The sequence below is a fragment of the Anabas testudineus genome, chromosome 17 (genome assembly GCF_900324465.2).
Source record: "Anabas testudineus chromosome 17, fAnaTes1.2, whole genome shotgun sequence".
NCBI classification, from domain to species: domain Eukaryota; kingdom Metazoa; phylum Chordata; class Actinopteri; order Anabantiformes; family Anabantidae; genus Anabas; species Anabas testudineus.
Window position 1 is genome coordinate 22,413,880 of NC_046626.1, and position 72,089 is coordinate 22,485,968.

Sequence of the window (72,089 nt, forward strand, 5' to 3'; positions counted from 1 at the left end):
TTTTTTGCTGAACCAGTTTTTGTCCTGTGTGTGTTTTGTCCTGTGGATGATCTCGGCACGTTCCGTTGTTTCAGTCTAATGTTCAAAACTCAAACTGAAAACTGCATGAAGTCGCTGCAGATACACGTCTGACGCTGAATGTCTTTATTTATTATGGACACTGAGTCCTGTCCATAGTTACCTGTTAGCAATGATGCTAATAAAACAACAGATGATGATGAGAGATCTAAAAAAACAAAAGAGAAAACTAGTTAAACATGTCACACTTTAACCCATAGTTCACAACATAATCATCATAGAACAGAAACCTCTTTAAGACTCATGATGACTGTTTAGTTACTGAAAGAATGAAGCAGATTTATTAGGAGGGAGTTTGAAGATGGACGGTTAGTCTGTGTTAAACTGTGGATCTGGAACTTTAATGGTTGAACTCCATCAGTTTTGTGCTGTCGTGTCTCATGGTGTGAAAACTGGAGTCGGCTCCTCCAGTAAACTAATGTTTGGATCCGGCACCAGACTAAAAGTCCAGAGTCGTAAGTTGAGACTTGTTCTTGTATTTTAACGACTCCAGATTCTGTCACAGACTCAGAAACACCAAAGCTCTTCAGTTCTAAGACAAAACAGTGGATCAGGATCAGGAACAGTGTGGGTCAGGATCAGGTGGAGTTAAGAACAGGAGCTGGATCAGTTTTTGTCCTGTGCTGTGTCGGGGTGTGAATGCTTGGGGAGCAGCTGATAAACTGGTGTTTAGATCCGGCAGCAGATTGAACGTCCAGAGTCGTGAGTTTAACAAATGATCTGTTGCATCAGTGCAGTAAAGTAAATGATCGGTAAATGAAATCACATATAGAAAATTAATGACTTGTTTCTAGTTGTTCAGATTTATTAGGTAAGAATTCTGGAAGAAAGTCTGGAAGGGGCTGAACTCGGATCAGTTTTTGTTCTGTGGTTTGTCACTGTGTGAATACTGGGGGAGCAGCTCGTAAACTGGTGTTTGGATCCGGCAGCAGACTGAACGTCCAGAGTCGTGAGTTTACATCAAAATAATGGAAATGATTAAACTGGGCTGCGATTTGTATGAAGAATGATAACAGGAGGAAAAACAGTGGTTCATTTAAAAGATGAACCATCAAAAAGATTAAAGCAGAAATGTTTCTGAGGGGAGTTCTTCACGATTTATTAGTTTAAGACTGATCCTAACCCTAACCATGGTTAAATCTTGAGATGCTCGTTTAGTGTTCAGTCGTCACTGAGGCTGCAGTTTTTGTCCTGTGCTGTGTCACGGTGTGAATACTGGGAGTTATGGTAAACTGGTGTTTAGATCCGGCAGCAGACTGAACGTCCAGAGCCGTAAGTTTAACGTTTAAACCTTTGTTGTTCAGCTGAAACTGAAAAACCGGCATTTTGATATTAATGTCCGACTGAACAGAACAAAACTCATGAGATGATCATTTCTCTGAGAAATGTTTCTGTCAGGTTTAAAACTGAGTTTCTGTAAAACGAAAATAAATGATCTGGTTTAAATGTGAACACTGGTTGAACTCTGATGTCGTTAGTTAAACTGGTGCAGCAGTAAAACCTGGTTTAATGGTTCAAAGTGTGAAAACGCAAATAGGATCCGAAATAAAAACTGCATCAGTATCAAACGTCTTTTTGATTTGGTAGAAATATGATTTATTTTAGTTTAAGTTGAATGAGGTTTTTAGTCAGGCGTCAGTCACAGTGTGAGAACTGGTGCAGAGAAACTGGTTTTTGGACAAGGAACTCGACTGGTTGTTGAACCAGGTAAGAAAATTACAGATGATCATTTGTTCGTTTGACTGTTTTTAAATCAGCGCTGTGACGTGACCTGACGCCTTCTAAAAGAACTGGGCCTTTAATCACAGTGGACAGTGAGAATAATGAGAACACTTTAAATGTCCAACAGAATCATCAGCGTGATTCAAGACGTTCGTAGAAATAGCTCTGGACCCGGGTTCTGAGTTAACTGGAGGTTTTCAGTGGGTTGAGTTCCTGAGAAGAACTCAGCTCATTGTGGCGTCAGGACACAGCTCAAACTCTGAAAACCAAAGTAAAACATTTTCACACTTCAGCAGACAGTTTCTTATTTAAATGTGATTCAAACATCATTGGTTTATTATCTATTTCTAATTATACATGGACATCATGAATTTTCTAAGAATGCTGCAGAACTTCTTCTTTAGTTGTGTAGACGCTGAGTTTGATGAAGAACAGTTCTTCTTCTGCATGTTTCACTAAATAACAGCAGATATCTGCGAGGACAATGAAAAAAACGCAAAGGAGCACAAATCGTAAGAGGAAGACGATAATTTACATTTTGAACTTCAGTTTTACTTTAATTCATTACGAGTTTTAGTTTCTCTGTAGTAATCATTTTATTAAGACTTTAATTAATCATCCACAGCGTTCAGGTTTTCTCCACATTAGTGTCTAATAAAATGAGAAGAAATAAGAAAATCAACTTTTAATGTGACATTAAAAGTTTCAGTGAAGTCTGCTTCAGTTTGTTGAAGAAACGTTTTCACATTTGTAGTTGTTGTTGGTTCTGGATCTTTGTGATCTGATAGTTTTTGCTAAAGTGTTTCCTGCTGTGTGAAAACTGGAGGAGGACAGAGGATGATCTTTGGTCTGGGAACTCAACTCACTGTTGGATCAAGTAAGAAAACACAGAATAATAAAAAACAAAAATCAGGAATATTCTCAGTTCACAGCAGAAACTTTGTGTTTTTACAGTCGAGACTGAATCAGCAGCTTAAAAACTCACGATGGACTTTAGTGATTAATCAGAACATGATTCTGGATCATCGTGAGTTTTGAGAATGTTTAAATGATTCTGCTAATAAGCAGTTTCAGTTTATCTTGGGGATGCTAGTCGTGTCTGTCAGGATGTGTTTTTGACAGCGTGTGTGTTGCTGTGTGAAAGGATCTGGACATGATAAGATCCTGTTTGGAGCTGGATCTAAACTGACTGTGGAGACCTGTAAGTGTGCTGCTCTCTTTTCTCTTTACTTTACTCTGGTTAAAACACCAAATCCTTTATCGGCTTCACTAATGTAGAAATGTGACTTGATACGATGGAGGAGCTGCTGCATTTATTCATTTATTACTGGAAACTTGTTTCATGTGACGTATTTAAATTTAAAAACACTAATTAAATTAGGGTTTCTATTGTCTCCATCTTCTTCTGAAGCTCTGAACCGAATCTAAAAACATTTGTCTTTCTGCTCCTTTAGTCAGAAATCGCATCGCAGATGATTTTTAGTTTTAGGCTTCAGACAGAAACTGAGCTGTTACAGTTTGAGGTTTTCGTGCTGCCACTCGACACTGTGTGAAAAGTGGAGGCTACGACAAAATCCTGTTTGGGTCTGGAACCAAAGTGACAGTTGAGTCCAGTGAGTTTCATCTGTTTTTCAATTTTTGCTGTACTAATAGAAATTTCTATATTTGAGAAGTTAAATCCAATGAATTTATAAAATACGATATCAAAAGCTGACAAGATGTTTAAAAACCAGATAATTCACATGAAACATCAAAATAAACCAGAACCACATCAGTAAAAAGATGCTTTAAAAGTTTTCGCATCAAATCATAAATAAAACCAAAACTGATGGTTTCAGTAATAAAAAGTCTTTTTTCTTAATATTTCATCTAGATGATGATGAAATCATTTTAAATTGAGCCTGTAAGATTTTTAAGACGCGTTAAGTTGATAATGTCGGAGTCAGATTTTGTGTGAGGACAGAAACACTGTGTGACTTCTTCATCTGGAGGATGGAAGATTGTATTTGGACGAGGAGCCAAACTGAATATTGAAAGCAGTAAGTGACAAACTTTGTTTTACAGAATAAATGGCAGAATCTTTCTTAAAGCTAAGTAACATTCATAATGTAAACTAAAGAAAGAAAGATCTGACTCAGGAGCTCAGAATTATCTGAAGGTTAAATGTCTGAACCATGTGTTGATGAGCCAGAAAACTCTAATAATATAATTATACAAAAAACAAACAGCAGCTTTGGTACCATGTGACTGGAAAGTAGTTATTCAATCAAATGTAAAAATTATGTTTTTGTGAATGGAGTCTGGTTCAGTTTGTCACTGCTGTGTTTGTGTTATGGTTCTTCACGCTGTGTGAATACTGGTGTGAACAAGTTGATCTTTGGAAGTGGAACCAAATTAACCATAGAACCCTGTAAGTACTGACATTATTAGAAATATTATTCATATTTAATGTTTTCAAAATCAATCTGCAACAAAATAAAAGCATGTGAAGTTGCAAATGATCTTTTTAGAAGTGAAGCGGTAGAAAAGTGTCTGAAGTTGAATGTGTTTCTGTCATGATGATTTTGTTTGGTCTGATTTTTAATAGTTTTTGTTTTCTATCTTCTTACTTTAGCTCCTTTTCAAAGCAGAGTTTAGTCTGAATGATAAGTGAGACAGTTAAAGTTTTTAGATGATGGCTCAGTTCTGCTTCAGTCGAGTCAGTCAGGTTTATGGACTGAGGCTTCAGACTGTGTGACATCTGGAACTGGTATTTACAAGATGATCTTTGGCAGTGGCACCAAACTTCATGTTAATGACAGTAAGTTAAAGTATTTTAACTGAAAAAAAAACTGATTTCAATGGCATATTGTAGATATTTCACTGCAGGACGTCAGTTAAATTCAGTCAAATTTATGTTTGACTGAAAAAATGATATTTTTCTACATGGAGTTTGGTTCAGTTTGTCAGTGCACTGTTTGTGTTATGGTTCTTCACACTATGTGATTACTGGAACTAAGTTGGTCTTTGGAAGTGGAACCAGATCAAGCACTGAACCCAGTAAGTGCTGATAAATTGTAACGTTGAATGGAAACGATTCCTTTAAATTATCATCAAATGTAATATTCAGGAAGCAAGACAACATAACAAGACAACTCCAGATTATTTATTTAATCTGCATGAAATCCAGTCACTCAGTTTATGAACTGGGGTTTCAGACTGTGTGACTTACACCTCTGGTAATAACAAGATGATCTTTGGAAGTGGCACCAAACTCCATGTTAATGACAGTAAGTTAAATTCTGTGGTACAAATCTGACTGTGAGAAACAAAGAGTGAGCAGACGAACAAAATGTTCAATGGTCATTCAGGAATTATATAAATGTGGCATTTTCTAAATGAAGTTTGGTTCAGGCTGTCACTGCTGCGTTTGTGTTACTGAGCTTCGTATTGTGTGAATACTGGTGGATACAAGTTGATCTTTGGAAGTGGAGTCCGATTAATCATTGAACCCAGTAAGTACTGACACCAACAATAATTATTTAAATGGGTCAAAAAAGCAAATGGCTTAGAAAAAGACTGGGCCTGGTTAAAACCTGTCATGATTAAACTCTATCTAAAAGTGAAATGTTGAGCTAAGTCTGAGTTTAAATCCACACTGAATCTTTGTTCTATCATTTTAAAAGTGGAGTTTGTTGTACTTCAGTCTCACAACAAGGAGAAAAGAACGTTAGTTTTGATTTAATCTGAACCCTGGTGCAGATTTGTTGTGGGGTCGGGTCAGTCAGGTTTGTGGCACAGAACTACTTGTTAATGACAGTAAGTGAGATTTGTTAAATTCTGTGGTGACCAGTAAAATACAAGAACTGATCAGGAGTGAATAGGAAAAAAAAGTTTTTTAAATGTTGGTTCAACTTAGAAAAGCTCAGTTTTAAAACTGTAAATATACAAAAAGTATGAAAGTCTTAGTGAGAACATCATCACTAAAATCTTTACTCTGAACACGATTTATATTTTGATTTGTGCAGAAATGACAACTTCTGAGTGTGACTGTAAATGTCCAGTTCTGTGGAAATCATAGTTTTCTCAGTTACGTTTGGTTAAAAATGTCACTGCTGAGTTTGTGTTATGCAGCTTCATGCTGTGTGAATACTGGAGTTAAGATCTTCTTTGGCAGTGGGACCAGATTAACCATAGAACCCAGTAAGTGCTGCTTCAGACCTATAACCACAATTTTACCAAAAAGTTGATAAAGATGTGAATGTTAAAATAATGATATGAGTGAGTTTAACACCTTTGAATCAACTGTTCTGTTTTCTGAATGAAGTTTGGTTCAGTTCTTCTGTGCTGACTTTACGTTACGAGGCTTCGTGTTGTGTGACTGATGGAGGATTTAATAAGTTGATCTTTGGAAGTGGAACCAGATTAAATGTAGAACCCAGTAAGTACTGATCAAGAACAATATATTATTTACGTGGAACAACCCTAAAAACAATTTAGTATAATAATATATACATAATAAATTTACCAATATTGTTTTACACATTTATAAATTCAACAGCTCAGTTGGAGCCTTTCTGTCCAAAAACAGAATATTCTCAGTAAATCAAATATATTTAATATGTAATATAAATTATCATTTTGTTTTGGATATAACATTATAATTAAATACATGTTTATTCACATAGGAGATTAGTATATTGCAAAGAAATAGAAATATAAAAAAAATGTTTTTATTTCACGTGTTAAACTCAGAGACGTTTAAACCAGGTTTATTTAACCAGACTGAAATAAACCAAAGTTTAAATTCACCCTTTAAGTCGCTGTAAATATCTGTGATCATCTCAAATGTTTATTACTTTAACTGCAGTTTTTAAAAAAACAAAACATATGTCCGTTAAATAAATCAGGCTTCGTCTGAATGATCTGATGTCAGTCAGGTTTATGTCCTGAGGCTTCACACTGTGGGACATACGGCTCTAATGACAAGCTGGTCTTTGGAAGCGGCACAAAACTTCATGTTAACGACAGTAAGTTTTCTGGTTTCAATGTTTCACTAATGATTTATTCAGGTTTTAAAAATGACATTTTCTAAATGGTGTTGGCTCACGTTGAGTTTTAAAAGTTATAGAAGACGATCTGGGGAAAATGAATCAGATCATTGAAGTAAAGCAGAGTTTGGTGCTGCAGTCTGACGGCTGAGTGAGGTTTTTGTCTGGTGCCTTCATGCTGTGTGAATGTTGGTGGACGTGAGAAACTCATCTTCAGTTCTGGATCTGTGTTAGTGGTTCAGTCCAGTAAGTCCTGTTTACTTATGTTTGAAAAAGACGTTGGTGACAGAATTCTTTAATGGCTGAACATATTTGATTAGGTGGGTTAAAATAATACATTTGTTTTTATTATTGTGGACCATGGTCGAATCAGTCAGGTTTATGTCCTGACGTTTCAGACAGTGTGACATCAGGGTTTGGGGGTAAGATGATCTTTGGAAGCAGCATAAAACTACACGTTAATGACAGTAAGTTAATTTTTTTCAATCAGTGGTAAAAATATCCAGGAGTGAACAGACGGACTGCTTTAAATGTTCGTTCAAAGTAGAAAAACTGAAAACTTTGAATATTACTTATGTACACACACATCAGAAGTATTCAAAGTATTTGGAATCACTCACCTGTTGAGTAACTTTACTCTGTAGTGAAAAATTGTAATTTTCAAAATGAGGTTTGGTTAATTTGCCAGCTGAGTTTGTGTCAGAGTGTGTCGCACTGTGTGAATGCTGCAAATAAGATCTTTTTTGGAAGTGGAACCAGATTAACCATTGAACCCAGTAAGTGCTGATTAGTAATTAATGAATAGTTAGATTAACAATATTACTTGCGTTTTTTTTTTTTTTTTTTATTAATTTGTAGTATTACGGGATTAGTACATTAGAACATTGCAGAAACATGAAATATTGGTTTTTAATCATCTTGTGTTAAGATTGTTGATTCAAATGTGTTTTATGCAATAAACTGACGTTTGGTCACAGGTCAGGAAAATATAAATTTTAGTTTAAGCAGGACGACAGTGAGTCTGTCAGGTTTGTGTCCTGAGGATTCAGACTGTGGGACGTATGCTTCTGGTGGTGACAAGGTGATTTTTGGAAGTGGCACCAAACTCCATGTTAATAACAGTAAGGAAGATAAATTATTTTCATTAGTTTAACAAATGTTCATACACAGTAAATCAAATTTAATTATTAATATATTATAATACACTATATAGAGTTATAAAATCTATTATTAAATATTTCATAGACGGGACTGTAATTATTCAGTCATATTTAAAAATGGTATTTTTCTCAGTTCAGTTTGGTCCAGTGTGTCTGTGCAGAGTTTGTGTTATGGTTTTTTATGCTGTGTGAATACTGGAGCTAGGACGATATTTGGAAGCGGAACCAGATTAATCGCTGAAGTCCGTAAGTTCTGATAAACACCAAAAACAATCTGCAGCAAAAAGACGTTAAGTGTCTAAATGTGCACGATGTAAAAGGTTGAGTTTCAATGCCTTTGTCTCATCAAATATTTAGAGATCAGTTTTTTCTGTTGTAGGAAACTGAATGCTTGTTTGTTTTTGACTGACCCATTGTTGGTTTTGGATTTGTGTCAGTGGTCCTGTCCGGTAAATACCCCCTTTAAGTAATGTTGACATATTTACTGTTGGTAACACAACTTGAAGAGTTCACAGCTGCTGACAGTAGATATTTTTGATTAATGAGCATATGAAACATAAAGAACATAAAGTTAGGTTTATGTACTGAGGCCTCGGGCTGTGTGACAGACGGTTCTGGTAATTACAAGATTATCTTTGGAAGTGGCACAAAACTTCATGTTGATGACAGTAAGTTGAATTCTTCTCATTTTATGGTGAAAATTTATAGGTTATAGGAATCGATATTTATTTAATTAATTAAAGATTTAATGTGATTTTAAATGTGGTATTTTCTAAATGATGATTGACTTAAGTTGTCACTGCTGGATTTATGTTACGGAGCTTCACACTGTGTGAATACCGGGTATAAGATCTTTTTTGGAAGCGGAATCAGATTAACTATTGAACCCAGTAAGTACCGACGGTAAAAACAATTTTTGTATTGAGAATTTTACAAAGCAGATTACATACAAACAAGCGTGTGCCTTGTTCAATCCAGTCTAAAAAATCTTTATAATTAGTTGAATGTGAATTGTGATTTGCCTTTGTTTGATCTGGACTGTAGTTCAGTTCTGCTGCAGTTGAGTCAGTCAGGTTTATGGACTGAGTCCTCAGACTGTGTGACAACTGGAGCTGGTTTTAACAAGTTGATCTTTGTAAGCGGCACCAAACTCCAAGTTAATAACAGTAAGTTAAATTCTCATTCTGTGGTCAGAATGTAACTGTTGGCAGAAACAGGTAAATGAGCTTTATTGTGACATCTGGCTCTGGTGTTAAAATGGTCTTTGGAAGCGGCACCAAACTCCATGTTAATGACAGTAAGTAAAATTATTTTAAATCTGTGGCTGTAGGAAACTTTGAGAGTAAAAAGTTAACTATAGTTTAAATGTTCAATAATCATTTAGTCAGACTTTAAATTCAACATTTTTCTGAATGAAGTTTGGTTGAGGCTGTCACTGCTGGGTTAGTGTTATGGTTCCTGATGCTGTGTGAATACTGGAGGTGGAAACAAGCTGATCTTTGGAAGTGGAACCAGATTAAACATAGAAACCAGTAAGTACTGATAAAGATTCTTTTTTAAAATAGAGTTTGTTGTGCTGCAGACTGAAGGAAGAGTGAGTCTGTTTCTGTTTGGCTCTTATATGTTGTGTGACTGTGGGTGGACGTGACCGGATCATCTTTGGTTCTGGGTCTGTTAGTGGTTCAGTCCAGTAAGTCTGTTACTTTATCAAGTATTTCCAACATGAAAGTTGATGGTGACTGAACTTTCTGATGACTTCACAGCTGCTGACAGTGATGGAAATGAATCATTTGATATGTTTAAGAAGTAAGTTAAATAGTTTTTTATTTGACCTGGAAGATCAGTTCAGTTCTGCTGCAGTTGGGTCAGTCAGGTTTATGGACTGACACCTCAGACTGTGTGACATACTCTGGTGGTAATAAGATTATCTTTGGAAGTGGCTCCAAACTTCTTGTTAATGACAGTAAGTTACAAAAAAATGATTATAATGATATATTTGTATTATGTGTGACTGCAGGACTAGAAGTTGATATTTTTCTTCATGGAGTTTGGTTCCGTTTGTCAGTGCTCTGTTTGTGTCATGGTTCTTCATGCTGTGTGATTACTGGAACTAAGTTGGTCTTTGGAAGTGGAACCAGATTAACCACTGAACCTGGTACGTACTTATACAGACCAATATTACTTAAACTGGTTCTGCATCAAATTGTAACGTTGGATGAAAACAATTTCTTCGATTTATTATCAAATGAACACAACTCCAACTTTTACTTGTTTAATCTGGGTGAAGTTGAGCCAGTCAGGTTTATGCACTGAGTCCTCAGACTGTGTGACAACTGGAGCTGGTGTTAACAAGTTGATCTTTGGAAGCGGCACCAAACTCCAAGTTAATAACAGTAAGTTAAATTCTCATTCTGTGGTCAGAATGTAACTGTTGGACAAAAACAGAGAACAAGCTTTATTCCATAATGTTCAGTCACATTTTAATCACAGTATTTTCTAAATGAAGTTTGGCTCAGGTGTGACATTTTAAAAAACTAATACACTTGTTACAAACAGGTTTAAACAACGTCACATTTGTAAAAGTTCAACCTTTCATCTGTACAGTACAGCAGTTGTACTGCAGAGTGGAATCAGTCAGGTTTATGAACTGAGGCTTTAGACTGTGACATATGACTTCAGGTTTAAGTTGATCTTTGGAAGCGGCACCAAACTGTGCGTTAATCATTGTAAGTTAAATTCTTTCATTCTGTGCATGCAGACTGTAGGAACCCTTGAGGATTAAACAAACTGGTTTAAATGTTCAGAGATATTTCAGTTTTAAACCAATTAATACAAACCAGAGATAATCATACACAAATAATACTAGAGAGATTAACTAACACTAAAAACACTCTGTATCTTTGTTCAGTTGCTTTATTCCGTGTTAATTTATATGTAGAAGAAACTAAAGGCAGCTTTGCTGTGTGGCTGGATTGTAATTATTCAGTCACTTTTTAAAATGAGGTTTTTCTTAATGGAGTTTGGCTCAGATTGTCAATCTGCAGAGTTTTTGTTATGTAGCTTCATGTTGTGTGACTAGTGTATATAAGATCTTCTTCGGAAGTGGAACCAGAATAACCGTAGAACCCAGTAAGTACTGATATAGATTATAGATCTGAGGTTCAGTGAGAATTCACCTAAATTTTGAATCACATTGAATCTGTTTTACGTGGCCTCAGTTTGTAAGAATGAGCTTCTCAGTAAAGCTGAGCTCTGTCTACGCTGTTTGCTAAAGTCCGGTTTATGGACTGAACCTTCACACTGTGTGACATTCACGTCTGATAGGAAGATCATTTTTGGAAGTGGCACAAAGCTGCATGTTAACAACAGTAAGTAAAGCGTTTTTTATTGTTTATTATTAGGAAATGTTGAGGAGTGAACAGGCGAACTGGTCCAAATGTTAAATTAAAGTTTTAAAACGTGTTGATCTAACTCCCATAAAAAAACAACAACATTCAAACACAAAGGACAATGATAATCCTGATAAATATATCAATTAGGAAACGATTGTTGAAGAGCATCATCACTAAAACACACTCTGAACTAAATAGAATATAAATACATTCTAATTCTGATTATCGTGTTAGAAGCAAATAGCTGCTTATTTATGTGATAAAATTACCTAATCAAATAAATCGTGTGCTGAATTCTTGTTATGGAGCTTCATGCTGTGTGACTACTGGTGCAAACCAATACAAAATCTTCTTTGGAAGTGGAACCAGATTAATCACTGAGCCCAGTGAGTACGGGTCCTTATTTCATATAGAATGAACACATTTAATGAAAGACATAAATTATATGTGTGTCAAATATATATATGTGTGTATATATATATATATATATATATATATAAATATAAAAGATCAGATCAAACTGGCTCCATTTGTTAAAGAAGTTTATTTGAAAATCTTTAAATGTCCAGTTTTGTAAATGAAGTTCAGTTTAGTTCTGGGTTTATGACATGAAGCTTAATGCTGTGTGACTACTGGAAATCAAAATAGGATCATCTTTGGAAGTGGAACCAGACTAATCATAGAATACAGTGAGTACTCATACATACTACTGTATGTGTGTAGATCCTAAATGATCTTGATATGAAGAATCTTTACAATCAAACTGAACCTGTGTTCAGAGTTTATGTAAAACTTCAGCTGAAAAATCCTCCAGTGAAAACAGAGGTCAAAAAATGTTTATTTACAGAAATAAAAGATGTGATCATAATATTAACACACACTTACTGTAAAATGTAAATCACAATAGGTGCATCAATATGTCATCAATAAGTCGACTGCACAATAAACCTTATGACTTCCATTTATTACATTTAACTTCAAACAACATTTGCATTTCTAACTAAACTGTAATAAATAAGCTAAAGTTTGGTTCAGCTCATCACCCTGGAGTTTGTGTGATGGTGTTTGATGCTGTGTGAATGTTGGAGGTCTAAATAAGCTGATCTTTGGAAGTGGGACCAGATTAAACATAGAATCCAGTAAGTAATGATCAGAAGTGAGTACTCATACATACTACTGTATGTGTGTAGATCCTAAATGATCTTGATATGAAGAATCTTTACAATCAAACTGAACCTGTGTTCAGAGTTTATGTAAAACTTCAGCTGAAAAATCCTCCAGTGAAAACAGAGGTCAAAAAATGTTTATTTACAGAAATAAAAGATGTGATCATAATATTAACACACACTTACTGTAAAATGTAAATCACAATAGGTGCATCAATATGTCATCAATAAGTCGACTGCACAATAAACCTTATGACTTCCATTTATTACATTTAACTTCAAACAACATTTGCATTTCTAACTAAACTGTAATAAATAAGCTAAAGTTTGGTTCAGCTCATCACCCTGGAGTTTGTGTGAGGGTGTTTGATGCTGTGTGAATGTTGGAGGTCTAAATAAGCTGATCTTTGGAAGTGGGACCAGATTAAACATAGAATCCAGTAAGTAATGATCAGAAAACTTACTCATACAATGCATGCTTAGAAACCAGACTTATAATAAAAAACAATAAAGCTAAAAAAATAAAGATATTTTAAAACTGAAATTTGAAGATAAAATGTCACGTAATCTAAATACGTAAACTGATCATCATAATTTTATTCAGTAGCTTTACCGTGCATGTCACTTTAACTTGTGTGTAAAGATGCTACATTTCTAAATGAAGTTTGGTTCAGTTGGTCTCTGCTGAGTTTGTGTTGTGATGCTTCATGTTGTGTGATGACTGGTGGATTTAATAAGATCATCTTTGGAAGTGGAACCAGATTAATCCTAGAACTTAGTAAGTACTGATGTAATTCCAAAATTCTATCTGGAGAAATTCACTAATTATTTACACAAGTTATCTTAAAATTAAACACATCACTTTACACAACTGTGGAATATTTCAGACATGTTAGTTCAGTTTGTGTTATGGTTCTTCATGTTGTGTGAATACTGGAGGTGTAACTAAGCTCGTCTTTGGAAGTGGAACCAGATTAAATATAGAATCCAGTAAGTACTGATACTAACTAGTATTATAAGTATCATTTTTGGTATTTATTATATGCAGCTTCAATAAGAGAACATTTATTTTCAATTCAATTTTTTTGTTGTTGTTTTTATGAGTTGCAATCTATTACATTGATTAAAAGAATAAGTTAGTTATAAGTAGAAAATAATTATATTAGAATATTCTGAATATCTCATTCTAATAATATAAAACAGCTGTGAAGAGGTAAAGTCATAAACTGATATAATATCTGTTTATATGGTTATTTATTAAAAATCAAAATGTTGTTTTTTACTAGATAGAAAGTGTCTATTTACTTTAGAAAGATAAAAATCTTAATCTTACGTTTTCTTACTGAAGTTAAATTCGGTCCGTCACTGCCGTGTTTGTGTTGTGGTGCGTCATGTTGTGTGAATGCTGGTACAGCAACAAAGATAATTTTTGGAGATGGAACCAGATTGACTGTAGAACCCAGTAAGTACTGATAAAAACCCTAAACATTATTTAAACAAACTAAACAAATACAACTAACTACATAACGTTTCTGGTATTAAATTAGAAGTAGTCAAATTTAGTTTAGAAGAAAAATAAATTTCTTTAGTTTTCTCAATGAAGTCTGGTTTGTTTCATCGTGTTTTTGTGACAAAGCTTCATCTTGTGTGAATGATGGTAGATATAAGCTCATCTTTGGAACTGGAACCAGATTAACGATTGAACTCAGTAAGTCCTGATACACATCCAGTGGTAGATAAACATTTAACAACAGCACAAAAACTCACTAATTGTTCATTAAAAAATTGGAGAAAAATCATGAAGATAAAAGTAAAAGTATGAAACTGAGTGATGATGCAGATCTGAGTAGGCCAGGTTTGTTCAGTAAGTCTTCAGACTGTGGGACATACGGCTCCGGTGTTGACAAAATGATCTTTGGAAGTGGCACAAGACTTCATGTTAATCACAGTAAGTCATTTTTTTATTGTGTGTTGGAAAATACAGATGATGTGTTGTTTATTTAAACTCCAACAGATCATAACAAAAAGAAACTCTCAAACGGTCTCACAACAATTATCAAATAATTAATATAGTATATTTATAAATGTATTTATTTTCTAGAAGCAGCAGTACATTTTTTAATGAAAGTTAAAATGATGTTTTCTTAAATGAAGTTTGGTTCAGTTGGTGTCAGTTGCTGAGTTTCTGTTATGTTGCTACGTGCTGTGTGAATACTGGAGGTGCAGCTAAAATGGTCTTTGGAAGTGGAACCAGATTAAATGTTGAACCAAGTAAGTGGATAAAAGTAGAAAAAAAAAATTCAGTGTCAGGATAATGCTGCAGTTTCTACATTAATGTTATATAAATAAATAATTTCATTATAGATTGTCTTCATAAGAAGCATAGTGAATATGTACTTTAAGAGAGTTGGAAATAGTCAATAAAATTAGAGCAGCAACACTGAAACACCTAACTGTCTCTAATAGACGGTTAATGATTAAAGATCACATTTTATTTTTAGTGGTGGTTCAAAAAGCAGAGTTTTCACATTAAATCTGGTTCAGCTGGTCTCTGCTGAGTTTGTGTTATGATGCTTGATGCTGTGTGAATACTGGGGCTCAGAAGATCCTCTTTGGAAGTGGAACCAGATTAACTGTTGAATCCAGTGAGTACAGAATTAGATTCTATTTGTTTTTACATGGATCATCTTTAAAAACCTTTTCACATGATATAAATTATAAAAACAAGAAACCAACTATTGTCAGGAAGCTGCATTAATCACAAGATCAGTGATAAAACGGTTTGGTTTCAGTTTATAGTGTCTGAAACAGAAATCAATCATTTAATGTAAAAAATAATGAATATTTTAATTAAACTATTTTAAATCAGGTCTGGATATTTGTATAACATGGGATTTTTAGTTTTCACTCTAAGTGTGGTTTAGTTGGTCTGTGCTGGGTTTGTGTTGTGATGTTTCGTGTTGTGTGAAAACTGGAGGTTTATCAAAGATGATTTTTGGAACTGGAACCAGATTAACTGTTGAACCCAGTAAGTACAGATATTTGTTGTTAGGAAGGTTTTAAATGGAGTTTCTTTAAAAAACAAACCAACAGTGTTTTACATATAAAACTATCATGATGCTGAAACTGTACATAAAAGCAGGACTCGATGAATAAAACGTGTATTTGAGTATAATAGTTATGACGGAGATGATCAAATGGAATCAACAGAGAAAAAAGTTTGGTTCAGTTTATTAGCTGGATGAGTTTGTGTTGTGGTGCTTCTTGCTGTGTGAATGCTGCAAACAAGATCATCTTTGGAAGTGGCACCAGAATAATTATTGAACCCAGTAAGTACTGATAAAAATCTCAGACCTGATGGTTTTGGAACAGATTTAAAAGAAAATAACTTGTATAGCTAAACTTAAGTGAGAAGTGTTGTATTAAGTTACATTTAGTTAGGCTCTAAACATTTACTAATTTGATCCTTCAGGATCACAAGATTTAGCCAAAAAAGGAACTCATAAAATTCAGAATCATCCTGTAAAATAAACTTTTAAAGACGATTTTTCATTTTCAAGACTTTCATGACGGTGATAAAATAAACTGCTGTAGACTAAATGCTTTAATGGGCCACATTTACTTTTTATTTCTAATTCACCAGTATATACGTTTATTATAATTATAGGAATAACTTTAATTTTAGTATTAATCATGTTTTTTAAATGAAGTGTGGTTCAGTTTAGACCAGCTGAGTTTCTGCTCTGGTGCATCATGTTGTGTGACTGGTACAAATCAAAATAAGCTCATCTTTGAAAGAGGAACCAGATTAAATATTGAACCCAGTGAGTACCTCTGTTCAATATTTTTATTAATATATTTTAAAAGCAAAGTTTTGTAGCAGTAAAGATGAAACTACAAACACGTTGACTCTTTATGCTCGTAAAATCAAAAATGCAATAAAAGTAGAAAAGGAAGTCATTTGGTATAAAACAAGTTTTCAGATAAAGTTTTCCAAAATGTCAGGAACTAAAAAAACTGTCTGTAAATAATACATAAAAAATTAAAGGCTTAAATAAATTAATAAATTGTAGACAGTTTATCATGTCAAAAATAATAAAATGCATCTGAATTTGGCTCATTGACTAATCCTAAATCAAATTAATAAAAATAAAAATCAGACTGAAATGAAATCTAAGTTGTAAAAATACTTTTTTTAAAATAAAGTTTGGATCAATTTGGCAATGATGAGTTTATGTTAGGATGCTGCACATTGTGTGACTGGTACAAGTCAATTTAAAGTCATCTTTGGAAGTGGAACCAGATTGAACGTTGAACCCAGTAAGTAATATAATTAAAACCATCAGAAAGCAACAGTGTAATCTCCACATTACACAAGGAAAACAAGCTGCTGATTTAAAGTTAACTAACAATGTGTCAGGTGAGATCGTACAGACCAGAAATGTCAATTTATAAATTCACATCATTGACAATAAAACACATCAGCAACTCTAATATATGGTTAATGTCAAAGTGTAAAGTTTAAAAGTCAGTTTTCTGAATGGGGTTTAGTTTAGTTCGCCACTGCTGGGTTTGTGTTATAGTGCTTCATACTGTGTGTATGCTGGAAATCAAAAGATCATCTTTGGAAGTGGAACCAGATTAACTGTTGAACCCAGTGAGTACTGATACAGGCCATAAATATTCAGGGGGCATTTTTTTATTTGCTAATCTATATTTAATCATATAAATTATAGAATTGCTGTATTGAAATTATAGAAATGTGGGAAAAATAACTATTGTATTGAGCCTAGTTGGTCAGTCAGTTGTATGTAAATTTTCATTAGGATATAAATACAAACACAAAATGCAGCATTATTTATGTGACTAGAATTCAAAGTTCACATTGTGTGGCTGGTTAAAATGCATACAGAATAATTTCTTGAAGTGGAACCAGATTAACTGTTGAACCCAGTAAATTCTGATATAGAAAAAAAAAAAACTACAAGTAGGAATACAATAAATATTCTCAAAATGATAGCCCTATTGAGTAAATAATAACCTGTAAGGACAATGGAAAATCATCTTTTTCTAAATGAAGTCGGGTTCAGTTTATCACTGCTGAGTTTGAGTCATGGAGTTTAATGTTGTGTGAATACTGGAGCTGCAGATAAGATCTTCTTTGGAAGTGGAACCAGATTAATCGTTGAGCCCAGTGAGTAATAATACATAGTATTTATTTGGTCACTTTGAAAAAGTCGTTTATCCTGAAGTCTTAACTAGTAGCTACAGACACAGTTATTTTAAAATCAAATTAGATTATTTTTCTTTTATTTAAGTGCAATTTAAGAATGTCCGTTTCCCAAATGAAGTTTGGTTCTGTCCATCACTGCTGAGTTTATGTTATGGTGCTTCATGTTGTGTGAATACTGGGAATAGAAAGATAGTTTTTGGCAGCGGAACCAGACTAAACACTGAACCGAGTAAGTACTGATATAGATTTAAATTCTAGATTTATTTATATGATATGGCTTGAAAACACAAAAATTATTTATATGGAACACATCTCAGATCAGAAGAGTAAGAAGTCCAGTTATCAGATAACATCTGTTGAAAGATGAAATTATTCCCCCAAACCATCAGGATTGTGATGTCAACACAAATCAACATAAATAAGAAAATTATTTTCCAGCTAAAACAAAGATTAAAGACGTTCTGATGGCAGCACTGACTTTATCACATCTATATCTAGATCTATCTACTGTATATTTTGTACTGTATAATCTTTCATTATAATGTAGGGCCTGACTTTAACTGCTTAGGAGTCTCAATTGAAGTAAATAGTCTTTTATATTAAGTTGGTTAATTTAGAACTGGCTGAGTTTGTGTAATGAAGCTTCCTGCAGTGTGAATACAAACCAAAATAAACAAGAGTTTGGCAGAGGAACCAGATTGACTGTTGAACCCAGTAAGTACTGATATAGATTATATTTAGTGTGAAATCTATGACATTTAACAATTTTTTATGGATGATGCAGTTTGAAGAGTTTTCTTCTAGATTCAAACTTGTTTTGTGAAGATGATGAACGTTAACATTAGACACTGAAAACAAACACAATCAGAAAAGTGTTTGAATAACACAAATAATTCAGTTGATTTATTAATTCATTTACTTTAGTTATACTTTATATCGGACAAAGTAAAAGAAATGACTAAAACCTACTGTTTAGAGTATCTTTAAACCAACCATCATTAGTCGTTGATCATTAGTGCTGAAACAGCTTTTTGTTTTTTTACTGAAAACAGCAGTTTTCTCTGAAAAATTCACACATGTAAAAGTGCCAAGTATGTGAGAGGACCTAATGTTTGCATATTTAGTTTTCTAAATGAAGTTTGGTTCAGTTCATCACCACTGAGTTTGTGTTGTGATGCTTCGTGTTGTGTGAATACTGGAGGTGGAAGTAAGACGATCTTTGGTCGTGGAACCAGATTAACTCTTGAACTAAGTGAGTACAAAAAGATTTTATAGCAATAATATACTGAGTATCTTTAAAAGAAAGGTTTGCCTGTGTCATTACAATATAGATGATTATTTGTTTTCGTGTTGTGTTAGTTAATTGGCTTGACTGATGAGCTTTTCAGAAAGTCACTAAAAATGAAGTATGATCAAATCGACACATCTAAAAGTATCTAAATGCTGATTGCAATGGAAAGTAAGCATTCATGGAAATGCCTCATTAGTAGCAATTACTAAAATCAAATCAAAGAATATTTACCTTTAAATTTAATTTGAGTTTTGCTTAGTTCAGTTCGTCACCTCATAGTTTGTGTTATGGTGATTCATGTTGTGTGAATACTGTGAATCCAAATAAGATCTTCTTTGGAAGTGGAACCAGATTAAGCATCGAACCCAGTGAGTACTGATATAATTCATATTTGTAACATCGGCACCAGGTACAAAACGTAGCTATACTATAACTTTTACAGTCCCGTTATAAAGATGCTGTGCTTTATCTGGATGCTGTTTTTTGTTTAAGTTAAGTCTGTTTTGTGAGACTAAAATATTTAAAATAAATATAATGTTAAATTATATATACATTGGTTAGCATAGTGGATAAGATTGTCACCATCCATACAGGAGGCTGGGGTTTGAATCCCAGCTGCCTTTGTCTTGTAACTTACTTGTAAGTTGCTTTGGATAAAAGCGTCGGACAAATGACTAAATGTAAAAAGAATTTTACACCAAAACACATCGTAAATGTACAGTTCAAAGTTTATTATTTTGTTTAATTTATAGTGAAATTGGAAAAACAGTTTTTTAAATTGAGCCTAGTTGGTCAGTCAGTTGTTCTCTGTTGAGTTTTTGATATGATGCTTCATGATGTGTGAATTCTGGAGGTGGAACTAAGATCATATTTGGGAGTGGAACCAGATTAATAATTGAAGCTAGTAAGTACTAACATAAATCATAAATGTTGCTGTTTTTTTTTTTTTTATAAAGCATCTTAAAAACAAACTCAGTTTGAGCATGTGAAAAATTTTAGATTTAATATTGTACTATTATAACATTTAATCTAGTTTATGATATAGATTCATGACATATATTTATTTTATCGAACAAAGTGACCAGGGCTTTTAACTGGACACTAACAATTCAAAGATCTCAAACGTTAAAACTATAATTTTACTAAAAGCGAAAAAAGCTGAATTTCTAAATTAAATTTGGTTCAGTTTGTCCCATTCAGTTTGTGTTCTGCAGTTTCATGCTGTGTGACTAATGTGAATCAAAAAATCATCTTTGGAAGTGGAACCAGATTAAACATTGAACCCAGTAAGTTCTATTAACTAACGTTTTAAAGAAACTTCTTTAAAATTAGCCTTGTTTTGATGAATCATATCTGTCAATAGGTTATTCATCTGATAAACAAGCTTCATATTTTGTCAACTGGAATTCAGACTAAACTATTAAGTTTGATGGTGATTCTGAGAATATGTCTGATCTTAAAGTTGAGTCGCTATGACTACGATTAGAATAATTCACTTTTTTTCGAACATGGAGTTTGTGTTATGATGCTTCATGTTGTGTGACTAGTGGAAGTTCATACAGGATCTTCTTTGGACGTGGCACCAGATTAACCATTGAGCCCAGTGAGTAGAAGATAATATTTAAATATCGTGTCTTTAAAAGCTTTAAAAGGTTTAACAAAAAACTAATCTAAAACTAGTTCTTTTACCAGTTTGTTCACTATGTCTGCTGACACTAAATATTCCCATTTACATTTGATACATAAAGTAAATCATAAATCACTACATTTAAATAAAAAATAATGTTGTTATAACCAGACAGATGTGTCTAATGCTAAAACTATATTACATTAAGTTGATCAATGTAGTTGTTTTTTTTATGGTGCATGGGGTTGTGCAACTACTGTCGCTGGATATAAAATCTTCTTTGGAAAAGGAACCAGATAAAATGTGGAAACCAGTGCTGATACACGTTTAAATGCTTTATTTCAAACTAGGAAGCAGAATAGAGTAAAAGAAAATTCAGTCAAACACAGTTTCTCACTAAAACAATTAATCTGGATGCTGCAGTTTTGATGCCATTTAAACATTTAAAGAAACAAACTGCTGATCTTAAATTCTTACAATAAATATCCATTACATTCCAAAAATGTTTAAAAAAGAAGTTTAAAATAAATATTTTACTAGTACTATTTTTCTAAATGACGGTTGGTCCACTTCATCAGTTTGTGTTATGGTGCTTCATGTTGTGTAAATACTGGAAATCAATTTAAGATCTTCTTCGGCAGTGGAACCAGATTAAAGGTTGAAACCAGTAAGTACTGATGTAGATCATAAACACTTACGATGCAGTTCTGAAGTAAAAGTCACTCTAGTTCACTTAGTTACATTTAGAAAAACAAAAATGGAAGTGATGGGATTAAAACCTCATAAGAATATACAGATACATTAAAGCACATGGTATAAAAACTGTTTTTACATCTGACATTATCAGAAATGTTTTGTATTTGGTAGTTTGACACATTTATTTTATCTACACTGTGAAGATGAGACCCTGCAGGATTATATGGAAAACATCTACCAGTGGATCCAGTATACACTTTATAAGTGATACTGGGACACTGTTTAGTTTTACTGTGGGGTCTGAGAGTTTTCTGAAGGCCAACAAACACTGTGTGACTGTGGGCAATAAGCTGCTGTTTGGTCGAGGAACCAATCTGAACATCAAGTCCTGTGAGTTCAGTTTCTAAACTAAAAGCTGAAAATCTAACATAAATTAGTAAAGAGAAGTAACTCGACTGCAGTTACTTAACTCTAAATCTAACTATTATCAAAGTCTGATTAACAGCTGGCCACACTCTGTGTGATCTTTGACCATGTCACCTGTTGGGTTATTTAGTTTATAGATTTTATTTGGATTCATTTTAATTAACGCCTGCGAGTCAATGTTGCTGTTTGCTGCAGAGCTGAGTCAGTGAGGTTTGTGTAATGAAGCTTCCCACTGTGTGAATAGTAACAAGATTATCTTTGGAGGAGGCACTAACCTACACATTAACACCAGTAAGTTAAATTCTTTTTATTCCGTGGTAAAAACACGACTGTGTAAACTGTAGAACATGTTTTAAAATGATGTGTCTGATGCTACAACTATATCAGTGCAGCTTTTGTTTGAGTTAAAAGAGAAAATAAGAAAACATTTCAACCAAAACATGTAATACAGTTCTATCAGTTAAATTTGTAATTTAGATTTAATGTGTGAAATGGTTGTGAACCCACTGAGTGTTTTTGTCCTAACGGTTTGAGCTGTGGGACAAAAACTGGCAGAATTACGTTTGGAGCAGGAACCAAACTGACTGTTGACACATGTGAGTCTGCTTTGCTTTTGTCTTTAAAACTACAGTTTCAGTAAATGTTCAGCATGTCTTAAACATTAAGTTTGTATAGTGACTACATTCATCTTTAAACGAAAATGTTTATTTTCTAAATTAAAGAAAGCTTTCTACGGGATCACACGTCAACTTTATCAAACAAAATGATCATGTTAACAGCAGCTTTTTTGATAGTTAAGATTTTAGATTTAAATCCAATGCACTGGATTTTATCTGATCTATCTAATAACACACCGATCAGCTGAGTTTATGTGCTGGTGTCTCATGTTGTGTGAATAGTGGAACCTACAAACTGATCTTTGGATCAGGGATAAGACTGAACATTGAAGCCAGTAAGTTTACCAAATCACTTTTAAAATTCAGATTCCAATCTGTTTTCTTAAATCAGAGAGCCTTTAAAGGTTCTCTGATTGTGGATAGGAACATGTCAGTCCAGAATAATAAAACATTAACAATTAATAACTAAAATGTCCTCATGTTGTGATACATGTACATCAATGCGATAAACGTTTGATCTGATACTGTGGACCATAACATTTTATTATCTCGGCTGCAGCATCTGGTAGGCATTCATGGTACCGCTTCAGAATGGTTTAGGTCCCATTTTGCGGACAGAACCATGAGTGTGAACCTTGCTGGTTCTGAATCATCTTCAGCTCCCCTGTTATATGGAGTTGCTCAAGGGTCAATTTTAGGGCCTCTCCTTTTTTCCCTTTACTTACTTCCTCTGGGTTCCATCCTAAGGAAGCATGGTATTTCTTTTCATTGTTATGCTGTTGACAGTCAAATCTACATGCCACTAAAAAATCCCTTCTGTCTTGTATTGATGACATTAAGGAGTGGATGGCCCTAAGTTTTTTAAAGTTTAACGATACAAAAACCGAGGTGATGTAGATCGGTCCAAATGGCCTCGGTAAACCCTCCCTGGTTGACCTTGGCCCTTTGGCATAGTTTGAGACGCAGACTGTGTCAAACTTAGGTTTTAAGATGGACTGTGATTTTAAATTGGATCGTCAAATTAGTGCAGTCGTAAGGTCTGTTTTTTTCCACCTAGGCAGCTGGCTAAAGTAAAGCCTTTCGTAACACGGCAGCACTTTGAAACAGTAATCCCTGCCTTTATTACATCTCGGCTGGATTACTGTAATGCACTGTATTTTGGTGTAAATCAATCTTCACTTGCACGTCTCCAACTGGTCCAAAACGCAGCTGCTCGTCTCATGGTTGGGGCACGAAAAAGGGAGCACATAACTCCCATCCTGGCATCTCTCCGCTGGTTGCCTGTGCATTTTAGAGTTCATTTTAAAATGCTTTTATTTGTTTTTAAATCTTTACACGGTCTTGCCCCCACTTATCTAGCTGAGCTACTTATCCCCTATGCTCCTTCCCGGTCTCTCAGGTCAGCTGACCAGCTCCTCCTGACAGTACCGAAGTCAAGGAGGAAGCCTAGAGGGGACAGAGTTTTTGCCGTTGCAGCACCCAAATTATGGAGTGCCCTACCACTGCACAGTGGTAGGGCATAGGCAGGCACCTTCATTGTCCACTTTTAAAACTTACTTGAAGACTTATTTTTACTCTCTGACTTTTAATTCAGCATGATGACTCTGTGTTTGTTTCCTTTGTTTTATTCTTTTGTTTTTATTGTCATCTTATTTATTATTTATTGTTTTAAGTATTGTCTTAATCGCTTGTTTTTCTTTTGACTAACTGTGTACAGCACTTTGGTCAGCCAAAGCTATTTTTAAAGTACTTTATAAATAAAGTTGAGTTGAGTATTTAATGTATTCAACTATTTATTAAAGAATTGAATATTAAATGACATCTTTCCATTTAGTTGTATAAGCAGTTATTGTAGTAATCAGAGTCACTGTGTGACTGCATCTGGAAACTACAAAGTCATTTTTGGATCAGGAACCAAACTAACTGTCGAGATCAGTGAGTACTACAGATATAGTTTTAAAAAGCATAATGTTTTAAATAATAGTGAAGGAAAAGGAGACTTTCCCAAGAATATGTTTTATAAGAAATCTTTTAACGGGTTGTTCACATTTTCTGTAACAAGTGCACAAGTTGGTGGTTTCTGGGATGAAATGAATTTTTAAAGAACAGGTGTTGGATTATTACAAATTTTAAAAACTCTATGATCAGTAATGAGCTAGTTTGAAACATCCTGGTTATTGTTGAGGAAAGTAACACTGTGAGACTGGAACTGGAAACAGAAAACTACTGTTTGGTGAAGGAGTTCGATTGACTGTTGAATCTAGTGAGTATGATTTTAACTTTTAAAGAGTAAAAAAATGTAAATAGTGCAAAGACAGACAAAATTTGTCATGTTCACTTACTGAACCACTACTTAGTACATTTATGTTACATGTGCGATTGAAAAAACAAACAATAATTGTGGGACTGGCTGTTGATCCTCTTTTGCTTCAGAAAAACATCAGAAATTATATTTGATTGAACTTTGACCTCATCAGCTGTAATCAGTAAAATTTAGTTCTGCAGTTTATTTGATTATTACGTTATCTGGAAATGAAAGTAACTGTGTGCCAGTAATTATTTTACATATTCCTGCAAAGCACTTCCATCTGTCTTCATTTTTAAAGCTGATAGTTATTGTTCAGATCAGATTCACTGTGTGACTACGTCTGGAAACTGGAAAATTATTTTTGGTAAAGGAACCAAACTAACTGTAGAAAGCAGTGAGTATCCAGAATATAAATATTATATATGAGCTGATGAATTGAATATTTTTAGGTATGTTGTGCTTTTGTTGGTCAGAAGAAGTATTAGTAGTATTTATATTGGAAACATCTTGAATTTATTGTAATAATGTTAGATATATTTAGTCAGCAGAATAATGTTTATTATATGCATCACCTCAGATGATGGTTATTGTTTCATCAGTAGTGATTAATCATTATAATGAAGCAGCAGCCGCTCGCTGACTCTCTGTGTGTTAATGTTACTGTGTTTGTCACAGTGTGACAAATTCTGCAGCAGATAAACTCGTCTTTGGTTCAGGCACAAAACTAATGGTCGGTTCAAGTAAGTTACTTTCTTTTCTAAGACTAATTTGGAATGTTTCATGGTTTTGCGTATCATATCCATATTTAACATATGTACCCTAGACAAAAACGTAAAACTTTATTTCAGCAAAAACAAAAATTAAAAGCTTAACTTAACTATAAATCTAACCTTCCCCACAATATGAAGTGTAAGAAATTGGCACATTTGACACAACTGATATTAAGTCCAATATTTATTCACTGATTAAATGTAACTGCCTCACTCACTGAAGCAGATTTAGTTTTTGACAGTCTATGTGTTCATGGTCGAGCTCAGATCCACTGTGAAATCTTTGAAACTCTAACCTGAGATTTGGAGAAGGAGCCAAACTAATCATTGAAACTAGTGAATCTCATAATAATTCATATTTTCAAAAGACAGAATGAACTAAGATGTCTAATAATGGTTGTGTTAAAAGATAATCTGTTATCAACTTAAAAGATAAGGCACCACCCAAAAAGCTGCTCTAATAATCTAATATCTGTAATGCAGATTTTGTTGAGATCAGATTCACTGTGTGACTGTGGGAGCAGGAAGCTATAAACTAACTTTTGGAGAAGGAACCAAGTTTCTGGTAGAAACCAGTGAGTATCAGGACGTATTATATATATTTAAAGGTTCAAATCTGTATTTTCAGGGTGGTGATTGATAAGATGTGAAGCAGTTTAACCTAAGGACATTGTTTGGCAGATGTTGGGATGTATTTAGTGTTTATTTGAGCAACAACAGCTGCAAACCGTAGCAAACCGTGTAGTTATTGTTGAGGCCACATGCACTGTGTGACTACTGGAGCAGGAAACTTTAAAATCATTTTTGGAAAAGGAACCAAACTAATTGTAGACAGCAGTGAGTATCAAATATGTTTTTGCCGAGGTATTTTTCATATTGACGTATGTGATGAATCTAGTGTTTGTTTATTTTGTCATCATTGGCTGTTTTTAGCTCTAGTTATCAGGCAAATGTTCTCGAACTCGAAGAATTAACTACTATTGGCTGTTCAGAGGGGATTTTTGAGATAAATTTTGTTCTCATCACTTGTGTCTAACAGCTAATTACATCTAAAACACAAACATAATCTCACTGTTTGCAGACGGTTAAATGTATGATGGTCAGTTCTTGTTATAAGAGGAAACTATGTGTGACTGGTAGTGGCGCAGCAGCCTGGAAAATAATATTTGGGGAAGGAGTTAAACTAAACATTGAAGCCAGTGAGTATTAATTTAATTAACTGTTGCTTGGTTTGTTTTCTTCGATGTACTGTATGTTGTATGCACAATGTTGAGGGACAAAACTATGCAAGTGAAAGATTTAGCTCTGTAAATATGTAAAACGCCTAATGGTAGCATGGAAAGCATTACTTTTGCACATAAGTGCAAAATGTTCATACTTCTGTTTGTTATTAAAAAAGAGGATAAGACATGTTTCACTCACAGTAAACATAAATCAAAAGTACTTCATATCACTCGGGTAAAACAAAATATCAGCACATTTACCAATGTAATCCACCAAGACTCTAGCTTTATGCTTTATATTCACAATGATTATTTAAAATGAGAAGATCCCAAACCTTTCAATTTGTGCTAAATTTTACAAATTTAATATTAGTTAAATTAGATTATTTATTTATCTACAAGTTCTTTATAACCCCAAAACTCTTAGAAAGACATTGAAATATAAACATAAAAGAGTTAATTTACTCGCGTTGGCTCCCGCTGTGTGTCTCTGGGTTTATGTGGGTACATTTCTCAGAGTGTGACTGGCTCTGGACTTAGTAAAACCATGTTTGGATCTGGGACTAAACTAACAGTTGACTCCAGTAAGTTACCTTCATACAAAAATTCTTTGGTCTGTGATTTAATACTCAAGGTGCTCAATATGTCCATTTTAAAGTAACTTATCAAATTGTAAAAACTTAAATTAAACTATAAATTCACACTTTCAGTTACTTTAAAGACTTGAACATATGTGACAATTTGAAATGAGACAAATTTAAATACTCTAAAAATAATTTAGATTCATGCATCAGTGCCGATCACAATGTAAAATAGCGACATGTTACTGTAGTTAACAGAACATTGCATTTTCAGCAGCGCTAAAATCTAAACCCGCATAAAATAGTCCATGTAGTTTTTGCTGAGACCAGGTCCACTGTGTGACAAGTGGAGGAGGAAACTTGAAACTCATATTTGGAGAAGGAATCAGACTAACTGCGGAAAGCAGTGAGTATCACTTCAGCTGTTCAAATGTTTGTATTTGCTTATTGTTGATGCCTATATAACAACCCAAAGTACAAACATTTATAGCTCTAGATATCAGTGCAATGTCAAATTCAATTTATACATAAAATCACACATTTCCCTTAAATCTACAGTAATTAAATATCTTGACAGAGACAGAGTTGAGTTGACTTGTGCATTATATATATATACATAATACATATTCTGGAGCTTCTAAACTCATCTTTGGACTTGGGACTAAACTGACAGTGGATTTTAGTAAGTACATTTTAATTTGTCCTCATGGTCACTCTGACCGACATTAAAAGCTAGAGGATAAAGAAGATGACCTTTTCTGTGATGTGGCTTTCACCCTCCCCTCCTTAAGTCATTGCTGTACAATGCTTTTTGTAGTTTTTGGATCAAGTTTAGTCTTTAGTAATTATTGGCAGTGAAGTGCTCATTAAATAGTCCATGTAGTTGTTGTTCAGAGGCGTTCCACTGTGTGACTAATTCAGCAGACAGAAGACTAATGTTTGGAAGAGGGACCAAGGTTACAGTAGAAAGCAGTGAGTATTATTATTTTAATGAAGTATACCACAGATGCCATTTGTTCCTCAGCATTACGTTGGATAAATGACTTGTTGAAAAAACATGCACTAAAAATCATTTAGAAAATCTGAGGTTATTTAATGGTTAACCTAACAAACCATCAATAGTCTGTAAAAGTGTAATGATGAATTATTTAATGTCATAAGTTGTACAGTCACAGTTTTAGTTTAGAAAAGTAACACTGTGTGACTGGAACAGGAAGCTGGAAAATAGTTTTTGGAGAGGGAACCAAACTGACTGTGGAGAACAGTAAGTTCAGTCATTTCTGTTATAAATGAACTTCAGTTTATCAGATGAATCCACAGTGGACACAGAAATAACCTAAACCCTGATAAATATCACTGTCCACTGATAATTAGTTAACAAGTGAAAACACAGAATTTTCTAATTATTATTTATCTTTTTTCATTATGGAGCAACTCAAAGTTCAGAAAAACAAATATTCAGTCCAAATTAACAAATCCTTGAACATCACCTATGTGTATATTTATAATTTCATTTGTGATGCCACCTTCTGACTCGGTGTTACAGTATTTCAGGTAGCAAAGTAAAATTTTAAGTTGTGAAAGTTTTTAAGAATTGGACTGACCCCCTTTTTTATTAATAAGTAACGTTACATATCCATATATGTTGTATCATAGTATATTAATACCATTCTCAAATGAAATAGCATCCATGCATTATTCTTCTACCACCTGAGCTTCTGCTGCCCAATACTTTTTTTTTACCAGTTTTGATTAACTCTTCTCACCTCAGAGTTAATCTCTGGGTTTATGTTGCTGGATTTCTGACAGTGTGAATGGCTATGGGAATAAAATTATCTTTGGTTCTGGGACAAAACTGATAGTTGTATCAAGTAAGTTTCTTTTTGTACTATTACGAAATCGATTTTCTTTGTCATATACACTTTAAATTCAATTAATTTTAAGCCACATAAAAATAACTGGGAATATTTTGTTTGGCTTGATGTTTTAGATATAAATCGAGAGGCCTTACAAGAAAACGATTGTGACTGATCACTGATGTCTGGTTTATGCAATTCAGATTTTTAGTGTGTGTCTGGCTACGGAAACTCAAAGCTCATTTTTGGTTCTGGTTCACTACTAAGAGTTGGATCAAGTAAGTTATTTTATGCATTTGTGAGAATGTTGCAGCTCTCTAAATTCCACAATTGTACTAGTATTCATATGTTACATAAACGTATTGTAGACAAAAACACAGCTTTTAAAACTCTGCACTCCAACATTTTTCCATATAAGTAAAACTACTTAAATAAATAAAATAAATACAATAATTATTTTATGTAGTTACTATCATGCATAATGTCAAAATCTTTCCAAGTTGATAACATTTTTAATAATTTGTTAAATATTAATAAAGTTCCAGGTAATTGATTCTCTGCTCGGGATTATGTCGTTGCTTTCCTATTGTGTGACTAATTTTTGGTTCAGGCACCAAACTTGTAGTTGGAACAGAGATACTTCCTTAGTCTAACTTACTGACTTTGACATTTGTTGCATACAGTAGTTGTACAGTTGATAAAAAGGGGAAAAATAGAAAGAGATGAACCATTGATGAAGTCGGACATGAATTAGTAATTTATTTCAGAGATTACTGACTAAATATAAATACAGTTGCCTTTTAAGGAAATTATAGATATTGTTGATCTCAGGGTTTATGCTGTTGCTTTTGTGACTGTGTGAATAGCTTTGGAAACTCAAAGTTCATCTTAGGTTCTGGCACAGAACTGAAGGTTGAATCAAGTAAGTTTTATTCATTGTTAAGAAATTAAATGATATTTAAATTTCAGATCATTTAGTCATTTAATAGCTGACGTTTTAACCAGCATCTCCTTTACAAATAGTAAACACTAGATGAACAAACATTTTGTAGGATTTACTTTTAGAAATATGACTTTTCTTTATAGTTTTTAATTTCTAGTTTTACTAGTAGTGTTAAGAGGAAACGCTCCATTGACTGTAGGGTTTAGGCAGCTGTTTTCCTCATTGTGTGAATGACTATAACAAACTCATCTTCGGTTCTGGTACAAAGCTGATTGTTGAAACAAGTAAGCTCCTTTCATTTGCTTAGTCTGATCTACCTCAGTATTTCATAGCAGCATAACCATAAATACTAACTAGATTAACTTTTACTCCATTGAAAAATGTAGCTTTAAAATTCAATGGCTTTGTTTGTGAAATACTATATTTTCTGTACAGACCTTTCTGGTAGAATATAAAATATATTGGTGTTATTTATGATGATTCTTGAGTTAAAACTAGTTACCTTTTAGGTTTTTAGGGTTTGTGTAGTTGGGTTTCTTATTGTGTGACTGACTATTCGAATACCAAACTCATCTTTGGCTCTGGCACAAAACTAAGAGTTGAATCACGTAAGTTTCTCAATTTGTTTGATAGTAACGGTGTTATTATAACTAAATTCAGCATTTTAACACTTCATATAAACAGTTTGTGACACTAGCTGTTTGGTACTAAAATCAAATCTTAGACAAAAGCAACTTCTAAAATTCCCCTTTTTGCTCTTGTAATTGTGTGATTGCTGCATTTTGAACTCTTTTTGTGATAACTGTGTCCATGATCCTGTTCAAACTATTATTTGAGTTATGAGTCATAAACCTAAAGATATGAAATATTAAATTCTAATGATAATGTTTGTCCAAATAATCTAACGGTAATCAACAAAACAATGTTTTATACAGTTGAAAATAAACAAAAATGTTTACATACAATCCAGGAATTGTAAAAACAATCACATTTAATTTGACACAGGTCTAACTTTGGAAACAAAACTGTTCATTTGGCACTCTGGTGTGTAGTTATTGTGCAGATCAGCTGCACTGTGTGACTGCTTCAGGATCAAACTGGAGACTTTTTTTTGGAAAAGGAACCAAACTATCTGTAGAAAGCAGTAAGTAGAATTCAAATTCCACATTACGTGACAAGGAAGCATTTGGTGTTTCTGAAAATCTTTGTTTTAAAATTTCAGTCGCTTTAAGAACCATATTGACCACCAAGCTGACTAATGCAGTAAATGTTTATTACTACAGTAAATTTAGTTGTTTAATACATTTAATGTTTTCCAATAATTCAAAGACACAAATCCAAAAATTAAACAGTTTGCAGAGGATGTTATTAAATTCATTGTAGTAGGAAAGTTCCCACACAATTTCATAAACTGGACAAAAGTGAAATGTATAATACAGTATCTGCACTTAAACTGAACATAAATGTTTCATTAGGAACGCCAAAGTTACTGAACTTCATAAAATCACTCAGCTGCATCAGTTTAATGGATGTTAATGTTTTATGTACTTGAATTTTGGAGTGTGTGACTGACTCTGGGCTTTACAAAATCTTCTTTGGTGGTGGCATAAAACTCGTAGTTGTCCCACGTAAGTCCATTTCTGTATTTCACCAAAAGGCACTGTTGAATGATCTTTGGAGTATTTTGAACTGTTATATTTTAAATTTACAATAACTCTAAGATTAACAAACTCTCTTTCTGCTTTACAATAGATTTACTATCTTTTAAATATATGTCTACACTCATTGGTGACGTTCTTAACAAATAACAGAACCCCAAACTTGTTGGGTAACTAGTTCTTTTGTCGAGTCTGTTTTCAGTGTGTGAATTCTGGAGTGACGCTCCTCTTCAGCACTGGAACGACTTTACATGTAGAAACTAGTAAGAATTTTTTTTTTATGATTCATAAGTGTTAATTGTAGATCAATATTGAAATTCAAAGATACTAACTTGCTAATGATTCATCAAAGATGGTAGAACAAGCTGATCAATGCAACATTTTAAAATCTCATGTTACATGATAAAATAATAGTAGTTGTTACAGAGATGTTAAATCTTAGCTTAGTAATCAAAGTATGGTCAGCAACTGTTTCAGTTGCATCCGATTCAAATGTTGTTCAAACGTGATTTACTTTATTATCAATAGAAGCAATAGATGGTCAACTCAGTTGAGTTCCATCTCAGATTCTTATATTTCCTCAACAAAAACACAGCTCTAGTATCTTCCTTGTCATAACAAAAAAAAAGAAAAAGACTTTTGTTTCTGGTGATCCCAGATGGTCATGGTTCCTTTAGTAGCTGTGATCAGTGTCAGTTTCTGTAGTTGTTGCTAACACTGTGTGACTAGCTCTGGAGGTTATAAAATCCTCTTTGGTTCTGGTACCATGTTGACTGTTCAATCCAGTAAGTGTGTTTTATTCCTCATCTTCTTAACATTGGTGGTTTGTCTTGTGTTTAATTCCACAGTTACTGTATCTATAACACACACTATCATACATTATAACACCACAGAGTGAAGTTGGGGTTATTGTTGTGGTTGTTGAGGAATGAAGGTTGTAGAAGTAGTTTTTTAGCTTTGAAACAATAATAGAATTGATTGATTTCTGAAATATTAGTAAGGAAAACTATTTTTTTCCATCTCTGTCCATAATAACCTTTTATTGGGTTGTTGTTAAATAGACATAAACTGGTGTAAATGCGAGATAACTTTAAGGCACATTGTTTGTAGCCAAAATGACAAAAAAACACCACTATCATCTTTACATTTGTCAATATTATAATCCATAGACTTTATACCAGGTGCAAACAGAACCATTTCTCTTAAACATCTTTTTAATTTTATGTTTTGCACATTAGTCTACGTCAGTTTTTGCTCATCCTGTTGTCAGTGTGTGAATCTCGGAGGATCAAAACTTGTCTTTGGCAGTGGAACCACTCTGTTGGTACAAACCAGTAAGAAATTTAACATTTGTCATTTATTTAACATTTTGTGAATATTGTAATTATTGCTAATAATAAACTTCATAGCAAATGTTTCACAGGAGAACAATGTACCTATGAAACATTTGCATTAGAGAATACGCTTAAAAGTGTTAAAATTGAAGATGGCTGTTGGTAGTTAAACTCTGAGGACATTTTATTTTGTCTTTTGCAGCCTAATAGGGAGTAGAAAACATTTTTCCTACAAACATTTCACCACCAAACTCTGAAGCTCTGTAGCTGAAGTTGTTGGTTTTTAACGTGACACTGTGTGACTGACTCTGGACTCAGAAAACTTCACTTTGGAAGAGGAACCAAGTTAGTTATTGAAGCCAGTGAGTTAAATTTAAATTATTATCTTTATTTGTTAGAAAAAAGAATCAACTTCAAACTTTCCCTGAAACTCAATTTCAAACCACATATGTAAAATCCCCTTAATATATCTTTACATGTTTATAGATTTGTAATATGATTCATTTTATTCAGTACAATCTATGCTCAAAAATCACAAAATAAGAAATACAAATAAATAATTGGTAAAATACAAATACAGATTTTCCACCATGTGGACTCGTACACTGAATACTAGACTGTAATGTGACAGAACATCTATAACAATCATATAAACCGTGAAATCTATTGGTGGTAATAAGGTTCAGTTATTGATGAGCCTTCCTGAACTGTGTGACTACTGCTGGTTACCAAAAACTCCAGTTTGGATCAGGAGTTAAACTCATCATCAATGACAGTGAGTAAAAACAGTTTATTTCAACTGGATCACAAAGTTCATATTGATGGTCTTATCATGTATTTTTGATCATTCTGATAAAATAATATATTGGGAAGAGATTTTCATTAACTGTGGTTATCTTTGGGAAAATATGATAACTAATGCATCTAAAGTATAAACCAACAAACAAACTGAAATGTGTTATATTATCCCATCAATCAGCTCAGTGAGTTTATGTTATGAAGCGTCTCAGTGTGTGAATGACGGCACTGGAAAGCTGATCTTTGGACGAGGAACCGAGCTGAAAATCCAAAACAGTAAGACGATTACCAGCTGTGTAATTAACCAACTTCATAACTAATCACTTGCTGTTAATTTTCAAAAGCTGAATTCAACGTTTACAGACATTGTTTAATAATTTTACAGCTGTGAATGTCAACAGGTCACTGTAATATTGCCACTATAGTTGAATTAGGCCCTTCTGGTGGTAAAAGGCTTCCATTTTGTTTATTAATAATTCATTGAACCATGTTCTCTAATATATTAATAATCTCTAATAATAGCTGTGTTTTTGCTAAGCCTGTGTGACTGGAACTGGTTTTCAGAAACTCCAGTTTGGATCAGGAATAAAACTCCTCATTCATGACAGTGAGTTAAAAACAGCTGAACCATGTAAATAAAACCACAGAAAATTCAGAGTTAGCTGTAAATCTGCTCTCTAGATATGAAAAACTAGTTAATTGTTGTTTTCTATTATCACAGTTATTGTAACACCTGAAAATTTCACAGTAAACTCAAGTAAACTTGAAATTGATTCTCAAATTCTCAGGTTTAAATAATTGATTTCACATTTTGATTTAAGTCTAAATGGGGGATTAAGGATTAAAACTAAGACATTTGGTTCCTCAGTGTTTTTGCACTGGAGTTTGAGACTGTGTGAATTTAGCTGGAAACAAACTGATCTTGGGATCTGGAACAAAGCTGGAAGTTGAAACCAGTAAGTCACTTTTTCTGTTTAGAACTGAACTAAAGAGTTTAGATTTTAATGGGGGCACATTGTAATATTGTGTGAACATGTACATTTGCTCTTAGGCTGAGGCAAGTGACACTTTTGTTGCGCTGTTTGGGCTTCAGATCACAGTCAGATGTTCTTCAGGTCCTGTGCAGTCTAATGTGTCAGTAGAGTCAATTTGTCAAATCGGCTTAAATTGGTGTAAACCGAAAAACTTTGTTTTAATGTATTAATAACCTAATGAAAATATTAGGCGTTAACAACGTACAGAGTAAAAACCATTATTTAGAACCTCAGAGGTTTTTGAACTAAACACATGAACAGTGTGAATGATGCTTCACGTAAACTCTTCTTTGGGAAAGGAACCAAACTCTTCGTACAATCCAGTAAGAATGAACCAAAATATTATTTCCAACATTTAGAAAATCACAAAAAAGATCATCTATGTTTCAACTCCGTCTTCAAACCATCAAACTTAAAATGAACAACAGAACAGTTAATTGAGTAAAAATAGTAAAAATGTCCTGACACAGAGTTTGTGTCGTGATGCTTCTCAGTGGGTGAATGACGGGACCTGGAAGCTGATCTTTGGACGAGGAACTGAACTGAAAATACAAACCAGTAAGATTTCACATTAATTAAAGCAGAAACTAAAACAGGATAATCAACAATTTACAAAAGCCAACACAAAACGTCATACATGAACTAAATGTTTGTGTGTGTACCTGTGATGAAAATGGTTTCAGTGATTAGTAACTAACACGTTCACTTTATGTAAATGATTAAGTAAAACTAGTTGTGTTGCATTTAAAAATGGTACGTTCATTCATTAGTAATGATACAAACTACAGTTTAAAGAAGGACATAATAATGAGTTAATGTAATGTAATAAGTAAATGAACACTGGAAGTAACAACAGCATCTCAGTCTTTGGTCATATTTGTTGTTTTTAAGAACCGTTATTCTGCCTTTTGGTTTTAGTCAGATAATAAAAATCGAAGATCACAGTGCCGACTGCAGAATCAGACAACACAGGCATCAAAATAAAGAATACAGCAGTAGTAGTACTTTGTGTAGATCAGGTCGCAGTTCTTGGTACAGTTCTTGCTGATGTGTGACTCAGTCTGGACAGAAGATCTTGTTTGGTTCAGGGATTCGTGTCTCAGTAGAAACAGGTGAGTCCTGTTTCACAGCATTAAACATTTCAAATTGGTAAATTTTCAAGTGAAATGTCAACATAAGAGGATTTAATTCAGTAAAAGTAACTGTAAAAAAACACCTCTAGTACTTTACTTATCCAGTACTACTGAATAATAATTAGATAAGTTATTAAATGTATTTTGCTGCACACGCATACATGAACACATTAACTGTTAACTCGATATAAGTTCCTGTTAAATAATTTTACAGTTAGTGTGCAGGTTATTGCTGAGGCTTCATGCAGAGTGTGACTAGTAACAACGTGAAAATAACTTTTGGTTCAGGAATTCAGCTGAGAATCCAAACACGTGAGTAAAATAGAAAGTCATTTAACATAAAGTCATTAATACCTCTGGACATACAGGATCTGTAATGTTCTCCTCAAACGCATATTAGTGCAGTTCAGCATCATCTGAGAAATGAAATGTAATACAAAATCTTTTAGACAACATTTATCTGTCACAACCAAGCCCTCATCAGTTCATGTTGGAATCATTTATAAATTTAGATCTGAGCTTTACTTTCTAATAGTCTGTCTCTCCATACAAAACAGTAATATTACAATACAGTACAATATTTCAACCATAGTTGTATAGTACATACGCAGGTAAAAAGGATGTGTCTAATGGTGTTTGGATCAGAGTGAAGGTGTTGGTTTCTGTTTTGTGGTCAGTTAATGTGTGAATGTTGGATACAAGTTAATATTTGCAAGTGGCATCAAACTACATGTGCAGACCAGTGAGTTGTTCAGCATCTTTATATTACACATAAACAACAGCTATCATCAGCTAATTATAAGGTTTTTTATCTGCTTGTTGGCAAATTAAGGTTTGATAATGATGTTAACGTTGAACGTCTTGATGTTGTGTGAATGACGAGTGGAACAAGGTCTATTTTGGAACTGGATCCAATGTTTTGGTTTTGTCAGGTAATTTTAAAGTTACTTTAATGTTAACAAACCTACAACTGAAGAAAGGAAACAACGTGAAACTGTCTTAACGGTTGATGACAGTATGGTATTGTCATGTGAAATGTCTGAAAACCAAATGTGAATGATGGGAATTCACATAATGTGCAGAATGACTGATCAGTAGCTGTTAAACTAGAAGAAATGTATGGAGATAATATCAGTGGGATTTTACAAACATATACATACATATAACATATAACTTAATATAGCTGTAAAAAGAATTTCTAGAACAAACAAAAAATTAAACATTTTACAGATTCATTTAGATGATTAAATGTATCTAAACTTATTTAGAACTATCATTTTAATAAAACCTCCATTAAAGTGTAGTTTGACACAGTTTGATCACCCTGACGTTAAAGATTTGTCGTGATGCTGTTGCTGACTGTGTGAATGCTGCTGGATTTAAAATCACTTTCGGTGCTGGGATTAATTTAGTCTTGAAAATGACATGATGAAATGTGAGTGAGTATTTTATTATGTTTATAAAATTACCAACGAGAATTTATGGACTAGTGGATAATATGGGACACAGAACACACTAAATGTAGTGTTATTAATTAACAATTAATTAACATGTACACTGTAGAGTTGTTGGACATATTAATAAGTATAATCAGAGTGAGATATGTATTCAATAGAATGATGTGCAGTCGGTGGTTTTTTAATGCTGCTAAGTTACTGTGTGAACATTAACAACAAAAAACTCCTGTTTGGATCAGGAGTCAAAGTGACTGTATCATCGCGTGAGTGCAGTTGATCTAAACCTTTATGATCAGACATTAGCGTTAATATTTTCCACCTAGTATGAGTTTCACACTGTCATTTTAATGACTGAACTGGTAAATGTTTAGATGACTCAATCACACTTACAGATTTCATTTTTAGTAGTCAAACTTAGCACAACAGTTAGCATATGAAGCTACAGCTAAAATACAAACTGCTACACAACAATAGAATTCATACATGAAAGTAGTGAAGCACAGTAAATACTAAAGGTAATCAATAATAAAAAGTCTCTTTGCTTTTTTGTGCTAAAAGGAAAGAGACGAGTGCTAAAAGGTATGTATATATGTATATATATATACATATATATAAATTAATATATAAAATCAGTTAGCGATATTTTTAAAGTAGTGAACACAGATGCTGAAAGATCTGTGTTGAAATGACAACTGATTAGTTTAATGAAGAATATTTTGTGCTGAGGATCCGCACTAGTTTTTGTAACTGGATTAATTCCTGTGTGAACAACGTCAAAATCACATTTGGATCTGGAATCAGAGTAATTGTTCAGTCAAGTAAGTTTATTATTGATGTAAACTGACAATCATGATCATAGAAATAGATTAATTGATAAACAAATATGTAAAATACAAAAATGTAAAAACGAATTCTACTAAAGAAACGAAACAGATGATGATACATTTCCAACAATATGTCAAGTAGCAAATTTTAGATTAGTGTTATTAAAATTAAATATTTTTTGAAATAACTAAAGAAACATTTTGATCAGAGTTCTGAATATGATCATATGACAATAAATACCTTCAATAAAATTAACATTAGATGTTAGGTAAACTGTAAGACTGTCCGCTGAAACCGTTTAGGTTTGTTCCATTTATAGTTTATGTTTTTAAATTAAAATTACATTTCAAAAAAGTTTTTAACAGTAAAGAATTTACCAGATACAAAAGAGAAAGAACCAAACAATAATTGTGATAATAATAAACACAGCTTGGTGTCAACGAGTTTAAATTTGATGCTGAAACTAAACTGACTGTTGAAACACATGAGTGATCAAATAGAATATAATTAAAATAAAACACTGTTTCACTCACAGAACTATTGTTTCAATGACCAAATATAGTTTGAACCAGGACCAGAGTGTACTGAGAAAATGTATATTAATAAAATATAACGTGACTTGTTAAAGTCATACTCAAAAGGACGTTTGCACATGTTTTAGAGTTTATTGCATTATTGGGCAGCATAAAACAAACGGTATAACCATAAAGAATTATACTGTGTACAACATTAACTATTTAACTACTATGACACATCCACCACAGTAACAAGATCTGTATTATTTTCTATTCCTGATCACATTTCCTCATTTCCTGGTATGGATTTCCGGATGTTCTAAATATAATTGTAAAATAAAAATTAAAAAGAAAACGTTGGACAACTACCACTGACGTTGCTGTGTCAAGATGTGTTCATGAATCGTTGTTTATCAATCGGTGGATGTTTCAGAATGAGCCTCAGTCACAGTGTGACTGTGAGTGATTGTGGAACTCAGATTTTGTATTGATGAAGTTTGAGTTGCTCTTTTTGTGTTTCCACATTTGATGACTGTCACAATATTACTAACATAACCATTTAATTCAGTTTCTTTTCCCAGAAATGTGTCCTGCACACACACTAATGGAGGACATTTGTTCTTCATCTGTGTTTTTCAGGGGAAGAATTCAAGCCGTCTTACTTCAAACTGACAGATGAAAAATCGAAAACGACAGCGTGTCTGGCCACTGGTTTCAGCAGACTGAACGCGACCGCAAACCATCCATCCTTTGAGTCATTGCACAAGAAAAACTACTCAGCTGTTCGGATCTCGGGCGACTCCCTGTACAACCAGGTGGCTTTGTTACCACCTGGGAATGAAACTTGTACTGAGGGTAGGTGATTTCACTTTCACCTCAGAGTAAAATGATTCTGACAGTTTGTAATAAAGAAATGATGAAATAATTAAAGTCCTAATATGACAGGAACACTGTACGTGAATGAATCCATCAGAACTAAATAATTTTCCCGGAGAAAATTTTAATACCAACATAACCTGAAACCAAAAAAGTTGAAAAGGAAACTGTGAAATCCTTAATTTGTAAAGTTAATGATTGTGTGGAGAGAAATTAATCTAATAAGTCCCTGTTGTATTTGCTATCTTCCAGATACAGGTGAACCTGGAACCTGTGCAGAGACTTTGGAACCAGGTTGGTACTGAATCTACCTGAACCAACTAAAACCAACAGATTAAACGCTTAAAAAGTTTGGTGTCTTTGGAGTAATGTCTGTGATGTGGTTGTTCACAGATGAGAAGGTGAACTTCATCACTATGACCGTACTGGGCCTCAGGCTGCTCTTCCTCAAGACCGTGGTCTTCAATGTCCTGATGACTCTGCGGCTGTGGATGAGTCGATGTGAGTACACAGACTCTGTTAATTCAGTCATCGGCTTATTTGTGAGAGATTTTTCTCTCTACTTTAAACAGACACTGGACCATATGTTAGTGAAAGTATTTGTTTCCTGATCGTCCTCTGTTTGCATGTTGTCTTGATAAATTCAGTACAAAGTCCGTCTCACGTCTGTAGCGCTAATGTCCCCCCAATTATTTAGCAAAAACTGAAGAAGCCTTTCAGATCTCAGGGAAGTCCAGTTCCCACTGAGCAGCACTTTTAGAATAACCAGGACCAGGACGAATATAAACAGACAGTCGTTAGTCAAAGTCTAGTTGTTGTCGACCTTTTCTGGGTTTTTATAGACGGCATGAGACAAAAAAGAAGTTTAGTGAACGAGAATCTTCTTTATTTGAGTAAACGCCTTCCATCAGCTCAGAGGGCAGAGTCCCTGCCTTCTCGTGGTAGATCAGCTTGAAGCGTTGGATTGAACAGCAGCTCAACACATCAGAGTTTTCCTATTTTGAGTGTGTGGTCGTCTTTTATAATGACCTGATAAATAAAGAGGTGTCTGCTGAACAGATTTACTGAACCTTCCAACCTGTTCCTTACTCATCTGAGACTACAGTAGGTTTGAGTAATGAAATAAACCATCTTCGTATAGACTGCAGAATGACCCTGGATCAGTCTTTTGAAAAACATATTTTCTTGGAATGGTTTGATTAGAAAATAGATTTTAGAAATCACATTAGTATGAGCTTTATAAGCAGAAACATCAAAACATTTAAATATAAATACTCTATACGAACGTTTCCTGCCAGTCTGTGATGCGCATTTAGTTCAGTATGAAGACAATTTTTAGCCATCGTGGTCATGATTTGAGTTTGCTCAAATAGGATTGTTGGCTTTTCTATATTATTTTTTGTATAATTATTCCCTATAAGGTCTTAAACTTTAAACACTGTAAAGTGCCTTGAGATGATTTCTGTTTTGAATTGGTGCCATACAAATAAAACAGAATTGAATTGAATGATTTATGAAATGAGTACAGAGGAAGGACACGGAGACAAACATCGTCCATGAGACGTAAAACAAGTTCATTTTATTGTGATGCTCTAAACCACTGATGTGGAGCAGAAAACCCAGGTGAATCTCAACGTTCTTATCTAAAATGTGTGTTTGATATTATATTGATATAATCATCTACATTAAAGATATAGTTCAACTGCAGCTGTCAGTCTTTGGCTCAGATGGTTCGGTTACACTGGACATTTCCCTTTGACCCTTTTAATAAAACAGGATGTTCTATCGCGTCACATATAAAGTTATACATGATGACATTTAACTATGATTATGAAGTAAGAATGTAGAAAAAGAAATAATGTGTAGAAAGAGTTTCTGAAGTATGTACAGTGAGGGAAAAAATTATTTGAACCCCAGCTGATTTTGTAAGTTTGCCCACTAACAAAGAAATGATCAGTCTATAATTTCAATGGTAGGTGTATTTGAACAGTGAGACACAACAATGACAAAAAAAATCCAGAAAAATGCGTTTCAAAAAGAGTTATAAATTAATTTGCATTTCCATGAAGGAAATAAGTATTTGATCCCCTATCTGTCAGCAAGATCTCGAGCTCCCAGGTGGATCTTATACAGGTAACGAGCTGACATTGGCAGCCCTCTCAGCTCGTTACCTGTATAAAAGAGACCTGTCCACAGAAGCAATCAATCAATCCAGATTCCAAACTCTTCACCATGGCCAAGACCAAAGAGCTTTCCAAGGATGTCAGGGACAAGATTGTGGACCTACACAAGGCTGGAATGGGCTACAAGACCATCGCCAAGCAGCTGGGTGAGAAGGTGACAACAGTTGGTGCAATTATTCGCAAATGGAAGAAACATAAATTAACTGCCAATCTCCCTTGGTCTGGAGCTCCATGCAAGATCTCACCTCGTGGAGTTTCAATGATAATGAGAATGGTGAGGAATCAGCCAAGAACCACTCGGGAGGAACTTGTCAATGATCTCAAGGCAGCTGGGACCATAGTCACCAAAAAAACAGTTGGTAACACACTACGCCGTGAAGGACTGAAATCCTGCTGTGCCCGCAAGGTCCCCCTGCTCAAGAAAGCCCATCTACAGGCCCGTTTGAAGTTTGCCACTGAACATCTGACTGATTCAGAGGAAGACTGGGTGAAAGTGTTGTGGTCAGATAAGACCAAAATCGAGCTCTTTGGCATCAACTCAACTCGCTGTGTTTGGAGGAGGAGGAAGGCTGCCTATGACTCCAAAAACACCATCCCCACTGTCAAATATGGAGGTGGAAACATTATGCTTTGGGGGTGTTTTTCTGCCAAGGGGACAGGACAATTGCACCGCATCAAAGGGAGGATGGATGGGGCCATGTACCGTCAAATGTTGGGTGAGAACCTCTTTCCCTCAGTCAGGGCATTGAAAAGGGTCGTGGTTGGGTACTCCAGCATGACAATGATCCAAAACACACGGCTAAGGCAACAAATCACTGGCTCAAGAAGAAGCATATTAAGGTCATGGAGTGGCCTAGTCAGTCTCCAGACCTTAATCCCATAGAAAATCTGTGGAGGGAGCTGAAGGTTGGAGTTGCCAAACATTGGAGAGGATCTGCAAAGAGGAGTGGGCCAAAATCCCCCCTGAGATGTGTGCAAACCTTGTGGCCAACTACAAGAAACGGCTGACCTCTGTGATTGCCAACAAAGGTTTTGCCACCAAGTACTAAAGCACGTTTTTCGAAGGGATCAAATACTTATTTCCTTCATGGAAATGCAAATTAATTTATAACTCTTTTTGAAACGCATTTTTCTGGATTTTTTTTCTCATTGTTGTGTCTCACTGTTCAAATACACCTACCATTGAAATTATAGACTGATCATTTCTTTGTTAGTGGGCAAACTTACAAAATCAGCTGGGGTTCAAATAATTTTTTCCCTCATTGTAAGTAATGTAATAAATCCTCTAACTGGACAGTTTGAAACCATCATCTTTCCTTCTGTGTGTCTGATTTTGTCTTCATTAAACTGATGGTCAATGATTTACAGCAGCTATTTTACATTTTGCATAATTAACCTTATTGATATCACATCAATTGACTGATTTGTTTCTTTCTTATCTTTCAGGAACTGAGTCGACCTTCACCAGGAAAAACGAAAAATCCAAGACGGCGAATTTCATAAACAAGCTTCTGGTTGATATTTTTGAGTTTTTACTCGGCTTCATTTGTGCTTTTATCATGTAAAATAACATATAAATATCAGATCACATACTGAATGTGGTCGTACTGTGGACAGATGTGAAGTTATTCTCATATTATATAGTGAAGTTGTACTTTTTCTTACTCTCAGCAGTGTTTGATGAATGATTTATTTCCTCTTTCTGCTCATGTAAATGACATTTTTACAACACAAACTGCTCTCTGTGACATTTTTAGTTTAATGCAATAAAAACAGAAAAAGACTGAATGACTGTTGGGTTTGATTTATTATCCCTGTTTTCCTGTTTGTGTAAAACCAACTCTGTGTGTTTGTTCTGAATGTATTGGAATTAGATACATGCAGAAATATTCAACGTGATATAAAGTTAACTTAAGTAGACTAAGGTTGCTTTCACACCTACAGGATTTAGTTCGATTAAATCGGACTCAAGTTCGTTTTCCCTCTTGGTTCGGTTCGTTTTGTCCGGTGTGAACTCGGTAATCGCACTCGAGTTTGCACCAAAACAACCGCACAGAGAAAACGAGGTGGTCTCGATCCGCATCACTTAGCGAACTCTAGTACGGTCCTCCTGGTGAGAACGTGAACCGAACCAAAACAGGACCAAACGCTATGAATCTCATGATTTGAGGACTTTGGGTAGAGTGTAGAGTTTCTTCTTTTTTTGTTTGTCCATCAAAAACATGCTGTCTGATTAATGGAGGACAAACGTGGAGACGTGAGGAGGTGAAGTGTCTCACAGAGATCAGGTCTGATGTAACGTAAAAAACAATAATCACCGGGATCAAGGACCAACCTGTGTTAACATTAAACAATAATAAACAGGACGAACAACCTGAGTTAACATTAAACAATAATAAACAGGACGAACAACCTGAGTTAACATTAAACAATAATAAACAGGACGAACAACCTGAGTTAACATTAAACAATAATGAACAGGACGAACAACCTGAGTTAACATTCATAGTGAACTCATCTCTCTCCTGTCACAAACGTACAGTAGAACAACACCCCCCTCCAAGTGTAATCATAAATACAGAGCAGATGAAAATCGACTAAATCTCACCAGCTGTTAAAGCTCTGAATTGGCTCGAGTGAAACCAACCTGGAGGATAAATGATAAATTTGTGTCAACAAACTATCTTCAGATTAATGAAGCTACTTGATGAGTAGTGAAATGTTTCAACCTAACAAGAAGGAAGTCCCGTGACTCAGCTTCTCGATAACTTCACCTGGAGACTGAGAATCGTCATACATTTATTTATTTTATCCATTTGTAATGTAATTTGCATAAAGTAGTGGGTAAAATCCTGCTTTGATTGTCACTGTTGCTTCTCATCTGTTTATATTAAAGACTAATTTAAAGGTCCTTTAATAAAGATTCACAACAACTGTTAATAAAGGACTAATAATTACTTACTAATAATACACTATGTGATGACTTTAATAAAACACAGAGCCTAATAAAAAATAGGAAGTTGGAGTGAGCTGCATGTGAATAAAAGATGCATCAAATGAAATTAATTGTCAGAATCCAACAGAAACATGTTTAGTGTTTGTTTAATTTCTCTGCTGTTTGCTCCATGTGTAAAAATTTGAACACTGGGTGCAAAGTCACTTTCAGTATTATTTAGTGTTTTGATGGCAGCTGGAGAGAAGATTAAGAGATGGACTTAAAAAGCTTGAATTGAAGTGGAGCCAAATGCAAATTATGGAACCATCCACTATTAAAGTGGACAATTAAATAAAAATATATAGGCCAAATCAGTGTTTGCATTAATATTCACCCCCTTTAAAATGACTGACCTCATCCAACAGAGGTCCAGATATTTGGTGCTAGTAGTTCCACAGTTAGTAAAATGGGGATCACCTGCATGCAGTGAATGCATCTCAAGTGGTTGTAGTATAAAGAAACTGGTGTCTGGAAGGTCCAGTCACTGGTTCTTCAGTATTCCTGGCTACCATTACACCATGAAGACAAAAGAACACTCCCAGCAACTCAGAGAACAGGTCATTGAAAAGCACACGTCAGAGGATGGTTACAAAAAAAATCTCCAAGGCACTGAACATCCACCGGAGTTCAGTGAAATCCATCATCAAGTAATGGAATATGTCACCTGTCTAAATCTGCCTAGAACAGACCGTCCACACAAACTGAGTGACCGAGCAAGAAGGAGACTAGAGAGAGAGGCCACGAACACACTGATGACTACTCTGAGGGAGTAACAAGCTTCAGCAAATGAGATAGGAGAAACTGAACATACAACAACTGTTGACCTGGTTCTTCACCAGTCAAAGCTTCATGGGAGAGTGGGAGGAGAAAGACACTGTTGAAGAAAACTCATGTTAAATCACGACTTGAGTTCAACAATAGACATGTGAAAGACTCCATGGTCCAGTGGAAGAGGGTTCTTTGGTCTGATGAGACAAAATGGTGCTTTTTGTCCATCAGACAAGACGCTATGTTTGGAGCACACCAAACACTGCACATCACCACAAGCACACAATCCCCACTGTGAAACACGGTGGTGGCAGCATCATGCTGTGGGGATGCTTCTCGGCAGCCGGTCCTGGAAGGTTTGTTAAGGTAGAGGGTTAGATGAATGCTGGAAAATATAGGAAAATCCTGGAGGACAATCTTATTCAGTCGGCAAGACAACTACGGCTTGGGAGAAGATTTGTTTTCCAGCAAGACAATGACCGGAAACATACAGAGAAAGAAACACAGAAATGGTTTAAGTTTTGGAGTGGAGTCAAAATCCAGACCTCAATCCAACAGGGAATTTGTGGATGAACTTGAAAAGCGTTGTTCACACCTGATCCTCACGCAACCTGACAGATCTTGAGCAGTTTTGCAAAGAAGAGTGGGGAAAAATTCTAGTGTCCTGACGTCCAAACCTGAGAAAAAACTGAGATCTATCCACACAGACTTCATACTGTGACTGCAGCCAAAGGTGCATCTACTAAATACTGACCTGAAGGGGGTAAATATTAATGCAAACACCTTATATATTTTTATTTAATTGACATTACTTTGTAGAAACCAGTTTTTTTTACATTGATATTATTGAAGTAAGTGGAAACAGGAGAGAGAACGAGAAATGACAAGCAGCAGGAAATAAAACACTGGGTAGGTTCCTCTGAGAAGTAACTGCAAGGGGGGTTTGGGATGTCTGCAGGAAATGACGAGAGGGGGGGACAAAGAAAGGAGAAAGCACAACTTCTGTACATCCAATAAATGCACAGTAATAATTTGACATCAGTCTAAAAAGTGTCACACAGAAAGGACAAAACTGTGTTCTTAGAAAAAATAAGAATGTGCGGACATGTCCTCAGTGAGGCGGCGGCAGACTGTGTCATTTGTATAAAAATGGACATTACAATGTATGTTTGTGTTTTTTAATGTAGTGATGATATGGTGTTAGTTCCATATCATTGAGTCTACATTAATAAAAGAAAGAGACATGTCCAATATTAAGGAAGCTAAGGTTGGGTCATGTGATTGGTGAACGAGAAAATAAATACAGACTGTGTGAAAGTGAAGCCTGCAGAAACAAAACGTAGTCGCTTCTATAAATCAACTCTGTGGGACTAAAATAAGATTCATTTAGTGTTTATTTTGTGTTTATTTACCTGTTTACAGTGTAGAATGAAACATAACAAAGGAAAAGATACTGAATACACTGAATACATGTTATATTTCTGTCTTTCTATGTGAGACTCACCAGTGATGTTAAAGCTGGAAACATACAAGATTTAGTGAATTCAAACCTAATTAAAATGTGTCATTCAGAAAACAGAATTGATTTCATGCAGAAGTTTGAGTGAGAGAGACCCAGAGCACAACAGAACATGTAAATACAAAATGCATCAGTGGAATGAAAGTTTCCAAGTTTTAGATTCTCTGTAATTCATCTTATTTATCAGTGGAATCATTCCTCTTTCAGTATTTACTCAGCCTGTAACTAGAATTAAACAGACCTGAGATTTGCTTTGGGCAGTGGAAGAAATCACACAACAAAAACATGATGGTTGATCATTTCTCTTCTCTTTAGTTTTGTCTAGGTGGGAGTTTTCTGCCGGTTACAGCTCTGACTGTTCAACTTCAGTTTCATTACTGTGACGTGTTTAGATCACAGAAGGATTTTTGAGACAGTAGGTTTATGAGCTGAACTCAGATATTGGTGCTTGTTAAATAAAGTCTGTCATGAAGGACAGAACATTAGTCATTTCACTGACTTGTTAGTTTTCTACACAGCGCTGGTTAAAGAGGAACACGTTAGATGTGTCTGTTGTACCTCGACTTTAAATGCATGCAGTGTTAATGTTGCCACGTTCACCTGGACTGCTGCATTTTCATCTGTTGCTAAAGTTAAAGACAACAACAGACGGAGGTTTTGGACTGTGCGACATTTTGTGGATGTGTGTGATTTCCTGTGTTTTTATCTCTGTCTTGAACTCAATGAACAGCGTTCATTTAAATACTGAGTCACTTGAGGAAGGACTTATGAAAAACGTACCATATTCTAATAGTTTTCTGGAACAGGTCGACAGTTTAGCAGAAGACTAACTGCTTCCTGCTCTGGTTCATCAGATGGAAACTAAACTTCCCAGTCGACCTTCAGTTCTTTATCAACATTCTTTACAGATTGTTTCCCACCTCGAATGGTTTCTCTGTGTTTTCTTTGCTGTTATTGAGTTGATGTACTTATTGATCTTCAGCAGTAAATGTAAGCAGAGATAAATGAAGCACGCTGAACTGTAATCAGTGTTTGTGATCAGCAGAGATGCTGAAACTGGAGCGAGCTGCGATTCTACCTGTGGTTTCCTGTTTGTTCTGCTGCAGCAGCGCAGAGACACGAGGCCGTGTCTGTGTTTGGTTACACTTCTGTCTTTGTGAGGACAGCTGACGTTTTTCACAACTTAACCTTGACAAACAGCACTTTTCTTATTAGGCCAGACGTTTGCAGAGAGGTCTGATAGTGAAGTGCACTGTCCCGGGTACTGTGGAAAACAACTGTTATCTGACAGGAAGCAGCACCATTTGAACACTAATTTAGTTTTTCCAGACCATGTTGTGGCAGCAGACACTGACTGAATGTTTCACAAAGTTCTGCACTCAGGAACCAGTGCGGCTGCAGGGTGGAGGTCAACGTGGACGATGGACCAGAGTTCACATCCTGAGTCCTGCATGTCTTTAATTTAAGACGGTGGGTGGAGTTATCTGTCACCTGTTGCAGTTGAGATGGAACAACCTAGAAAACCGTTTGGTTATTAAATGGACACTTATTATCTGTGTTAATGGAACCACTTCTTAAGAGATGAGGAGCGAACACAGTGGTGGTGACAGTTGAGCCGTGACTCCCACTGAAAACAGCCATAACAGGTTTTTACCTGTTGAAGTTAACCCTCCAGAGCCTGGTGCTCAGTTACACGGCCGTGTCTTAGTGAGTGAACTGCACAACTGAACGTGGATTTCGACGTGGATGTGCTGATAAAACAGCTTTTGTCACTTTATAGCTTCATATCCAGTTGTGTCCATGATGAGTGACACACACATGTTGACTGTGATGGACGATGAAGTAAAACCTGTACAGCTCCAGTTTAATGGTTTAGTTGTCATGGTAACACTAACCCTACCCGTACCCTACCTGTACTGAACCTGCACATGGGCTGGCAGGTACAGAACCTCACTGAGTGGTGGGGGTTAAAGGTCACATCACTACAGAACTGACCCACTTCAGAGAACAAGAACTCACCACTTTTACTTTTAGTGCTTAAATTAATTTAATGGACGACTAATTCAGTGCTAATACAGAAGGTTGAAAGGTGACACACGATGTGACATCAGAGGTAGAGCTGTAGTTGAGCTGCTAAATTCTGGATCTCAGTCGCCCTGTTGAACAGTTCGATACTGATTTTAATCTGGGCTCATTAAAGACACAGTTTGCAGTAATGATTAAAAAATAGAACGTCAGCCTCGGCCTCTTGTGTTTTGTGACGCGTCCATCCAGCGTTGTGTTCATCATCATCATCATCTCACATCTTTGTTGAAGTCATAAATTAAACAGCTGAACTCTAAAACATTGTTATTATTATTATTATTGAAAACTATAAGGTTTTAGGTTGTGGGAAAGTTTATGGTTGCCGTCGTGTGTGTCGGTGACTTGACGTCCAGCTTCCTCCTAAAACAGGTCGGTCTGTTCTTAAAGCACCGTTAGAACTCAAACAGCTGTGGGTCACGAGCTGCTCACATTTAGTCTTGTTATAATATATTTTATAACTTTTAATTCACGTCCTCCACAATCACTCATCACCAAATGTGTGTCAGCACTTCCAGGTTACACAACTAGACTGAACGCACAGCTGTGTGTGTGGGATCCACAAATACACCTCAGCCCACTTCCACTCCACCTGTTTTCCACTGAATGTGGTTATTTGTGTTTATTAATGTTCCTCACAGAGAAAGTCAATGATGAACTGTTGCATTGATATCTTTATATCTTTAATTTAAAATTAAACTATTTAAATGTTCACTCACGCACACACATTGACCCTCTACGTTTAATTTAATTCGAGATCATTTTCTGTGTGCTGGTTTTCGATGGATTGTAAATAAGGAAGCAGGTGAAGAGGTGAACTTCAAATTCAATACAGCTCCAAAAAGAGTCGAGAAATGACATTTATCTGTTCTATAAGTAGTATATGAACTGTTATTACAGAATAAATGCACAATAAATGAAGTGAATGTCTCATAATATTATATATTATATAATATTTCATATGTTATTATGTATAAAACCGCTGTAGCACCACCTTCCCACTAATTATACTTAGTTTCCTCTGAGATAGAACATGGGAGGACTTCCTGCTGCTGTGTTCTCATTTCACCTTTTACACACCGTGTGTCCAAAAGTATGTGGACGGCTGTGTGCACCTGTTTGTAGTGATTCAGGCCTCATCATTCCACTGAAATTAAACCTCTCAGCAGAGCTGGAACTGAGCAGCCAGGGTTAACAATAAGAAAGGTCAAAGAAAGGTCACAGAATGAGAATCGGACATTTGGTCGTGAATCATGATTCAACTAAATTCTTTTATAAAAGTGAACTTCTCCTTCATTTGAATCATGTAGACTGTGCGTCTAACATCGTCTAACATCATCTAACGTCAGCTGAAACAGACGATGGCTGAGAACAGGAAATGATCAATTATTTCTTATTATGTTCTGCTGCTTCAGTAAAGAATAAAATATCATCACAGAGCTGCAGCTCATAAAGGTCATAAAGGTCATAAAGGTCATAAAGGTCATCGTGTAGAGGAAGAAAATAGGCGACATTATTAAAGAAAGTGTTGAACATGACCTGCAGGCTAAGAAGGAATCTAACAACAATTAGAAACAAACACAGAAGGAGGTTATTTGTGTATTTTCTATGATGACTTGTAATTCTGTTGGGGGGGGAGGGGAGGGGGGGGGGGGTATCTCTGCTCTGATTGGCTGCTGCTGCTGCTGGAAAATCTTCTGCCTCACTGTTTCCACAGGATGTGGTCGCTCGCTGTGATCGAGCTGCGCGATGACGCCTGCATCACAGACGGAGGCGGCAGTGGTTTGTGCCTCAAAGCCTGCTGGGACAGGATGTGTGCGCCTGGGGGCGGGGAAAATGAGGTCAGGTGGTGCAGAGGTGAAGACATCATCAGGTGTGGCCTCAGGATCAGCGTGAGAAAACAGATCAGACGCCTAAATATAAACCACCGAACTGCTCTGTGACAAATATGTGTTAAAATCTGTAACTTGTATTTTCAGGTGTGACGGAAAGAACCAGGTGGACGACGCACAAACACCTGCTCAGGCCCCGAAAACTGTTCAAACATATTCAGTTTTGAATATTTTTCTAATAACAGTTTTTATTTTCTTACATTATTCATGTAACTAACATTATAACAACAAATTTATTTAAATATTTCACCTTCTATGAGTCTGGAGCTTTTTAAATTACACACAGAGTCAATAAATAAAAGAAATAAAAAGTTATTTCTGCAATAGAATAAAATTAAAACGTAAGTTCAAAGTTAAAACACTGAGAAGTTAAAAAGTTAAATCTGGTTCACCCTGATCATCAGTATATACAGTCTGCTGGTTCTAAGTTTAGGACAAATTCATAATCAAACTGTAATGAAATTTAATTAAGATCCAACGACGAGTGGAGAAGAAAAACAAACAACCAGTGAGCGAGTTGGACTTTGTCTCAGTTTCCTTTCAGAGACACAGTGAAGACAGTTTAATCCTCGTTAGTCAGTGAAGCATCACGTTTACTTTCATTTTTATCCATATTAACCCCTCATTAATAAGTAAAAGTAAAAAAAAAACATTTTTACACTGAACAATAATAATGTTATTTTTTCACTGGGGCAATTCAAAGTTATATTTTCACACTTTTAATTAATTAATGTAAAAAAAAAAATCATTTGTTTGAATTATCATTTTTATTTTGTTAAACACATGTTACTAAATAAAATTAAAATTAAATTGTTAATGTGATCACAGCATTTCAATATTAAGGATTTGAAAATGTTTTATATTTTATTTTATTCAGTTCTATTTTTAATAAATTGATTATCTGTTTATTTGTCAGATCAACAGTGGACAGAAAGGTTTTATATTCATCAAACAGCTTCATTAATAGAAGAAGTTAAAGATGGACTGACTGAAATAAAGCAGCATGTGAAGTCTCCGCTTCATGATGGATTTATGAGGATACGTGGAGGCAGAGACAGAGGTCAACAGAGGTCAACAGAGGCTCATCTCTCCGGGTAAGATGATGCAGCCAAACTGAAAAGAATAAAGAGTTAAACGTGACGTTGTTTCAGGTCAGATCCAGATCAGGGGTCTGATGTACTGACCCACTCTGCAGCAGCTGCCAACATGGCTTCTTGATATAAAACCTATTAACGGTGCAGCTCTAACATGAACTACAGCACGATGTGTTGCAGTAATACACCGAGTAAATTCACATCACATCTTCCTTTTTCAGTTTGGACCAGCTACACAGCTTCATTAGTGTTGTTGTGTTTACATCAGATTCATGTTTTGTGGTCAGATTTACTGATGTAGCTTCCATCTTCTCATCTATATGATGAACAGTACACGACGGCTTCTTTCTATTTGTCTCAAAGGCCCAGGAACCTACGAGGTCTCCTCCTGATACTGGAGCAGGAGAAGAAGATTCACAGTAACAATGAATCATTCTTAGTGATTTAATGCACATTAAATAGTTGTTCAAACCCTGCTGGTCTGGACCTTGTCCTTTGTTTTAATACCAGCTTTGCTCATGTTGAGTCTTTTCTCACTGGTCCACCGTGATGTCAGACGTCACTCTTCTGTTATGAAACGACGTCCTGTGCTGCTTCACAGTAACAAACTCTGTGACAGGACATTTCTATTTCACGTTATTGTTTTTCTCCAGGTTAACGTCTGCACCACCTTTAAAAATGTTAATACATCATTATTATTGTCTTTGTGAGGATGGAGGCAGAGTTTGACCCGGTTTCTGTGTCTGACTCTGAGCCAACTTCATCAGTCATGGAAAAACAGTTGTTGTTTGTTGTTTCTGCAGCTTCTCCGCGACAGGAAGCGTGCAGCAGAGTGTGCATGAGGTTAAAGAAGACAAAACGAGGCTGCAGCAGCAGCACGAGGCTTTGAGGTCAGGTCCAGCTCTGACAAACATCCGTCAGCAGCAGAGAAGAAAAAAACAAACGACCCGCAGAATGTTTCAGCATGTGGTGGAAAAAACCTGCAGGCTGAAGGTGCTTTAATATAAATAATATAATACAATACAATATAATATAATATAATATAATATAATATAATATAATATAATATAATATAATATAATATAATATAATATAATATAATATAACATAACATAACATAACATAGCATAATATAATATAATATAATATAAATATAATATAATATAATATAATATAATATAATATAATATAATATAATATAATATAATATAATATAATATAACATAACATAACATAACATAACATAACATAGCATAATATAATATAATATAATATAACATAACATAACATAACATAACATAACATAACATAACATAACATAACATAACATAATATAATATAATATAATATAAATTCTATATTATTCCCTCTGTGTTTTATTATCATAAAACTTGCTCAAATAGAATTGTTGGGTTTTCTGTATCATTTTTTATATAATTATTCTCTGTAAAGTCTTTAACCTTAAACACTGTAAAGTGCCTTGAGATAACTTCTGCTCTGAATTGAATTAATTATCTGTTAACTACACTAATAAACACTTGGATCTGATTACAGCTGCTTTAGTCAGAAATCAGTTATTGGATGTTTATGAGCTGATTATAAATTATTAGCGAAGCTAAAAATAAATAAGACATGTAATTGATATAAATTGAAGTGGCTTCAAACATCTGGAACAGATGAGTCTTATTATTTCTATGTGAAGGTGATAATAATAAGACGTAACCTGAAAGACTTGTTGGAGACATTCTTAGTTTTGTTGTTTGTGTTCGTGGAGGGAGAGAGTTCAGCTGTTCTGATGAAGGTTCTGGGAAAACTGTGAATCTTCACACATTAACTATCATCCATCAGTACCCAGCATCTAAAGTCAGAGGTCAGAGGTCATGAACACTTCATAGATACTTCTGTTCTAAACGTTTCTCTGTGTGTAGAGTGACTAACAGACAACTCACTGATCTGTCCTTCAGAATAAACTGGACTGAATTGAAAAACCGCTTAAAGTTCGATTGTGGAAGAACTGGAGCTGATGTTCGACATAAACTAGAGAAACCACTAAGAAAAAGGTTTTGACTAGAAACTGGGAGCGGTGCATTATATAGACCAGTTCACATTAGACCGGTTCACATTAGACCGGTTCACATTAGACCGGTTCACATTAGACCGGTTCACATTAGACCAGTTCACATGAGACCAGTTCACATTACACCGGTTCACATTAGACCAGTTCACATTAGACCGGTTCACATTAGACCGGTTCACATTAGACCAGTTCACATGAGACCAGTTCACATTAGACCAGTTCTCACCTGTGGGATTATTAATGTTCTCTGAATCATTAATACCACTTTTGTCACATGATGGAGACAAACATCATTCTTTAAAATGCAGCTTGAAGACTTTTCCAGAGTCCGTACAATGTGTCCTACACTAAACTGATGTGGTGGCTGCCGTTAGGCATCGTGTGTCCTGCAGGTGGCGCTCTGAAGGCGTCCTGGCTGTGTTGTTGATGTGACACCAGCACCATCCTGTGGATTTTCTCATGAACTGTTAGACACACACACAGAAAGGTACTTTCTGCTATGAGATGTCTGTTTTTTACATTAACAACAAAATAAAGATCACATTTAATAAAAGAAAAGACTTAAAGTTGTTTTAAACAGATGCTGCCTGATACAATTTAAATGATCTCTAATTAATTAATGATGTTCTCTGATTAGGTCTCATCATGTGTTGTGAAATTAAATTATTATATTTAAAAAGTGATGTTTGCTTATTGTAGAAATAATATGTCTGTTTTCCTGAGAGTGAATCCAGTTGTTTGTAAATCAGTGTTGGAAGGTTTTTGAATCTGGACGACAGCGCCAGCATCTGACCTTAGAGCCTGAAATTAAATAAGGAACAGCTCAGATACTTCAGGAAGACAACAGAGGAGGGATCCATGTACCACGACAGGACAGATGTAACGTAGTTCTAGTTTGTACAGGACTGAGGAACAGCAGCTGAGATGTCAGAGACGCACCGTGAAACAGCCTCAAGTCCTGACTGCAGAGACACAGTCAGGTTATCAGCAGATCTGAGACCAGAGATGACTTTATATATCAACGAGAACATTTTAAAGTTAATTCCTATGAGTCCTTGAATGGAACTGATTTGTTTTGATTTGAGACCCGCTCACTTTATGGATGTAAAAGTCTCATCAAGCTAAAGAACATGCAGTTGGGATGCAATGGTATTTTCATATATATAGTAAATATGACACATATTTGTGAAGACTTTGTTCAATTTCTGCTGATAGATTTTCTAAATCTCACACACTGGATAACCACACTGGCTCCATTCACCTTTAACAATAAGTAAATAAATATAAAATATGCTCTATTGACTCCCACATATACGCTATCGACCTAGATGGACTTTAACCAAACACACAAGGCCTCAGGATCAGGGAATAAACCAGGTAAGACCCTCTGTTAGTTGATATTCTCCTTCAACGTCTGGTATTCATGAAGGTATGTCTAATCAAGCTGCTACAGGACAAACAGCTGATACAGAATAAAGCTGGAGTCCGACCCACCTTCATCTCATTCATCAAAGTAGTGACAATGATAAACTAGACTGATGAAAACATCTCGGCTGAGTCTGAACTGTGCAGCTGTGTGTCCGCTGTTCTTCATGCAACACCAGCGCCACCAAGTGGGCTGTGAAGGAGACTGGTACACAGACAACAAACCTGTGATGTGGAAAAGGTTCTTTGTTTATTCTTTTGTTAAACGGGACCATGTGAAATTCTGGTTGTATGACATGACTGCTGGAAATAGATATAACGACACGATAAAATTGAATCAAAATGAATTCACTAAGTATTAAAAGTTATAGAAAGAAACACAATGAAAAAAGTTGACTTTTATTAATTACTGCCTAATTAACGAGAGGACCTACACGGGACGTGATTGGTTGATTCAAACGGGAGCAGTGCATGCTGGGAGCGTCATCAACTGTCATGGTCACAAAAGGTCACAGGAACGCAGAGAAATAAAAAACACCATAATATACAAATACATACAGTATATATGTGTGAGACCAGCTAAAATAGACCAGAACATGTTTCACTGTAAATAAACAGCTAATGAGGATTTTGAAGAGGTTTGTTCATTTGGAAGTTATTAAAGTACAGTTTAACTAACAGTTTTCTAAAGGGGGCTAATTCTGGGTTGAAGTGTAGTAGAGTATTTAGATACATGGATAGTGTAGTAGTAGGGAGAAATCCAAGCTGTAGTCCACCTCCACAAGGGGTCCTTCAGCTAGACCTCCTTCCACTTAACCTGCCTTTGCTTTGTACCTTGTACCTCACTTTGGTTACAAGACTAAATGTAAATGTGGTCAGAAAACAGAATTATGGGATGATGATGAATTGTGAACATTAAAACTAGTGAGAGGATTTAAATCAGTTCTGATGTAAGTTAAAAAAAGATTTTATTAGTTCCACAATTATCGAAAATATTGTTGAAATATATTAGTTCTGTTTGGTTCTGGTTGTCCAGTCCAACAGCAGCAGGAACGTTGGCTGGAGCTCTGTTGTTCACTTGGGATGAAGCGTCTGCTGCTGACAGTCTCATGCATGGGTGGACGTCATTCTCCAGCAGTGATGTAAGTGTAGTTAACATCATCCCAGCACACACCTGGCTCGTGAAAGCGGTTCGTCCAGCCTCGTTCTGCTGGACTCCTTAGGTGAAGCCTGACGCCACTGCTGTGTTAAAGAAGGCGCTTAGGAGTGGCACCTGCACTTGAACACCCAGGTATTTACACCACTCTGTCAATGGCAACGGTGTCTTTGGTCTTCTGCACGTTGATCTGAAGATGATTCCTCATCCCCCAGTCTACAAAGTCCTGAATCATCACTCTGTTGTTAGATAGATTTACATTGATTTTTAAAAAAATGAATGAAGTAATTTTGCTTTAGCAATACAGGGAAATATTGACATTTATTTTTAAACTGGGGGAGAAAGAGACATGTCAGTCTGGACAAATGAAAACTCGGAAAGAAAACATTCAATGTGACCAGTGTTAAATAGCTCCCTCACAGACTCACAGATGAACCTATAGAAAGTAGCAGATGCCTGCAATGATATGTTTAGTGTTTTAAAGGAAATTAATTTCACTTACAGATCAGAATCATTTGTTAAACTGCAAAACTAAGAATTATTCTCAACCAAACATTAGTTTGAAAATGTGGCCCTCTAGTGGAGGAAGAACATTTACTGCAACAGTGTGGAAAAGGTTTTCCAACAGCCTCTCAAGCAGGGCTGGTATTGACCCTCACCAACCCAACAAATGCATGTGAATTTCAGCAGTGGTAGCACAGTTATTCCTAATACTAATAAAAGAAAGTCTAAAGCACAGAAGCACTCTGCTGTCACAAACACATCAAACCTACACATGCAGTTATCCGAACTAGGCCTTTGTCAAGAAAAAGAAATCGATGAAACGGGAGGAAGACAGTAACAGGCAAACTGTCACTGCTTATGTTGTGGTTCTTTAAAAAACACAGCTTCCCTGTATAGTTCAAACCTGGACACAGACAGAAACTGATCCAGAACCCAGGCACAAGAAGAGCAATGTGATAGATGTAGTTTGCTGCAGTAAATAATGTAAATAACAACAGCTACACAAACACATGAGCCTCCTGATGAAGAACTCTGTATAAAAGGTCTTCAAGAAACTAAAACAGGTCCAGTTGCCAATGTACAGAAACTGCATGTTAATATTTTTATATTACAAATTAGATCATATTCATCTCCCTGAGTGAGTCCCTCTAGTGGATGTTGTGGAGTTTTCTGTTTCTTTGCTCCAAAGGTTTTTGTACAGAGTTTTACTGTTTCCTGTCACTGTGGGCTGCAGAGCACAGTAGTACACAGCAGAGTCAGACACGTGAAGCTTCTGGATCTTCAGAGGAACTGATCTAAAGGTGGAATTCAGTCTAGAAGAAAATCTCTCCTTAAATTCATCCTCTGTTTTCCCCTGGCCGATCTTAAAGCGGCTCAAGACGAATCTGGGTCTGTTGTTTCCATCCTGTTTGTACCAGAACAGATAATCATTTGATGAACTACTGTTATACAGACAGTCCAGTGTTACTGTGTCTCCTTCAGTCTGAGTCTCGTCTCCTTCTGGTTGCAGCACGTTGTCTTTTTGTGCTCTGCATCCTGTAAAACACCAACAAACAGTATCAGTGTGCTGTTAAAGACTCATGTCAATGTTGGATTGATATCAAAGAAACAGAGTTGTGTTCATACCAAGGCACATAGCAGCCAGCAGCACTGAGATGAACAGAGGCATCATATCTGCAGTGTTGAGGAACTGGGAGCTACAGCGAGTAGAAAGAAGGCTGTGATCTCTCTGTTTAGTCTTCATCAACACTAAGTTGGTGGATTAGAAGGAGGAACCTGATCACAGTGACAGGGCTCATTCACAGCCCTGTGTTATTCCCCCTGATGATAACTGGACACTAAACACACTTTGTACCAAGATTAAAAACTTTATTGATCCCAGAGGGAAATAGTTTTACCTCATTACAGCTGCTCTCTGTTCAGAAGGTAAGAAAAATATATTTGATCATTGTCATTGTTACAGTTTGATGGTCACTGGTAGAAACGATCTCCTGTGCTGCACTTCACTTTGATCAGTCTCTCTTCATGCTCCCCTCTGTTTCTAATGAGACCAATAGATTTTTGTCAGGTTCAATCATCATGACTTTTCCACAGAGGTCTCTGTGTCACTAGCACAGATTAACTGTGACACCAATTGTTACCCCTCGTTACAGTCACAGTAGGACAAAAGAATCAATAATGGATCATCATAAAAGGAAATATAGACTACTACTAACTGCCACTGATCATCAGTTAATCAAAATAGTTTCCTCTTAAATATGTAGGAGTTCATTTTGATGGTAAAATCAGTTGTTCAGATAATGTTCAGTCTGTGGAACAGGACAAACAGCTTTATTAAAAAAGACGGTTTTATTAAAACTGTTTCATTAGAGACCAAACTACAGTTTGAGGGTCGTCTCTTTTAGTGACTGTAAAATGTGATTGATTCAGGACTCCAAGGTGCATCTACAGAATGTTTTAGAAGCTATTTATACCAACTTCTGTGGGACTTCTGACTGAGACGTCTGTCGGTGTTTGTAGGACCAGGTTTTAAATGTTAGTATTAAATCTTGTATTTACTTGTTTGAAATGAAGTAAGAAATAGACCCTTGAAGTCCACCATGTCCTCTTGGAACATGTTTTTATGTCTTGTGGTGCTGTGAACTGTTCTCTTGTTGTTGTACAGCATTAACAACATAAGTTTCCTCTCTGGGGATTAACCCTTAGGAGTCTAGGCTGTGGACTAAGTTGACTACATCGCTCTATGTGCTTGTTTTTATGTAACACTATCTTGACCTAGTCATGTGATCAGGTCACACCAGTATCAGACTCCTAAGGGTTAATAAATCTGTCTATTCCACTCTCCTTTCCTGGTACAACTTGTCTTGTAGTCATCATTGGAAATGTCAGCTGACATGTTTCCTGCAACTGCTGCAGATTCACTTTGTTCACTAACATAGAAAAGGTGCTGATTGTTGTGAACCTGCTACGACCTCTTTAATATCTTTGATCAGAACGACAACAAGGAAACTGAGAATCAACATTTGAACAACATGTGACTTTTTATTGTTTTCCTGCTGTGTTTGAATCCTCATCCAGTTGGTTTGTGGTTGATGTGGATTTGCTGCTCATGTGAATCCTCCCACAGTGTTTCATGAGCAGCTGGAACCACAGTGACTGTGAGGAAACAGGAATTAGCAGAATCCATCTGATATGAAGCTGTGGTTTGAATACCACTTCCCTCCTCTTTGAAGAGTAGTCAGATATCTGGGTTCAGGTTTTTGTACAGCCTCTTATCCACTTTGTATCACTGGGTTTCTCAGAGAACAATAGTAGAGAGCTGTGTCTGCCAGGGTTAGTCTGCTTATGGTCAGTTCAGTTGATGAATCTGATGTTTTGGATTCATATCGTTTATCAGGAATATATTGATTGCCACTCCATGATCTCTTTGCTTTCCAGAGAATAAAGTGAGGTTTCTGATGGGCAGAATGATGTTTGTACCAGTGAAGGCAAATATAGCTGTCATTTGTCTCATATGTACATTTGAGTGTGACAGATTCTCCTTCTCTTCCACTGACTTCATGTTGATCAGCAGAGATGTCGTCTCCAGTTATTAGTCCTGGAAAAAGTGGAGAAAATGAAGCCATTAGATGAACATTGTCCATGATGCTGAGAGGAGAAGACAGTGGAAAATGTCCCTGTACAGTGTTACTCTGTGGACAGAAACAAGTCAACTGGAGCTGAGATCATCATTCTGTTCAATGAGACACGGATTAGTTGGAAACTCACCTATAAAGTGAGAGAAACAGAGAAAGAGGTAAAGCAACATGTCTTTGGAGGAGTTGAAGCCAAACAGACAGCAGATGAACAATGTTCTTCCACTGCAGTAGAATGAAGCAACTAAAGAGCCTCTCTGCTGCACAGCCCTTCTCCTCAACATCAAGCTGATTGTGCTTTAGTTCCTTCAACATTTCTGCTCTGGACACACAAACAATCTCATTGGTTGACTCGAACTTCAGTGGGTGATGACATTAAATAGATTTCTCTACCTTTCAGAGTTACATTTACTCAGATTATTTCTGAACCAGAGCAATTCTACCTCAATTTATAAGAACCAACTTCCAGCAAGACCAGGCTCTGGGTGGGTGGCTATCTGCTTTCATTGGTTGGACCGTTAACTGAAGTCAGGGATTCCTGAGGAAATGTACAGAGAGATGTGTAGTACAGATGGAAAAGAAAAGAGGACCAAGAACAGAGCCCTGTGGTACACCATTTGAGAGACTGTGAGAATTAGAAATGTGTGCCCACCAAGATACCTTGGAGATTTGTCCAGATAAGTAAGACCTGAGCCAGATCAGAGCTGCACCAGTGACGCCCAGATCTGAGAGTGGAGACATAAGGATCTGGTGCTTCAGTGTCAAAGGAACAAAGGACCATTACTGTGGAGTGAGCGCTCATTAAGTCAGACTGGTTGACATCAGGGAGGTTGATCTCAGAAACATTATCTATAATGTTTTGTATTGGTGCCAACAAATATGTTTGGGGTCTTTTGATTTGTTGGTTTTTCTTAATATTCTGTTTCATCAAATAAGAAGTGGAAACTCAAATTCTTTTTACCAGAATAGTATCATCAAAGTCATGTGTAAAGTAAATTAAAAAATAAATTGAAACACATTAGATGAACCAGTCTGACTTTGCATTTGTTGTCATGGTTGTTATGAACTTTATGATAAACTATTTTCAGTTCTACAGTTATGATGTAAAAGTTAAATTATATTTTCCTAAATGCTGCTTTTCAATTTTCACTTTATTGATGTCTGATGTTCTGACTTTCATCGCTGCAAAAATTTAATGAAATGTTTCATCAAACCATCAGAGTTGAACAGTGTGTGAGTCCCTCTAGTGGATGTTGTGGAGTTTTCTGTTTCTTTGCTCCAAAGGTTTTTGTACAGAGTTTTACTGTTTCCTGTCACTGTGGGCTGCAGAGCACAGTAGTACACAGCAGAGTCAGACACATGAAGCTTCTGGATCTTCAGAGGAACTGATTTGTCTTCGATCGCAGCATCAAATCTGTTGCTGTCAAACTCTGGAGCTTTATCTACTGTGTTTGAGAAACTTTTTGTCATGTACTTTGGAGGTCCATGGACGTCCTGTTTGTACCAGAACAAATAGGGAAATGAGTCACTAGTCTCAAACATACAGTTGAGTGTCACAGCGTCTCCTTCAGTAGCAGTAACATCTCCTGTTGTCTGGATCACTTTGTCTTCTCCTTTACACTCTGAGGAAGAACAGAACATGCAGAGGAAGAGATGGATCAATAAAGAGGATTGATTAAAGGAGAATAATCAGTAGGTTTATTTCCCATCTTACCAAAGCAAAGAGCAGCAAGAATAATCCACAGCCAATGTTCCATCTGTACAACAAGGTTGAAAGCAGCAGGAGAAAGTGTGTGATGTTCAACATTCAGTGGGAGAATTGTTCTCTTCACAGCAGCAGTTCTTATTGACAGAATGGTTGAACACAGTGCACAAGTAGAGCACCGCCTACTGGATAATGTGTCCCTCTAGTGGAGGGAAAACGTTCACTTCAACAGGTGGAAAAAGGCTTCCAGCAGCTTGTCAGTGTGTCAGCTGGTGTTTTTGTACAGAGACTGTGGCTTTGCTGTCACTGTGGGCCTCACAGCACAGTAGTACACAGCAGAGTCAGACACTGCAGCAGACGACATCTGAAGATCCATGAGGGTTTTATCCTCACTCACTGTCACAGACAGTCCAGAAACTGGATTTGCTGTTATCTCTCCTGACTCCAAGTGAGAGATGAGGAACTCTGGGTGTTTTCCTGGATGTTGTCGATACCAGAAGAAATAATCAGCAGCACCTTTGGAGTATTTGCAGGACAGAGTAACAGAGCTGCCTTCTACACTGAACTCTTCAACCTTGGCTGCAGTGAGTCCTTGACAGCTGAGACCTAAAGAAGAAGAAAACTCAGTTATAACATGTTGAAAAGTCCCAATTTAAGGAATTCACATGTGAACATGAACATTGAGACATGTTTTAAGAATCTTACAAACCTTTTAGAATGAATAATAACAGTAGTAGAAGTACAAAATACTTTGATGACATCATGTTGAGTACAGTGAATGTTTCTGGTTTGTGTATTAAACTCTGTAGAATCTACAAGTTTCTCTCTCTTCTATAGTTCAGTAACAGTTCAGCTCCTCCCTGAACCTCTGTCTCCTCTTAGATCTGTTTTCTATTTTAGTTAGTTGAACAGTGTGTGAGTCCCTCTAGTGGATGTTGTGGAGTTTTCTGTTTCTTTGCTCCAAAGGTTTTTGTACAGAGTTTTGCTGTTTCCTGTCACTGTGGGCTGCAGAGCACAGTAGTACACAGCAGAGTCAGACACTTCAGCTGAGATGATCTCCAGATCCACACGTTTCTCTGTTTTATCAATGTGAGCTGGAAAAACAGAATCAGTTGGATGAATCAATCCTCCTTCTGTGATGTAGAGCAGGAACTCTGGTCTGGATCTCTGATGTTGTCGGTACCACTGGATATTTCTGATAGCACTTTCATATTTACAAGTCAGGTTGATGTTTCTTCCCTCTGTAACAACTGCTTCGGTTTTTACTTGATTGATGCTGTTCATAGAACCATTGGCTGCAAAATAAGTTTTATTCATGTCAGTTAATATTTCATGTCTGTAAAAGAGTCTAACATCAAGAGATTGATAATGTTAGGATGCATTTTAAGATTTGACATTAACAATATCAGATAAAATATATTAACCAACAGCTCAACGTGATTTTCCTCTATGTTATAAACTCACCTATGAAGTGAGAGAAACAGAGAAAGAGGTAAAGCAACATGTCTTTGGAGGAGTTGAAGCCAAACAGACAGCAGATGAACAATGTTCTTCCACTGCAGTAGAATGAAGCAACTAAACAGCCTCTCTGCTGCACAGCCCTTCTCCTCAACATCAAGCTGATTGTGCTTTAGTTCCTCCAACATTTCTGCTCTGGACACACAAACAATCTCATTGGTTGACTTGGACTTCAGTGGGTGGGACCAGGTCATTTGATCCACCAATGATGAAGCTGTTAAAATAAGAGGGTCGTAATAATCAGTAGAAACCATGTTTATTTACACTTTAGTTTAAGGTTTGGTTAAAATGATGTAACAGTGAAACTTTGGATCCACTTTAGTTCATTAATACTTTGACTTTATTCAGTAGGTTTAACTTAAATATGTGTTCATTGGTTTGGTTCCTCTTTTCTTCCAGGTTCACTTCCTAGTTCAGGATGATGCTCTCATTAACTACATTAACTACTAATTATCTACAACTGGGGGCAGAGCCTTTTCTTACAAAGCCCCAAAGTTATGGAATAGCCTTCCAAATAGCGCTCGGGACTCAGACACAGTCTCAGTGTTTAAGTCTAGGCTGAAAACCTATTTATTTAGTCAAGCATTTGAGTAAATAGATCTGGGAAGGACTCATGGACGTAGAGCATTATGGTGAACTGGTATGTTTAGATGCTGTCTTCCCAACTCTCACTGATCACTCAGGTTTGTTGATGGTGAAGTGATTGGTTGCTCTACATCCCAGTGAGCCCTCATCTCTGTGTTTCCTTCTGAACCCACCCTTTTAGTTAGGCTGTCATAGTTAGTCCTGCCGGAGTCCCTGCTGCACTACACTAAATATACATTCACCTCAAACTTTATGTGACTGTGAATACAACTAACTGCAATCTCTCCTCTTCTCTCTCTTTCTCTACCTCTCTATTTCCCTCTTCCTGTCTCTCTGTCGAGCTACATGTCATTCCACCCTTTGCCCTCTGGACCTGTCTGACTCGTCCTGATGCCCAACTTCTGGCTGGAGATCTCACCGCCTGGATCCACCGTTTGCCCTTTGGGATGCGTTTGGAGACTGCAGTTGGTCACACACTACTATGAAGTCGGTCTTGGCCTCGGCGGACGTTTGCAGCTGTTTCTCTGAGGTCTCGACTCAACGCTCCATAGTCCAGGAATGGAACAAGTCTGCCTGTAATTAACCAACTGGACTCCACATTAACTTAAAGACATTAACTGTTATACTGGACTGCCTGCTGCCTACACAGCATGTAATCACCCATATGAGGATGGGTTCCCTGTTGAGTCTGGTTCCTCTCAAGGTTTCTTCCTGTTGCCTTCTCAGGGAGTTTTTCTTGCCACCGTCGCTCTCAGCTTGCCCATCAGGGACAATCTGATTATTATGATTCATACACATACACTGTTCATGTACTGTTCTTTGGTTGTGTAAAGCTGCTTTGTGACAATGTCAATTGTAAAAAGGGCTCTACAAATAAAATTGAATTGAATTGAAATTAACGAGTGCACATGAACGCCCCCTTTGCTCCACCAGGTGTTGTCAGTATGGACTGTACCATGTTGGACTGTACCATGTTGGACTGTACCATGTTGGACTGTGGGAGGGAGGAAACAATGGGTTTTCTTTGTAGCTGTTGTTTTCCTACCAGCTCTAGTAAATGTAACTCAGGTCTAAATAAGATGTTGTAGAGTTCTTGTACATTTTAAAGCCTCAGTGGAAAAGTTAATGTTACCAACATTTGAAATAGCTTTGATGATCTGAGTTCACCCTTGGTATTTACTAAGTACTTTAACCAGGCAGGATCAGTCCTATGACTTAATGAACCTTACAAGGAGGAGGAGTGATTGGAGGAAGAAACTGGAGGGACACAGTTCAGCCTGGACTTTAGTTCTTTCTACAGGTTCTGTTGAGGTCTGAGGATGTGGAGCAGAGCTGAGAGAGTGAACGCACAACTACAGTATATGGGAATAAAAATCATGAGGTCCAACAAGGACCACAGCAGCCTGAGGTAAGTCTGCACACTGTGGTGGATCATCAGGGATTGAACCAGTCTGAATGGAGAAACAACCTTTAACCTTTTAAATGACTGAGAGCTTCACTTCATACTGGATGTGTCCAAACTCTGGTTCATCATCAGACTGAAACCTCTTTAGACCCACTACAGTTCATCTATCACCCCCAGGTTGGACTAGATGTAAGTGATGAGTCCTGTTTGGTCTGGGTGGATGAGTATGGGGGTGACAGTCTATACTAGTAGCAAGAGCTTTGGTAATAAACCTGTGTTGATGAGTGATGGGGGATGGTAGCTGGAAGGAAGACTGGGATCCTTGTTGGGTTTTAGTAAAGGTGTAATGAGAGCTGTATTCATCTGTTCTGGTTTTGTAGAGGTGGCTTTAATTTCAGGGGTTAGTCTGTAAAATACTGATGGTGATAAATATGATGATGACAATTATTTTGAATATTGCTGGTACCAGAAGAAATGATCAACAGTTGACAGTTTAGGACTGTGTTAAAGGATGCTGTCTGTAACACAGCAGCTGAACAGTGTGTGAGTCCCTCTAGTGGATGTTGTGGAGTTTTCAGTTTCTTTGCTCCAAAGGTTTTTGTACAGAGTTTTGCTGTTTCCTGTCACTGTGGGCTGCAGAGCACAGTAGTACACAGCAGAGTCAGACACATGAAGCTTCTGGATCTTCAGAGGAACTGATTTGTCTTTGATTGCAGCATCAAATCTGTCGCTGTCAAACTCTGGAGCTTTATCTACTGTGTTTGAGAAACTTTTTGTCATGTACTTTGGAGGTCCATGGACGTCTTGTTTGTACCAGAACAAATATGGACTTGGGTAACTGGTCTCAAACATACAGTTGAGTGTAACAGCGTCTCCTTCAGTAGCAGTAACATCTCCTGTTGTCTGGATCACTTTGTCTTCTCCTTTACACTCTGAGGAAGAACAGAACATGCAGAGGAAGAGATGGATCAATAAAGAGGATTGATTAAAGGAGAACAATCAGTAGGTTTATTTCCCATCTTACCAAAGCAAAGAGCAGCAAGAATAATCCACAGCCAATGTTCCATCTGTACAACAAGGTTGAAAGCAGCAGGAGAAAGTGTGTGATGTTCAACATTCAGTGGGAGAATTGTTCTCTTCACAGCAGCAGTTCTTATTGACAGAATGGTTGAACACAGTGCACAAGTAGAGCACCGCCTACTGGATAATGTGTCCCTCTAGTGGAGGGAAAACGTTCACTTCAACAGGTGGAAAAAAGGCTTCCAGCAGCTCGTCAGTGTGTCAGCTGGTGTTTTTGTACAGAGACTGTGGCTTTGCTGTCACTGTGGGCCTCACAGCACAGTAGTACACAGCAGAGTCAGACACTGCAGCAGACGGGATCTGAAGATCCATGAGGGTTTTATCCTCACTCACTGTCACAGACAGTCCAGAAACTGGACTTTGGATTATGTTGCCTGTTCCTGAGTGAGAGATGAGGAACTCTGGTGGTTTTCCTGGATGTTGTTGATACCAGTAAAACTCATCAGCAGCAGCTGCTTTTTTGGAGAATGTGTAGATCAGAGTAACAGAGTTTCCCTCTAAACTGAACTCTTCTCTCTTTACTGGAGTTAGATCTTCACAGCTGACACCTAAAAACATTGAAACATCAGTTCATATTCATAGGTCTATATATTCATATAACACTGAAACATACTTTGTATGTATCTAACGTACCTTTTAGAACAGATAATAACAGCAGAGTTTGTACATAACACACCAAGCCCAGCATGTTGAGTACAGTGAATGTTTCTGGTTTGTGTATTAAACTCTTTAGAATCTACAAGTTTCTCTCTCTTCTCTAGTTCAGTAACAGCTCAGCTCCTCCCTGAACCTCTGTCTCCTCTTAGATCTGTACTTTCACTTCTCCTGGTTCACAGACTGGTGGCAGCATTTAGAATCAGGTGAAGGTTGGAAGGTTTAATATATGTTTGTTTTTAGTGTTTAAATGTGTTTTTTCAACAACATTAATATAAATGTATCTGCAGTGACTTACAGAATAGATCAGATTCATACAACATAAGAAGAAGCTAATAAATGTTTTATGGTTGAAACAACATTAATTATTTCACAATGACAGAAAATGTCAGTGTTGAATATTACATCCAGACAATAAGTGGTACGAATAATAATTTGATTTAACTTTGACCTTGACAGTTGATCTTGGTCTTCAACACCAACACTTCATGTGTTATAAAACCTTTCATGGGGGAAAAGGTCATTGTTAATGCGTGTTAAATACTGTTAAACATTTATTGTTTTCAACTTTGGTTTGACGTAGTTGGACGTTTAAAGTGCCGTCTGTATTAGATGTTGGAGGATTTGTTGTTACACTCTACCTGATCCACGTCCATCTTTTTCCTATAATTTCAAACAAAATTCCAAACTCGTGTGTTTGTCCGAGATTCTTGATGTTTTTCTGTGGATTTCCTGAATATTGTTAATCACCAGTTGAAAGCTTAGAGTATTTGTAGGAAAGAGTTAGTCTCCTTCTAAACTGAACTCTTCATAGCTGACACCTAAAGGAAAAGATGATTGTTACTACTGTACTTTTCTGCAGGTATCCTCGGCCTGGAGCTGTACATCTCCAGAATCCAGTTGACCTGCCCAATGTTCTTGATGCTTGTTGTTGTCTTTATTGCCTTCTGTTCTTTTCTCTCTTCTCTTTCCACTCACCCCAACCGGTCGAGGCAGATGGCCGCCCACTATGAGCCTGGTTCTGCTGGAGGTTTCTTCCTCTAAAGGGAGTTTTTTCTCTCCACTGTTGCTTAAAGCTTGCTCAAATGGGATTGTTGCGTCTTCTGTATCATTTTTTTGTATAATTATTCTCTGTAAGGTCTTAAACCTTACACTGTAAAGTGCCTTGAGATAACTTCTGCTGTGAATTGGCGCTATACAAATAAAACTGAATTGAATTGAATTGAATTGAATTGTATTGAATTGAATTGAATTGAATTGAATTGAATTGTTGTGTTTTAGTAAAGGTGTAATGAGAGCTGTATTGATCTGTTCTGCTTTTGTAGAGGTGGCTTTAATTTCAGTGGTGTCTGTGAAAGAGTGATAGTGCTAAATAGGATGATGATGATGATGATGATGATTATTATTATTATTATTCAATATTACTGGTACCAGAAGAAATGATCAACAGTTGACAGTTTAGGACTGTGTTAAAGGATGCTGTCTGTAACACAGTTGATGTTTCCATCCTCCTGGACCACCTGCAGCATGTCGGCATTTGGGAACAGTCCCTTCAGTGGTTTGATTCTGACCTCCAGGACAGATTGGTCTGTTACACATGAGAAGAAGTTCTCTTACTCTGATCTATCTTGGGTGGAGTACCATATTATAAGGCACCATGTTGTGGTCTGCAGGCTGAGTGCTGTAGGTATCACAGCAGTGCTGATATTTGTATTGAATCAGTTATTTGTCTCCATCAACACAAATAGATACACAGTTGGACTGGTTCTTCACTGTTACTAAGCAACACATCCAATGGGCAACCACTAACAAACAACTATTTTACATTTTAAAGCAAGTCATGGCTGCTAATTAGATTCATGTACATCATCTGTATGTTTCTATTTATCTTACAAGTAGAAGTGTTGGAAGTTTCTTTGGTGTAACTTTATGTAGGAATCTACTGCAGGTTTTATGGCTGATTAATATTTTGTACTATTAGATATTTCCTGCTTTTAATAACAATCTTCAGTCACGTAATTTTTATCTGTGTTTAAAACAAGTTGATTACAGTTGTTTAAATCACCAACAGAAAGAGTCTGGATCATCAGAGTTGAACAGTGTGTGAGTCCCTCTAGTGGATGTTGTGGAGTTTTCTGTTTCTTTGCTCCAAAGGTTTTTGTACAGAGTTTTACTGTTTCCTGTCACTGTGGGCTGCAGAGCACAGTAGTACACAGCAGAGTCAGACACATGAAGCTTCTGGATCTTCAGAGGAACTGATCTAAAGGTGGAATTCAGTCTAGAAGAAAATCTCTCCTTGAACTCGTCTGCTGTGTTTCCTTCATCCAGTGTAAAACGACTTAGTATAAATCTGGGTCTGTTCTTTCCATCCTGTTTGTACCAGAACAGATAGTTAGTCGTTAAACTGCTGCTGTTATACAGACAGTCCAGTGTTACTGTGTCTCCTTCAGTCTGAGTCTCGTCTCCTTCTGGTTGCAGCACGTTGTCTTTTTGTGCTCTGCATCCTGTAAAACACCAACAAACAGTATCAGTGTGCTGTTAAAGAATCATGTCAATGTTGGATTGATATCAAAGAAACAGACTTGTGTTCATACCAAGGCACATAGCAGCCAGCAGCACTGAGATGAACAGAGGCGTCATATCTGCAGTGTTGAGGAACTGGGAGCTACAGCGAGTAGAAAGAAGGCTGTGATCTCTCTGTTTAGTCTTCATCAACACTAAGTTGGTGGATTAGAAGGAGGAACCTGATCACAGTGACAGGGCTCATTCACAGCTCTGTGTTATTCCCCCTGCTGATAACTGGACACTAAACACACTTTGTACCAAGATTAAAAACTTTATTGATCCCAGAGGGAAATAGTTTTACCTCATTACAGCTGCTCTCTGTTCAGAAGGTAAGAAAAATATATTTGATCATTGTCATTGTTACAGTTTGATGGTCACTGGTAGAAAGGATCTCCTGTGCTGCACTTGACTTTGATCAGTCTCTTTTCATGCTCCTCTCTGTTTCTAATGAGACCAATAGGTTTTTGTCAGGTTCAATCATCATGACTTTTCCACAGAGGTCTCTGTGTCACTAGCACAGATTAACTGTGACACCACTTGTTACCCCCGTTAAAGTCACAGCAAGACAAAAGAATCACGTCTATATCGATGTTTGTAGGACCAGGTTTTTAATGTTAGTATTAAATCTTGTATTTACTTGTTTGAAATTAAGTAAGAAATAGACCCTTGAAGTCCACCATGTCCTCTTTGAACATGTTTTTATGTCTTGTGGTGCTGTGAACTGTTCTCTTGTTGTTGTACAGCATTAACAACATACGTTTCCTCTCTGGGGATTAACCCTTGGGAGTCTAGGCTGTGGACTAAGTTGACTACATCGCTCTATGTACTTGTTTTTATGTTACACTATCTTGACCTAGTCATGTGATCAGGTCACACCAGTATCAGACTCCTAAGGGTTAATAAATCTGTCTATACCACTCTCCTTTCCTGGTACAACTTGTCTTGTAGTCATCATTGGAAATGTCAGCTGACATGTTTCCTGTTTAACAAGTGCTGCAGATTCACTTTGTTCACTAACATAGAAAAGGTGCTGATTGTTGTGAACCTGCTACGACCTCTTTAACATCTTTCTAGGAAACTGAGAATCAACATTTGAACAACAAGTGACTTTTTATGGTTTTCCTGCTGTGTTTGAATCCTCATTCAATTCAATTCAATTTTATTTGTATAGCGCCAATTCACAACAGAAGTTACCACAAGGCACTTTACAGTGTAAGGTTTAAGACCTTACAGAAAATATTCATGCAAAAAATTATAGAGAAAACCCAACAATCCCATTTGAGCAAGCTTTAGGCAACAGTGGAGAGGAAAAACTCCCTTTAGAGGAAGAAACCTCCAGCAGAACCAGGCTCATAGTGGGCGGCCATCTGCCTTGACCGGTTGGGGTGAGTGGAAAGAGAAGAGAGAAAAGAACAGCAGGCAATAAAGACAACAACAAGCATCAAGAACATTGGGCAGGTCAACGGGATTCTGGAGATGTACAGCTCCAGGCCGAGGATACCTGCAGAAAAGTACAGAGAGAGGGAGACAGAGAGGAGGAAACACAACTACAGGAGAGAGAAGACACAAAGTTAATGACATGCAATGGTGGAATTTGCATTGATACAGGAGAAAGGAGAGAGGAGAGGAGCTCAGTTTATCAGTAGAGGTCCCCCAGCAGACTAACCTATAGCAGCAGAACTAAGAGATGGTTCAGAGTCACCTGATCCATCTCTAACTATAAGCTTTATAAAAAAGGAAAGTTTTAAGTCTAGTCTTAAATGTGGAGAGGGTGTCTGCCTCCCGAACCTGAACTGGGAGCTGGTTCCACAGGAGAGGGGCTTGGTAGCTAAAGGCTCTGCCTCCCATTCTACATTTGGAAACTCTAGGAACCACAAGTAAACCTGCAGTCTGAGAACGGAGAGTTCTGCTTGGAAGATAAGGAACTATGAGGTCTTTAAGATAAGATGGAGCCTGATTATTAAGGGATTTATAAGTGAGGAGAAGAATTTTAAATTAA

At 36.2% G+C, this 72,089-nt stretch overlaps 1 protein-coding gene and 3 gene segments (V, D, J or C); 1 reads left to right on the plus strand and 3 right to left on the minus strand.

Moving 5' to 3' along the window:
- The first annotated feature begins 9,232 nt into the window (after positions 1 to 9,232).
- On the plus strand, positions 9,233 to 43,713 carry LOC113171509 (M1-specific T cell receptor alpha chain-like). The gene is made up of 5 exons (XM_033326418.1): positions 9,233 to 9,287; positions 39,513 to 39,728; positions 40,002 to 40,043; positions 40,143 to 40,250; positions 43,379 to 43,713. Coding segments are annotated over exons 1-5 (408 nt in total). The 5' UTR covers positions 9,233 to 9,247; the 3' UTR covers positions 43,381 to 43,713.
- Positions 43,714 to 54,701: 10,988 nt separating this feature from the next.
- Positions 54,702 to 58,861, minus strand: LOC113171864. The segment is given in 3 exon segments: positions 54,702 to 54,823; positions 58,186 to 58,479; positions 58,570 to 58,861. Coding segments are annotated over 3 exon segments (534 nt in total).
- Positions 58,862 to 66,900: 8,039 nt separating this feature from the next.
- Positions 66,901 to 67,583, minus strand: LOC113172507. The segment is given in 2 exon segments: positions 66,901 to 67,419; positions 67,505 to 67,583. Coding segments are annotated over 2 exon segments (402 nt in total).
- Positions 67,584 to 69,721: 2,138 nt separating this feature from the next.
- Positions 69,722 to 70,293, minus strand: LOC113172506 (the record flags this gene model as incomplete). The annotated part of the segment is given in 2 exon segments: positions 69,722 to 70,029; positions 70,120 to 70,293. Coding segments are annotated over 2 exon segments (426 nt in total), but the record flags the coding sequence as incomplete, so codon positions are not given.
- Between the last annotated feature and the right edge of the window lie 1,796 nt (positions 70,294 to 72,089).

Bases quoted from the DNA above. Each gene is read 5' to 3' on its own strand.
- LOC113171509 (XM_033326418.1), top strand. From the start codon at position 9,248: ATGGTCTTTGGAAGCGGCACCAAACTCCATGTTAATGACA. The intron at 39,729-40,001 runs GTAGGTGATTTC...GCTATCTTCCAG, and splicing joins GAATGAAACTTGTACTGAGG to ATACAGGTGAACCTGGAACC. The intron at 40,044-40,142 runs GTTGGTACTGAA...GGTTGTTCACAG, and splicing joins TGCAGAGACTTTGGAACCAG to ATGAGAAGGTGAACTTCATC.